General features: G+C 34.9%; 1 protein-coding gene across 2 annotated transcripts; it reads right to left on the bottom strand.

The window, feature by feature from the left end:
* Nucleotides 1–13,344: 13,344 nt before the first annotated feature.
* ngfa (nerve growth factor a (beta polypeptide)) lies at nucleotides 13,345–49,492 on the bottom strand. 2 transcript variants are annotated; one of them, XM_051096488.1, is made up of 3 exons: nucleotides 49,295–49,492; nucleotides 19,559–19,671; nucleotides 13,345–14,345 (listed from the first exon to the last, which is right to left on the bottom strand). In XM_051096488.1, exon 3 carries the CDS (start codon nucleotides 14,329–14,331, stop codon nucleotides 13,642–13,644), a length of 690 nt encoding a protein of 229 aa, XP_050952445.1. In that variant the 5' UTR covers nucleotides 14,332–14,345; nucleotides 19,559–19,671; nucleotides 49,295–49,492; the 3' UTR covers nucleotides 13,345–13,641. The 2 variants fall into 2 exon arrangements, with proteins under 2 accessions (XP_050952445.1, XP_050952444.1); XM_051096487.1 differs by having other exon boundaries at nucleotides 13,345–14,342.
* Nucleotides 49,493–72,089: the final 22,597 nt, after the last annotated feature.

Below are 72,089 nucleotides of genomic sequence, written 5' to 3'. Positions count from 1 at the left end.
GATCCAGCTTCACCTACAGCAGAAGTGAGTATAAGGATTTTTTATGAATCTTTGCAATCGCCTTTCCTAATAATGTGCTAGTTAGCAAGTTTAGCGGCTAAATGCGGCTAAAGTAAACAGGCTCGTCACTCCACAGAGAGAAGAGAGGGGCGGGGCGAACAGAGCTCATTTGCATTTAAAGCAGCCTCGACCAGAATAAGATGATTTTTGCAGAACTGATTTTGACAAGGTAAAAAGGGTGTTGTTTTACACTACCATTGAGAATTTTTTACCAAAGTATATTAGAGATTTTTTATTAAGACCCTAAAGCATCATATCAACTTGTGGAAAATGGGCATCCGATGACCCCTTTAAGGATTAATCGTGCAGCTGTAATGTAAAGACTGCAAAATGATTTGCGAGGATATCTACACGAGATCCGACTGGTCTGACGAGACACATCGGATCTCGCGAGATCTCATCACATCCCTACTAATACATTAACCGTGCAATTCCTGTTGTTGTTTACATCAGAGTATCAGAGTATAACTGACCAAACTGTGATGTAACTGCAAATCCTCTGTAAGGTTTCTTTTTTTCGCATCAGTGGTTCCATAAAGAACCTTTAACTTCCATGAGAGCTGGAAGTTTAAATGTGCAAATGTGCAAAACATTCTTTATAGTGGAAAAAGGTTTTTTAGATTATTAAAACGTTCTCCTTACATGTTCACAGCCCTGCTATTAAACAGCCACAACACATATGTGTGTGTGTGACATTTCAACCCCCATCCCAATAATCCAGAGTTCAGTGTGGCATCTGATTGTCATCCCAAATAGTACAAACATTAACATTGACCACTCCCGCCATTAATTCACCACAGTTGGTCTGTGTCCCACAGAAGTCGACTTACTTCCTTTGAGAGCGTTCATCCCAGAGTATGATGAGGCTGTATCCTGGCAACCGCAGCGAGAGAGAGGGAAGACGGAGGGCAACAGTTGAGCTCTGTCCGTTGAGATTCACAGAAGAACAGACAATTAGCCACTAAGAGCTCTGCCTTTATTTCTGTAACAGAAGAGCCTAGAATACATCATAATGAGCGTAAATGGAGGGCATGGGAGGAAATGGGAGTCTGTGAGGTGTCGCTAATGGATTGCATAATCTCTGTGCTAATGTATGTGAAGTGAATTTGAAGCCAGAATAATAATATATATGTTTTGTGTTGACTCTCAGTAGACTCTGAAGAGGAACGATTGCATGTTTCTATAAGGAGGCACTTGTCTTATCTGGAACAACAGAACGACATGAGCAGATGTGCTGTTAACCTCTAGAGACTGGAAATAAGATAATCACATCATGATGTGCCGCCGTGTGTGTGTGTATGTGTGTGTGTTTTGTACCATCCTTTTGGTAGAGGACATTTCTCATGGGTGGCCCTCAGGGGTCCAATGACTGTCTGCTGCTGATCCCTTCAGCATTAGTTTCAAACCTAATTTATCACAGCAGCAGTTTTTATTTCCTAACATTTTGGTAATGGAAGCTAAACTTAATTAAACATTTCAGTAACATAATCTGTCCTGTATTACCAGTGAACTCTCATTTGGAGGCTGGCATGCTTGAAAGTGAAGACCTTTATATTTGGAGTCAGAACAACAGATATTTCAAGACAAATCTGACTGGACTGTTTTTAATGAACAAACACTTCTGTCCTTTACAAGGACAGTTCACCTAGCAGGCACACAATGCCATAAGACATTGATATTTGGTTAAATATTGGTGCCGACTTTGGGTGACCAAAAAAGCTGATGTTGATATTTTGTTGTTTTTAGGTTGTGTAACCAAAATCCAACGTTAAACCAATGTCAAACTGGCGTCAAATACTGACGTCAGCCCAATTTTCATTCTCAACCAAAATGCAACATCTGTCCGACACTGGGGTCCAACGTCAACCTGACGTTATATTGACGTCCGATGCCTGCTGGGCACCCACAAATACTGAAAATATTTACTTTATTAATATAAATCATCTGTGGGTAAAGTACATGAAGTGTTTGAAAACAGTTTCTCATGTTAACCAATATGGTTTTCTGGTTAATTGAATTGAATTGAATCATTTTTTATATTTCTATATTTCTATTTAATCTTTATTTTTATTATTTTATTTTATTTGATACTTTATTTTAAATTGTATATTTTATTTTTTATTATTTAATGTAATTTATTTTTTATTAACTTATTTTTATTATATTTTATATTTCATATTTTACATTTTATAGATTTTTTTAAATTATTTTATTAATTGTTTATTTTATGTTTTATTTTATTATTGTATTTTGTTTTATATTTTATTTTCTTCTTATTTTTTACATTTGAATTTAATTTAATTTAATTATATTTTTTTTTATATTTTATTTTTAAATAATTTTGCTTTATGGTTTTTGGAATTTGGGGAAATGTGCTTAATTGTGATAAATTATGAGCAAAAAAGGTCTTCATTTTCTTGTTCTTTTTATAAAATTGCATTTTTAATAAAATTATTTAAAAAATATTTTAAAAATTATAAAATAAATTGTATATTTTATTTTATTTAGTTTTAACTTATTGTATTTTAGATTTTATATATATTTTAATTTCATTAATTTTTTTTTATTTTATATTTTATTGTATTATTTTGTTTTATTTTATATTTTATTATTATTTTTTTTATGATTATTATTTTTACATTTAATTTACCTTAATTTACCTTATATATATATATATATATATATATATATATATATATATATATATATATAATTTTTAAATAGTTTTGCTTGATGGTTATTTTTTTTTTTTTTTTTTTTCGTTTTTTTATTATTTAATTGAATTTCTTATTATATTTTATATTTATATTATACTTTTTATTCTATATTTATTTTATTATTATTATTTTTACATTACATGTAATTATATTTTATTTTTTATATTTTTATTTTATTTTTAAATAGTTTTCCTTGATGGTTATTGAAATATGTGGAAATGTGCTTAATAGTCATGAAAATCATGAGCAAAAAAAGGCTTCTTTTTCTTTTTGTAAAAGTGCATTATTATTATTATTATTATTATTATTTATAATTGTTGGGTGTAATAACACCTGATATTGAGCTGTCATTTGACATTTAGAGACTGCATACGTACGTTTGACCACAAGATGGCGCACTTACTCTATTTACATGGAAATCATACACTCCAAACTCCGATCAAAAACACTGAGCAGCGACAGCAGTTTGCTTTCCTTGTGATAATATTCTTTTTAAGCATTTTAAGTCTAAATCGTTTCTGCTGACATTTAAGACAATCGCACTTCAGCCTGATGAAACTTTAATGATGAAAACTCAACCAGAGCTATGAACTAAACACAGTATAAAATAATACAAATGCTTTGGTCATGTAAAAAACCCAAAGAGTTTATTAATAGCTGCATATTTGCAGAAATCTATCAAACTGATATGCAGTATAAGCATATACAGTTTCTTTTAATGATGGAAAACTATAGTCACATATTTTTTTAATGTAAACAATTGCTTACCCAAACCAGTACACGAATGTAACAAACTTGTTAAAGTAACTCACACTTGAGGTATCGCACAAAATGTCTGTCAGATGAGTTTTTCATATCAAAGACAAGTCTTGGCATGACATAATTCTAGTTTAAGAATATTCACAGAAAAAGAAAGTGAGAGTGGCACATGTGTTTTCGGCAGCCTTTATGTTATCTAATACCTGCTATTGTTGCGTGTGACACTGAAACTCTGACAGGGCCTCTCTCACTGGCCTCTGCAGCCGCAACAGTCTTTCCAGTTCAACCACCCACTGCGTTTCTGCACCTTTCGCTTTACTTTGAGCTCGCGCGGCGCATTATCAATTACATCTGAGGTGCAATTCAGTGTTTTGGTTTTTAATAGCTTTAATTCTGTTATAGTGACATTGACACTGTAATTGCTACATAAGCTGTTGAAGGTGGTTTGTTTGCACTTTCTGCAGCAGTTTAGTAGCAGCAGTTCACACAGAAATCAGCATTACTCACCCTCAAGTTGTTCCAAACCTGTAGGAGGTAAAAAAAAATAATAAAAATGTAACTCTGATTTTTTTTTCTTCTCAAATGCGAGTTTGCATCTCACATTTCTGACTTTCTTCTCAGAACTGTGTGATATAAACTTGCAATTGTGAGTTATAAAGTCAGAATTGCGAGATAAACTCACAATTGTGAGTGCTTTTTTCTGACTATTTCTTGGAATTGTGAGTTTATATCATGGAATTCTGAGAAACAAAAGTCAGAACTGCAAGTTTGTATCATGCAATTGTTAGAAAAAAGTCAGAATTAAGAGAGAAATAGTGGCAATGACATTTTTATTTTTTATTCATTGACGGAAATAGGCTTCCATACTTCACCCACTGTTTTTTTTAGTATTGTAAAAGTAAATGGCTACTGTCAACTGTTTGGTTTCCAACATTTCTCAAAATATCTTCTTTTGTGTTTTAACTCATATGGAAAGCTTATAAAAAAAACAACAAAGCTAACAAATATAGTTAACTAATGTTAACAAATGGAACCTTATCGTTAAATGTTATTACCAGTGTTGGGAAGGTTACTTTGGAAATGTAATAGATTACAGATTACAAGTTACTTAATTTAAAATGTAATAAGTAGTGTAACTTTTCAATTACTTTATTAAAGTAATGTAACTTATTACTTTTAATTACTTTTATAAATTTCTGATATTTTCAACTGTTAATCATTTTGAAACATTTAAACCAGGCAGAGTTCACCTTACAGTAGCAATCAACACTGATTACTGCCAGACTTTCGAAATCCTGTATCACTTGTATTAAGATTATAAGTACGGGATAATATACATCTTTATTTTGCGATAACTACTGGCTGAATGTACATTGTCTCACTTATTACACAGCTGCTTGATAGATTATTTAGATGTTTCATGGCAAACTTATTATACACGAAACATTGATCTGAGTTGAAATATTTGAACGCAAAGCTTCCATGAAGAAATCAGTTTCTAGCAAACGGCAAGTTCAAACTAGACATTTTAGGGATACAGTGCAGTCATACCACTTTTCTTACACAACATTTCACCACATAAATAATTAAGTAGTAGTACTAGTTTGTTAGTTATCTTATAATCCATTGCAAAAAAAAAAAAAAAAAAAAAAAAAAAATGGCAGCAGCTGCATTTATATGAAACAATAGAGTGAGTCCACAATACCAGGATGACAGAATTAAGAAATTGTCCATATAATATTGAATTAAGCTTTAATATTTTATTAGCTAACCAAACACGAAGCTTCCGCCTTTTATTGTGATTGGACAGTAGAGAGATGACAGGAAAGAGTTGGGAGGAGAGAGGGGAGCGGGATCGGCAAAGGACCTCGAGACAGGAATCGAACTCACTATATGTCATACGATCATAACATAAATAACATCATAATAAGAAATAGTTTAATAACTATGATACTGGGTTTGAAATCAAATGTTTGCATAGTTAAGACAGACACAAGCATCTAACAATGCCTTGGAAAAAACAATTTTAAAAAATTAAGTTTATGCATAAACCCAAATAGGAAATAAAACAGTTATCGAATAAGCATGTGTCCTATTCTGTGTCCTAAACTCCTGAAACATTGGTGTCTCATTTTAGAGCAGTCAATGCAATTTATGAAAGAAGTCAATTAAATCTATAAGTGGGGGTGGGTGTGTGAAAAAATTCAGATGTAATCCCCTTTGTAATCACTGGCATTTTTCAAATGTAACTAATTTAATTATACATTTTTTCTAATTTAACTAATAACTAATTACAATTACATTTATTTTGTAATTAAATTATGTAATTCTGTTATATGTAATTAGTTACTCCCCAACACTAGTTATTAATTATATTCACATATAACGCATATAACTGTCAGTTATATTATGTGAAACATCAGCAATTTATTTTAAAATTATGTCAACAAAATCTTATATTAGTTTATTAAAGTTTTATTTAGAGCACAAATTCATTCTCACATGCATCTCAGTATAATTGTTTTATATATACAGTACACACACACACACACACACACACACACATACTGTAAGTTTGGAGTTGGTAACATTTAAAAAAATAATAATGATAAATTAATACTTTCATTTAGCAAGGATGCATTAAATTGATCAAAAGTGACAGTAAAAACATTTATAATGTTAGAAAAGATTTGTATTTCAAATAAATGCTGTTCTTTTGAAGTTTCTGTTCATCAAAGAATCCTGAAAAATAAAAATGCGATAATACCGTTTTCAGCATTGACAATGATTTTTGATCAAATAAATGCAGCAGGTGATCAAATGATACTTTCAAAAACAATAAAAAATCTAAGCAACCCCAAACATTTGGACAATACATATAATTAAAAAGCATCTAACACTAAATAACATCATTATAATTAAGAAATAAGAATGACTGGGAAAATTATGTTTTTTTTTTATTGTTTTTTTTTTTTAATTGTTTTTTATTCTCTGATGAATAAAAAGTTAAAAAGAACAGCATTTGCCCAAAATAGATCTTTTGTAACAATATACACTACCGTTCAAAAGTTTGGGTTCAGTACATTTTTATTCTTTCTTTTTTTTAAAAGAAATTAATACTTTTATTCAACAAGGATGTCCTAAATTCATAAAAAGTTATAGCATAGATTTACATAGTAAAGTTTTCTATTTTGAATAAACGCTGTTCTTATTAATCAAAGAATCCTGAAAAAAAAAGAATCACAGGTTCCAAAAAAAAAAAAAAATTGGCAGCACAACATTAATAATTCTAATAATAAATCCGCATATTAGAATGATTTCTGAAGGATCATGTGACGCTTAAGACTGGAGTAACAGCTGATGAAAATTCAGCTTTGCATCACAGGAATAAATTACATTTTAAAGTATATTAAAATAAAATAAAAAAAAAAAAAAACAACATTATTTTATATTGTAATAACATTTTGCAGTGATCCCAATCTTTTGATTTTATATACACTACCGTTCAAAAGTTTGGGGTCAGTAAGACTTGTAATAGTCTTTAAAGAAGTCTCTTATGCTCATCAAGGCTGCATTTATTTGATTAAAAATATAGAAAAAAAAACAGTAATATTGCAAAATGTTTTTACAATATAAAATAATGTTTTTTATTTTAACATACTTTAAAATAGAATTTATTCCTGTGATGAAAAGCTGATTTTTTATCAGCTGTTACTCCAGTCTTAAGTGTCACATGATCCTTCAGAAATCATTCTAATATGCGGATTTATTATTAGAATGATCAATGTTGGATAATATCAACAGTTGTGCTGCCAAATATTTTTTGGAACCTGTGATTTTTTTTTTTTTTTTTTCAGGATTCTTTCATGAATAACAAGTTTCAAAAGTACAGTGTTTATTCAAAATATAAATATTTTATAACAATGTAAATTATTTATTATTAACTTTTAATAAACTTTTAATTATTAACTTAATACATCCTTGGTGAATAAAAGTATTAATTTCTTTAAAAAAAAAAAAGAAAAGAAAAAAGAAACAATAAAAATGTACTGACCCCAAACTTTTGAACGGTAGTGTATATATATATATATATATGCACATATATATGTATGTGGGTATATATATTTATAAATGCACACATACATATATATGTGCAAAAGTTGCCAGTCACCGCCAGAATTTTTGATCATTTTCACTAAAATTTCATTGGCCCCAGAATATTTTGTTGTATGAATATCTGAAAATGCAATACATCAAAATAAAGAAGAGCCTTCATTTTATTCTAGGTTCAAGCATTCCTTGTTATCAACACTTGAAAATAGTTAAGTTTCACAAAAATAGCAACATTTTGAGCAAAAAGTCGAGAAAAATGTTTTTTTTTTTCACACAGAAATATTACACTCTTAAAAATAAATGTTCTTTTTGTCTAAATAGTTCCATAAAGAACCTTAAACATCTGAAGAACCTTTCTGTTTCACAAAAGGTTCTTTGTGGCAAAAGAAGGTTCTTCAGATTATAAAAAGGTAAGAAAGAGATGGTTCTTTAAAGAACCTTTGACTGAATGGTTCTTTGTGGAACCAAAAATGGTTCTTCTATGGCATCACTGTGAAGAACCTTTTAAAGCACCTTTACTTTTAAGAGCGTAGGCAGTTTTCACATATATGTTGTTTATTGTTGATGATCGCATTATTTTTTATATGCATCTGCTTACATATGAGATCGCCCGTTTCTGGACCTTCTTCATCTTTGTTTTTGATCGGGACATTCTGGACTCAATCAGGCCACATAAACACGGAAACCCGGAAAATTCCATGTTTGGTGGGGGAAGGATTAATTGAGACATTTAAACTGACTATTGGATGGTCCCACAATGTAGGTGATTTCATGTTTTATAATCATTAGGGGACATTTGGTCCCCACCTGCCACACACACACTTATCATCTCCCATGGTCTTCTGTCTCTGTCTGAACTCTGTAACCACAATATCTAAACATCATCTTGCACGGACAGAGGTTCAGTCAGGACACTCTCTCGAGAACCGCCGCCAGGAACTTCATTAATTCACGATGCCCGTACAAGTTTCCAGATGCCGTGCAGCATGCACCTCACCACCGGCAACACAGCTGCTTTGCTTTACACAGGATCTCCTTCATGGCTGGAGTTGCACTTACTAATGCCGATCTGTCTTTCCCATCGTAAATCTTCTATAGGCGACCCGAGGACCCAGAGTAAGATTCCAGGTCACCTTGCATGGCTGATTGCACTATGACTGAAAGTTTTGTCCCATTTATTTGAGCTCTTTTTCATGATCCAACACGGACTGGAAGGGAAAGAACACGAGGGATCCCAGCTAGCCCCTTAGTAGCTGCTTCCAGACAATAAATTAATCTATGAGGGGAAAAAGAGACAAGGGGATGCCTTTTTTTGAGCGCCAACTCTACGTCAGTGGATAAACTTATGATGCACGTTTGCACATCTGTCGACTCTGAACAAGAAAACAGTTGTTGCTATGCATTATAAACATGCAAATCTCTTTAATTTTACCTTTGATCAATACTGCAATACATGAGAAGTGTGTTTGTCTTGCTAGGTCAGCTTTAAAAAAGTACATTGCCAAAAGCTGATATGCTTATCTGTCATAGGTTTCCAAATAAGACATCAAATATTTCATATTCCATTACTAAATCTTACTCAAATGAATAGTGTTAACATTTTAGCTCAGCTGTTTAAAGTTAACTAAGGATTAGGATACTATCTGTAAGCGTTCTCATTTATCTCAATTGTTTCTTGGCTAACACAAACAGTTTTGGAAGTATGTGACCTGGATTCTGCTATCGGCGCAGTATAACCGATTAGCTTTGGTGGGGCTAAATGGCTGAAGCTAACAAACACTGACAACCTGGGTCAGTTGCATGGTGCATTACAAGGATGTTGAGGAAATAAAGAATTTGTGGAATTGAATTTCTGCTTTAAAGGGGTCATGGATGCCCATTTTCCCAAGTTGATATGATTCTTTAGCGTCTTAATGAAAAGTCTATAATATACTTTGGTTGTCAGTGGTTGAGTAAAAAAACACCCTTTTTACCTGGCCAAAATAAACTCTGCAAAAATCATCCCATTCTGAGGGATTTTCCTTTAAATGCAAATGAACTCTGCTTGCCCCGCCCCTCTCTTCTCTCTGAAGAGTGACAAGCCTGTTTTCTTTAGCCGCATTTAGCGTGTTTAGCCACGAAACTTGCTAACTAGCATGTTATTAGGAAAGGTGATTGTGGAGATTCATTAAAAAAACGCTTATACTCACTTCTGCTGTAGGTGAAGCTGGATCACGAATGATTTGTGCGAATGTAGACGCATTTATGTAGATCGGGAGGCGCATTCCCTTTACAAACAAATGTAATCTACTGCATCTTCAGCAGCTCAGATGTCGGGAGTAAATGACGACCACTATGTTCATTATTACATCCAGCAACACAACACCTCAATCGCTCAATCAGAGATATTCTTGTCTAAGGTACATCACTGCTCCGGCATCAAAACATGGAGGTCGGACTGTTACAATTGGTCTGAGGTAAGACGACAACATTAACAACATGAAAAAATGAACTTTGCATCCAATGACCCCTTTAAAATAGACGCCTATGAAAAAAAAACACTTTTAGTTGAACTTAAAGGGATAGTTCACCCAAAAATGAAAATTGTGTCATTAATTACTCACCCTCATGTCATTCCAAACCTGTAAGACCTTTGTTCGTCTTAAGAACACAAATTAAGATATTTTTAAAGAAATCCAAGAGCTTTCTGACCCTGCATAGACAGCACAACTTGCATGTTTTTGCACACAAAAAGTATTCTTGTATCTTCATAAAATTAAGGTTGAATCACTGATGTCACATGGACTATTTTAAAAATGTCCTTACTAACTTTCTGGGTCTTGAATGTGTCAGTTGCATTGCTGTCTATGCAGGGTCAGAAAGCTCTTGGATTTCATCAAAAATATCTTTTTTTTTGTTGCGAAAATGAACGAAGGTCTTACGGGTTTGGAACAACATGAGAGTAATAATTACATTGTCATTTTGTACATTTTAAATATATTGACTTTAATGTTAATATTTCATATGTAATATTGAAGTTTTGTACGTTACACTGTAAAAAAAGAGCGTGAATTTAACGGTAAAAGACTGTAAAAATGCTACAGTAAAAAACTGTTAAAAGTTTATTGGTAAGTTCCTCTACTATATACAGTGAAAAACCGCATTGGACATTGGATGTAATTCTACGGTAGTATACCGTTTTTGGAAGTGGAAAAAGAACGTATCGTTTACGGTGAATAACCGTAAATTGACTATGTTGCTTCTTAATTTTTTCTTATCAGTTTTGTACATTAGGGTTGTATGTTACATCTAATGTTGGTAAATGAATGTTTATTGTATTATTTCAGTTTCATGTGCGTTATGGTGTTTAGTGTTTGTGTGAAAGACCTTGTGCACCTTCTATATATGTTATTATTTGAAAGCTGCTTGTGATGGGCTTTGGGCCTTGTGACTTTCTTATCACCACCTGCTTTTGGTGGTTATTAGTGTATTACAAAGGTACAAAACAGATTTCAGTACTTCAATAAGTTGGTATATTAAGATTATTTCAGTTAGTGAAATTACAGTATTTAAATGTAAAATCTAAGTTAAAACCGTAAAACCAAAAACATTGCTACCGCATTTTTACGGTAAAATTCCTGCAACCACAGCTGCTGTTTTTTTTACCATAAAATTTACGGAATTTTTTTACAGTGTAGTTAAATCACATCAAAATAACTGTACTTTAAAGCACAATCAAAGATTATTAATACTCAGTGAATTAAAATGTGCAAATTAAGAGGGATCATGCATGTTATTTTTTATTTAGTTCTGACCCGAATAAGATATTTCACATAAAAGACGTTTACATAATCGTCCACAAGAGAAAATAATAGTTGAATTTATAAAAATGACCCAATTAAAAAGTTTACATACACTTGATTCTTAACACTATGTTGTTACCTGAATGATTCACAGCTGTTTTTTTTTTTTTTTTTTTTTTTTTGTTGTTTTTTATTTTAGTTTGTTCTTGGGTCCCTTGTTTGTCCTGAACAGTTAAACTGTCTGCTATTTTTAAGAAAAACTCTTCAGGTCTCACAAATGTTTTGGTTTTTCAGCATTTTTGTGTGTTTGAACTCTTTACAACAATGACTGTATGATTTTGAGGTCCATCTTTTCCAACTGAGGACAACTGAAGGACAACTATTACAGAAGGTTCAAACGCTTACTGATGTTCCAGAAGTAAAACACAATGCATTAAGAGCCGGGGGTGAAATCTTTTTGAATTTAAAGGTCAGGATAAATTTAACTTAATTTGTCTTCTGGGAAACATGTAAGTATCTTTTGTAGCTTCTGAAGTGCAGTACTAAATGGAAAAAATATATTTAGAATTTTTAGATATTTAGATATTTTCATATTTAGATATTTAGAAAATTTGAAAAATGTACACATCTTCATTCTGTTCAAAAGTTTACATCCCCAGCTCTTAATGCATTGTGTTTCCTTCTGAAGCATCAGTGAGCATTTGAACCTTCTGTAATAGTTGCTTATGAGTCCCTCAGTGGATCTCAAAATCATACAGTCATTGTTGGAAAGGGTTCAAATACACACAAATGCTGAAAAACCAAAGAATTTGTGGGACCTGAAGAATTTTTCTGAAGAACAGCAGGCAGTTTAACTGTTCAGGACAAACAAGGGACTCATGAACAACTATCACTAAACAAAAAAATCTGTGGCTCATTCATGTAACAACACAGTATTAAGAATCAAGTGTATGTAAACTTTTAAACAGGGTCATTTTTATAAATTCAGCTATTATTTTCTCTTGTGGACTATCTGTAAACATCTTTCATGTGAAATATTTTTTATTCAGGTCATTACTAAATTAAAAAATAACATGCATTTTGTATGATCCCTCATATTTTGGTAAACTAATTAACACTTTGCAGGTTCTGCAAGGTGTATGTAAACTTATGACCTCAACTGTACCTCTAAGAATAGAAATACACTACAACGCATTTAATACTCCTTTTTCATAATGCGTAATAGTTCTATAGAAATCATAACACTCAAATGAGGTAATGGAAGACATGCCTTCCAGTTACAAGAGCCAAGCGTGTTTTTGTTTTCCTGGAACATGAGTGCACATTAGCTGGAACTGCCTGAAAAAAATGCACTGTTTCTCATTCAGAAGGGCTCATCCTTGTGCCCTAATCCCTTGAAGGGTTTAACCTACAAAATAAGAGCTTTGAAGGGATTGAAGGTGTATGCACTCCACTGTTCCTTGGAGTGAAGTTTTTATCAGTTGTACCTATGAAATCCTTCATTCCGACAGGCTGTTTGAAGTGTCCTTCAGAGGCACATTTATCCCGTTTGGAATAAAGTGAATGTCTGTGTGGTCTGAGCCTTAAAAAAGTACAATATCTGACCTAATTTTGACCTAATATCTGCTAATATACATTGAGTAAAAGTACAGACTCTTTCCGCACCTTACAAAAAAGTGTCCTACTTGTATTAGAGGGGTGATTTTTAAACTTTGACCTTTGAAGGGGTCATAAACAAAATCGCCACCTCGTAAAACAGTTACATTTCCCATGAGATCAGGTTGGTTCTTCAGACTAAAATAACTGCTTTTGTGGAAAATACGTTTGAATGAGAATACTGAATGAAATTGCAACAGAAGCAGTCTTGCATTGACATACTGAAGTGAGGTGTTTAATAAATAGAGCATCAACAACACAACAAAAGCTTGCTTTATGTATACTGTATATACACATATATATATTTATATTTATATTCTGACAGTATAAACTATATAAATATTGTCATGCAGTCCTCATAACTTAAACAACCAATAATTTACAGAGTGAGGTAGGGTAGGAGGGGACTGGGTTGCGATGTCATAAAGAAATCAGAAAAGGGGCGGAGTCTCGGATCACCGACGTTGGCAGTACGGCTGTTATTATTGACGGGTGGGAGGGGCTTACGACAGGAGGCTGCAGTGGATTGGCTGAGTCACCAGTCAATAAGTCAGTCAGTGCCTCCACGAGTTGCGGCTGAGGACGCACACGCAAGCGGCGTTGATTCGGATGAACCTCCAGGCGATCTGGTTTTTGTAGGACGTTAGCGCCCGCACGTAGGTGTGCGTGTTGGTGCAATAAGAGTTCCAGTGCTTGTTGTCGATCCCACGACAGCTAGAGGTTCCAGCTTTAACGCCGCTGGCTCCTTGACCCGGCTTGGGGGCCCCGACGGGCTTCGACACACGGCATGTGGTCTCGTAGAAAAGCTGCTTCTTTACGACGTTGTTAATGCGAACGTGCGGCAGCACCGTGACTTCATTGCCCGCTAAGTCTGTGGCATGGGTCAGGTTGCCGACCCAGTGCTCTTCGCTGTCGCACACCGAGTACTCGCCGCGATGCAAGAAGTCGTTCGCCTTCCGCCGGACACGTGGGCGCCTGGGGCTACCCGTGTCATTTTCCGTAGGGACCACGTCACTAAACAGCACGCGAGGCGAGCGGTAACGGCGCTTGTTGAAGAGTTTGGGGTCCACGTTGGGGATTAGGTCGTCGTAGTGCGAGTCCTGCTTGGATTGGCCGTGAGGCCTGGCTGAGTGGTGCGCTGCTGCGTGCTGATTGGCTGGCCCCTGCTCCTGGGTGTGGCCTCCCATGATGAGTGCAGCCTGGACGCTGATCAGGACGAGCAGGACCAGCGTCAACGACCTCATGGGCACTCGTCCTGCTGGCAAAGAGACATTTAACACAGTCAACAACGTGGAAATGTGCATCTCTCAAGATTTAGAAACAACTTTTTTTCTGTCAGTAAGGTGGCCTGGCTGTTTAAAATGGCAGCAGAAGTAACGAACGGTTCATATGGAAGATATTACTGAGCTATGCATGAAGAATCTGACATCTGTATGAATTTCACGAAAGCTGTCGAAAACCTGTCCAGGTCATATTTCACCCAAAAACTGAAGGGTCATTCCATGTAAAATCAAAGAAATTTCAAAAACTTCCCCAGCTCAAATTTTTTAGTTTGGTAATCTAGACAAGTTAGACATGTATAGTGATTAAAGCCAAAATATTAAATGTCATGGATGAATATTTACGGAGTAATCCACTATTTTGTAGAAGGAGGTCAAAATGGCAATTTTCGCCTAAGATTCAGAGTCAAGTTACAGGGGGGTAAAAATAATTTCAGAAAGATGGCAGCGTCATCATCTTATTTTTACACAGAGATTGGTAGTTCTATTAGTAAAATCTGTTGACTTAGCATTTGTTGCATTTTGTGCCAGTGGTGGCCATTCAAAAATTTGGCTTTCGACCACTGAAATGGAAATAATTATCAATCTGGACATGGAGCCTCGTTGAGATCCCCATATCTCCGGAAATAAATGATGTAGGGGCATGAAAATTAAGATTCCAAAAGAAAAGTTTATTAACAACCAAAATGTAAAATCATATGGCGATATCTTTAATGCTTCTTGAGTTATAGGCATGCAAACTTTGGAAAAAGAATATTTATGGCAGTCACACAGGTATGTTCAATGCAGTTGTCTTGACGGAAAGAAACAAGATACATATCTAGTTTTAACATTATTTGTTCTTCACACATTTCTCTTTAAATGAAAAGAAGTGTCATATTTTTGCAAACTGACCCACATTTGGTTTTTGACCACTGAAAATGTGTACACTTTGACGATTTACTTCTGGAGCCATATATAAATTTCTATATCTCTATAACTGAAACTCATAGAGCATTAAAAATAAAGATGCCAAATGGAAAGATTGTTAAGACCCAATATCTAAATAGGGCATTAGGATATCTTTAATACTTCTTGAAAAGTGCCGTTTCCCCATTTTTGAATGGTCACCATTGGCACATGATGCAACAAGAATAGCTGAAGTCAACAGATTTTACAAATAGAACTACCAATCTCTGTGTAAAAATAACATTATGATGCTGACATCTTTCTGAAATCATTTTTACCCCCCTGTAACTTGACTCTAAGGTGAAAATTGCTATTTTGACCTCCCTCTACAAAATAGTTGATTACTCAGTAAATATTCACTTTCATCACTATACATGTCTGTCTTTCTTCAGAATAAATATTAGCAAAATCAAAAAATTGAGCCAGGGAGCTCTAGTTGAGTTGACACAGAAATATGTGTATATATATATATATATATATATATATATATATATTTTTTTAAAGTTTAAATTATTTTAATGACTATTAGGAAACTATAAAGTAGATTAAGACATTTAAGTTTAATTGAATTAAAATGAAATGATTTTAAGTACATTTACAGAACACTACCGCTCAAAAATGCATTAAAAACTTAATATTATGAAACATTATTACATTTTAAAATAGCTTTTTTGGGGTGTTTACACAACACCATTTTGAAATAAAAACGGAAAAATTATTTATTTATTCTGACTGTTTATTTGCACAGTGACAGTGTTTTTGGAACCTGAAAACACTAGCTTTCGAAACTGGTTTTTAAGTAATTTTTTGAAAACTATATCGTTATTATCTTCATGAAGATGACAAAAATGCAAATTTGTTGTCATGTACATGCATATTAGGTGATCAGTCTATAGGTATGTATGTGCACAGATGTGTAATGTTTCTTTCCAAAGAGACAACAACAACTACTGGAATACATAAAACAGCATTTTTTTTTTTTAAATGATCTTTGTAAATGGGAATCACTTTGACAACATAGTCGTCTGTATGCAGAACTTTAAAAAGTAAACCTTTCTGTTTATAGTGCATTGTTGTTGTGTAAATGTACTTTTGTAATGAAGGTTGACCCCCAACTCCATCCCTAAACATAATCATCAGTGAGGCATAAGCTGATCGTACATGATCGTAGTGATTTTATGAACTCATAAAAATTAGCCACCAATTTGCCAAAACATAAAATATTACAAATTGAGATGTGAAGTGTTGAAAAGTTTCTACTGGCACTTTTGATTGATTTAATGCATCCTTGCTGAATAATATTATTAAAGGGATAGTTCACCCAAAAATGAAAATTGTGTCATTAATTACTCACCTTCATGTCATTTCATAGACAGCATGGGTACCACCACGCTCAAGGTTCAGAAAGGTAGTAAGGACACTGTTAAAATAGCCAATTAGACACCAGTGTTCAACCGGAATACTTTTTGTGCACAAAGAAAACAAAAATACCGACTTTATTCAACAATTTTTTTCCAACATGCGTTCATGACAGTATGACGATGCGTATGTGTGGTGCTGCTGACGCAGGAGCCGGCGCTCTGACGTAGAACGTCCAGAAATTGTTGAATAAAGTCATTACTTTTGTTTTCTTTGGGCACAAAAAGTATTCTTATGGCTTCATAAAATTCAACTTGAACAACTGATGTCACATAGGCTATTTTATCGATATCCTTACTACCTTTCTAGCCAGTGGTGTAGCAAGTCAGCCCCGGGCCTATATGCAAAATTTGTACAGGCCCCCCAATCATTATGGGCTCCAACTCTGTTAACTTGTTGGTTTTATTAAGTACATAACGCTACGTGAGTATTCACAAGTTGTTTTATTAACGGTATAAATGCTTGGAAATAATATTTAACGTTTTCAAGTCCATTCATTTTTGTGGCACGCAAGTCTCAACCTACAAATTCTGTCAATTTTATTATAAAATACAAACAACAAATGTGTTTTTACGCTCTTTAATTTGTAGTGAGATAACTATATTAGTCTCAGATCAAGTGGCATGTGAATCAATGATCTTTTCTTCTTTAATAATCATGAAATAAACATGAAAAAATATTTGAATGCATGTTAAAAACATGAATAACAATGATGTCTCATGAAATCGATCAATCAGTTAAAAAAAAAAAAACATCTTGTGAATAGTCATAATAGTAGTAACATAACATTTAGCCTACCTCAGAAAAGCCAACAAGCCTATAACTTTGCGGAGTAGGTGGAATTTTCACATTAACTTACATTAACACATTAAATATAACATGATTTTATTACAGTAATTCTTTCGTTTCAAAGTAGTAATTTAAAGCATTTCTATAGATATATTTATCATGTCTGTGAGGCAAATATTCGCTGAGTTTGGGATAATTTCTGTGAAGCGCTCCTCCTCAAGAGATGTCAGAAAGCACATGTTTGTTTTCTTTATTTTACGAAAGCACAACATTTTGTTGATATTGTGAGCGCACACAAATAAAAGTAGACCTTTTACAGTTCCGAATGCTGTATTACTCTTATGGCCAAAAATGATGGCATATGTTAGGTTTCCACTGTTAAAAAAAAGTGATCGCGGTGGCGCTTGCATGTCCTGCAAAGCGCACTTTAGCTTCCACTCTCTGAATAAACGATTGGAAATGCATCTAACAGAGCACATTTAACTAGGCTAAATGTTTAAATTAATATTGCGAAATGCATCAAGTGTATGTCTATAGATTTTATTTTAGGCAAGTCGTGTTGATTTGAGCATCAAACATATGCTCAACTCACTGCCGCTGACCACTTGGTCGTTACTTTAAAGGGGTCATCGGATGCCCATTTTCCACAAGTTGATATGATTCTTTAGGGTCTTAATGAAAAGTCTATAATATACTTTGGTTAAAAATTCTCAATGGTAGTGTAAAACAACACGCTTTTTGCCTTGCCAAAATTGGCTCTGCAAAATTCATCCTGTTCTGGTCGAGGTTGCTTTAAATGTTAATGAGCTCTGCTCGCCCCGCCCCTCTCTACTCGCTGTGGAGAGACGAGCCTGTTTACTTCAGCTGCATTTAGCCGCGTTTAGCCGCTAAACTTGCTAAAAAGCACGTTATTAGGAAAGGCGATCGCAAAGATTCATAAAAAAAACCCTTATACTCATTTCAGCTGTGAGTGAAGTTGGATCACGAATGATTCACGTGAACATAGACGGATATATGTAGATCGGGAGGCGCATTCCCTTCACAAACAAACATAATCCACTGCATCTTCAGCGGCTCAGATGTCGGGAGTAAATGATGACCACTATGTTCACTATTGCATCCAGCAACACAACACCTCAATCGCTCAATCCGAGATATTCTTGTCTAACTTACATCCCTGCTCCGACATCGAAACAATGGAGGTCGGACTGTTACAGCTGATTTAAGGCAGGTCTGAGGTAAGAAGCTCATGTCAATCAACTATCGCGGGAGTGTCCTCTGTGGGTGTGACACCACACCGACAGGCATCTGAGAATGGCTCAATTTGAAAAAGGGGATATTATTTTTACAGAATAATTAAAAACCACTGCATGGATTTTTATCATTATAGGATAGATGTGTACATACACTGCCAACACACATTAATGTTCGAACAACATGAAAAAGGGAACTTTGCATCCGATGAAGCCTTTAAAAAAACAAAGGCTTGAATTTAACAAAAATAAAATGTTCCAAACATATTTCTAAATTAATTTAATAAAAAAACGAAACTAAATCTAGTCACTTTGCATTAAAAATTAAAACTGAACTATTTTAATGGCTGCAACAGCAGCTGTGTAATAAACACGGGCTCCATTCTGATAAAATGACGGACAAGGGCAGGACTCGGGCCTGAACGTGCAGGGCTCTATCGTGCAGGGCTCTATCGTTTCAATTAAAAGTTCCCCCTTGGCTCAGTGGGTACCCTGCATATACCCAGACACTAGCCCATAAAATGTGCCAGTTGCACTGCTGTCTGTGCAGGGTCAGAAAGCTCTCAAATTTCATCAAAAATATCTTAATTTGTGTTCTGAAGACGAACGAAGGTCTTACGGGTTTGGAACGACATGAGGGTGAGTAATTATTGACAGAATTTTCATTTTTGGGTGAACTATCCCTTTAATTTCTTCTTCTTCAAAAAAGAGATATTGACTCAAACATGCATTCCAGACCAGTGTGTGAGTGTATAGAGTATAACGTATCTCTTCTCACTGACCTGTGAAATGTTCAGAGTTGAAGTGAGGGCCCAGTGGGCTGCTAGAGCCAGAGTCCAGTGCAGGCTGACCCCCAAGCGCCTGCCATCAGGACTGGCCTGTGTGTCTGCTGCTTCTGTAAAACACACAAACACCATGGCTCTTTAGGTACAATAGCATCCAAATATGTGCATTCAATGGACTGAATGTAAAAAGCTGCGTACATAAAAATAAGGTCAATGATGCATGAGCTATACATATTCTGAAGTGTTTACAGTCTAGAACCTGCAAACATATTTTTCTCAGTATTCAGATCAGAAATGTACTCTTCAGAGAAACTGCTTTTCAAGAAAAGTTGAAGTTGTTAAACAATTATATATGCTTCAGTTGAAGTTAGACATTATAGTTACGTAAATATACAAGTAAATAATATTTATTATTATTATTATAATTTTTTACATTTTTAAGAATTTTAAGTGCAAAATTGCTGGTGAAGAACTACAACCACAAAGCATTTTTATGTTGTCATGTTGATATTTTTGTATATTGCAATATATTTTGCAATAAACTTGAAATTGTTCTTATTGTTGTTTTTATATTTATAATCAAGGTTATAAATATGTTTTAAATTATGAAATTTGAGTTCATTTGCAATGCTTAGTCTTGTACTGCTTACCCTTTATTATATCCTTTATTTTATAGTAAATTAAGTTTGTAATATTGTGACCTTTTTTTTGTTTTTTTTTTTATAAAAATGACAAAATAAATAGAAAAGTACTTCTGAAACCACGCAAAGGTCAGGGTTAGGCTCTATTTACCCATATGCCTGCAGCATTTAACCACCTGAAGTGTTATTTCATTAAACGTGTGATATTTGACACTTCATAACGAGACCTCTGCCCCATCTAAACCACATACTAGAAAGTGTTTCATTAGAAACCATCAATCAGGAATGAGCTTTCTGAATTGATATCAAAAAACGCCACATACTGGAGCTTATCAACATCACCTTATTAAAGCATCACCGACAATAAATAACATCTAAATTTGGAACACAAACTAAATTGGATTGTGATTAATATTACCTGTAGGGCTTATAAGCAAAAACATCCGAAAGCAATTCCAAAAGCAGTCCAAAACAATTTAGTTTTAGTTCCTGTAAACATCAGCTTCTTCCATATTTACAGCATAAATAAGAAACAAAATGTATAGTGACAAAAGAAACCGAGTAATCAGGTTCATTTAAAGTCAGTATTTGTAAAAGAATTCTTTATAGACAGTCGCAGCACGATCCCGCTCACCTAGTGCCTGTGAAAACACATTTACTGTAAAATCCAGTGTACTGTGAGACAAGCCTGTTTCCAAACACTGCCACTCTGTTTATAAGGTAAAGCCAGTGAATTGGCGTAATGCCAAGTCTCTGTTGGCATACTCTCACAAGCTGGCTTGTATGCAAATTATTAATGTTTATTCTGCAAATAGTGATATTGATCAGAATGTACTGCAAAACATCTATGCTCTTATGCGTCGTTCATAAAGGTTTGATAATGGGCTATTTTAAATGAAATGCAGTTTTTGCAGTTTTAAGCGTGGTCTGAAAAGAGAATAGTGAGCAGATGGTCTGCAATCTGTACGCTTTCTGTGCTTTCTTTCAGCTGATCACGCTTTGTGTGTGATTGTATAACTGTGTACTGGTGTGAAAAACAAAAACAGACCATTTCCAAAAAAAATATCATACAAATATCTAAGCATCCTCCAAAAAATATAAAGTAATAAATAATATATTATATAAATAATAAGTAATAATAGTAACAACAATATATAAAATAATAATACACAATACTTGCATACATATGTACACTACCAGTCAACAGTGTTTTAACAGAAAGATTTTTACTGTTTTTTTAAAGAAGTCTCTTCTGCTCACCGAGTCTGCAATTATTTAATCCAAAATACAGAAAAAGCAGTAATATTGTGAAATATTTTTACTATTTAAAATAACTGTTTTCTATTTGAATATATCTTAAAATGTAATTTATTCCTGTGATCAAATCTAAATTTTAAGCATCATTACTCCAATCTTCAATTTCACAGGATCCTTCAGAAATCATTCTAATATGCTGATTTACTGTTCAAGAAACATTTTATTATTATTATTATCAGTATTTAAAACAGTTGAGTACATTTTTTTCATGATTCTTTAATGAATAGAAAGATCAAAAGATCAGCATTTATCTGAAATAAAAAAGCTTTTGTAACATTATACACTATACCTTTCAAAAGTTTGAAATTCAGCTGAATTTCTATTCTATTCTATTCTATTCTATTCTATTCTATTCTATTCTATTCTATTCTATTCTATTCATCAAAGAAACCTGAAAAAAAAATGTAATGTAATAATAATAAATGGTTATTGAGCAGGATATCAGAATATTAGAATGATTTCTGAAGGATCATGTCACTGGAGTAATGATACTAAAAATTCAGCTTTGAAATCACAGAAATAAATTACATTTTAAAATATATTCAAATAGGAAACAGTTATTTTAAATAGTAAAAATATTTCACATTTTTACTGTTTTTTGCTGTACTTTGGATGAAATAAATGCAGACTTGGTGAGCAAATCTTAATCTTAAAACTTTTGAATGGTAGTGTATATTTTTTGTTATATATAATTTACATATATGTTTACATTGTGACTTCTCTTGTGCTCACCATAATATCTTTGATCAAAAATACAGTAAAACAGTAATATTGGAAATATTAAAATTTAAAATAGATTTTTTCCATGTTAATATATTTTAAAATGTAATTTATTCCTGTGATCAAAGCTGAATTTTCAGCATCATTACTACAGTTTTCAGTGTCACATGATCTTTTAGGAATCTGTTTATTTTGTGGAAACATAAATTTCTGATTCTTTGAATAAAGCAATTTTTCTATTTATTGTGTTTCTAAAATAAAATAAAATAAAATAAAATAAAAAATAAAAAATAAAATAAAACAAAACAAAACAAAACAAAACAAAACAAAACAAAAAAAATAAAATAAAATAGCTGATCCCAAACAGTCAACGCAGGATCGGCTCAAAGATGAAAATGAGGTTGTATATCAAAAATCTTTTCATACATATTTAAAACGAGAATCATTATTTGATGTCACAAGACTATTTATGGATCATAGTGCCCTCAAAAACTCATTCATTGTCATTTAAATCTTTATCAGTCAGTACCACTATCCTTCAAAGCAAAACGTTTTTAATCAATTAAAATATAATAAAACTTAATCATTCGTTTATTGATGTATTTTAAAGTACAGGTCAGAATAAGTATGTTGTTTCATTTTTACATAAATATATCTGTTACGCTGAATGACAATGGAGCATTATTTCACCCATACATTGACATTAAAGTAGACACTTCACTCATTTTCTGAAACTTGTTATAAAAACACAGAGAGAAAGCGTGCTTTATTCCCATTCAACACTAGAGGGCAAACCTGCACTAACATTTCGTCCACACATCTGGGAGTAAATACAAGCATTGACTGTCACTGCAGTTCTGCACATGGCAGCAAGGCAGACTAAACTCTCCAGCAAACAAACAGGATGGAACCAGCGCTTAAAATCAATGAAGCCACACCGCCTAAACCCATACTGACTCTTTTGCTGTGTATATGTTTGGCTGTATGTTTTGCAGCTGAGGATCGGCTCTCTAACTGAGGCCACACCCGTTGTTTGTGTCTGGGGCCGCTCTCACACGCATGATACTGCCCAGATGCCACCTAACACTGCTTTCATGTACACATTCGTGTCACACAGAAAAGGAAATACCTTCAGTAATGTCTTGCCGGGCCATCCGGATTACAAGGTTTTAAATCAAACATGTTTAGGATTCATTCATTTCTATGCAAAAATCTGGGTCATAGTCATTTTTAACAGTAGTGTGGTATATGATAATACGTTTGATATATTTTAAATGTACTAAATTGCAAATTCGTCATTATAAATGTGTAATGACAAATATATTTAAACGGCATACAATTCATACAAACGAAATGACATAGCAATGACGTTAAAGTATATTTATTGTATATTTAATACACTTTGACAATATTTTAAAGACAATAGACATAATTATGATAAAGATGTACTTAAATCATACTTAAGTGACTCAAAAAGCATTCTTAAGTTCAACTAATTGCATTCAACATAACTTTAAACTATAATACATTTCAATTTAATTGTATATATCATGCAGTTAAGTGTAAAAACAATGCATTCAGTATCATTTTCTTTTAAAGTATATTTTTATATACTGTAAGTACTCTTTTCAGACATATGCTTAAGTGTATTTCTTTTTCATAATGTGACCAGTTCTAAATGTTAAAAATAGCATTAACATAAAAATAACATAACATTTATTCTGAGCCACATAATATATATATATATATATATATATATATAATTACTTATATGTATGTATATATATATCGAATCTATCTATCTATCTATCTATCTATCTATCTATCTATCTATCTATCTATCTATCTATCTATCTATCTATCTATCTATCTATCATACACACATCTACACAGACACACACACATACATATATTGAGTGTGTATATTTTGAGTATTTTAAAAATATAAACATTTATAAAATAAATACATATATATATATATATATATATATATATATATGTATACACACACACACATACATACACTGAGTGTGTGTATCTGAATATTTGTTTTTGAATACACACACACACACACATGGATACATTGAGTGTGTATATTTTGAGTATTTTAAAAATATAAACATTTATAAAATAAATACATTTATATATATATATACACACACACAATTTAAAAAAAAAAAAAATATATATATATATATATATATATATACACGCACACAATTTATAAAATAAAAAAAAAAAAAAAAATATATATATATATATGTATACACGCACACATACATACATTGTGTGTATATATATATATATATATATATATGTATATAATAAAAAATATATATTATAATTAAAGAAAAAAAATATTTGTGTGTGTGATATATACATATATATATATATATACATATACATTGTGTGTGTTACAAAAATTACAAAATATATATATATATATATATATATATATATATATATATATATATATATATATGTGCGTATCTGAATATTTGTTTTTGTATATATATTTATATACACACACACACACACATACATACATTGAGTTTGTATATTTTCAGTTTTTTAATAATTACATGTATGTATGTATATATAATATATATATACACACACACACACACATACATTGAGTGTGTATATTTTGTGTATTTAATAATAATAATTATAAAAAAAAAAAAAAAGTTTAACTAGAATTGATGATAGTATTCTTTGGAGTATTTACAAGTAGAGCTTCACATTTCTGCTTTTAAATACTCCATGTTAAATACTCATGTTGCAGTTTAACTTGTTTTGAACCTTTGCTTTAAACACGTTCAACATAATCATCAAGTTCTCTCAAAACCTTTATGCCTCAGTTAAAAAGCATTTTGACTCTGAGCTAAACTTTCGACCCCAAAACATTCAAAGTAACCTGATTATAAAATGTTTTGATTCTTATTTGGAAAGCTCTAGAGCTGCTGCTCTCTCTTGTACCGGTACAAAGATCTCCATGAAGGGCCACGGCGCTCCTCACCGGCACATGTGCGGCATGTATAAACACACACTCATCAAACTGATACACAAGCACTAGCCCTCTAGTCCCGTGGCGCTGAGTACACTTTGTTTTCGAATGCTACATAAATTACCTCCGAACTCCCTTTGGCGAAACCTTTATAAACACACGGCGCAGCGCAGCCACCGAGGGTCAAAATGGTTTACTGAAGACCTCCATCCCGTGCTGCTCACGAAGCACTTTTTCTTCACTCGCAGACTTTCCTAACGTCTAACATTCATCACATGAGCATGAAACGCAGCCACGGATACAGGCTGGTACCTGAAACGATCTCTGGAAGAAATTGGTGATGACAGGAGGGGTTTTCTGAGAGATTACAGTGGTTTGAGGTTTATGGTTGTTATCCGTTTTGTTTATTTTAATGGTAAAAATAACACAAGACAGCATGGCCTACCTTCCTTTTGAGGGAAAAAAAGGAGGGAAAGCTGAAAGGGAAGCTGATCTGCACATGTAAAAGCAGATATTTACTTTGTTTTCACTGCGAATAAACATTAAAAATCACTCAGAGTCCAAGCACATGTGGTGCTTCGTCTAAAAATATTTTCCCGCCAAAAAGTTACTTCTTTGTATATTTGCATTTAATCCATAACATTATGGGCAAACTAAAGCTAATTCAAAACTTAAAAGAAATGTTGACCAGTTAAAGGGCCTAAAATATCCCCTTTCCATGTCAACTCGATTTTAATGGGAATTCCTGAAATCTTTCCGTCCCGCTTAACTACAATAACGGCATGTTTTCATGTGAGCTTTAATTTATGCTTAATGACATGGGGAAAGCCACAAATGAGCCTCATAAAACAAGGCTCTTAAATCAACTTTGAGCGATTTATCTCTATTAATGACCAGCAATGCTGAAGCAGACTCTCTTCAATTCATTGTTTTTCTTTTACAAGCGTGAACTTTGTGCTAATTAAGTATTTTGTTCTCACAATAATGTGGCTGTTTGTTTTAGCAACACTTTGTTATATCTGTTTGTATGTCAAATGCCATAGAACAATGGGACTGTTCTCATGCCCACTCAGATGATAAACTTTCTGCCATGTAAGCTGGTATGGTACTGTGGAATGGCAAAAAATAGTAAGATCTTAGTATACTAGTAAACTGAAAAATAATATATGGGTCAATGATGTGATGCCTACATTTTCCAATTAAAAATTGGTTTAAATGCATTAAAAAAAGATGCCATATGAAGGACTCTCCTATGTATGGACCCACTTTTACTTTTCAAAAAACTTTAGTTATTTGTTATTTTTCTGTTATTTAAAGTGTCAAAATATCATGTCCCAGATTGGCCGGTTTTGTGCTTTTACATTCAATTGATAGTTTACATACATAAAATACTTTATTTTACGATCATTTGGAATAGATTTTTATGCATTTTGGGATGCATTTTCAGATGGTTTATGTCAGTGGTTCTCAGTCCTGGTCCTGGGGCTCCACTGCTCTGCACATTTTGCATGTCTCCCTTATTTAACACACCTGATTCATCTGAAGATCATCAGTTCGTCAGTTCAGTTAATGGATCTTGCTTCTAATGAGCTGATGATCTCAATCAGGTGTGTTACATAAGGGAGACATGCAAAATGTGCAGAGCAGTGGAGCCCCAGGACTAGGACTGAGAACCACTGTTTGCGTTTATCTAAAAAAATGTATGCATGTTAAGGAAATTAATTAATCACATGACATTTTTTAAGGCTATGGCCAATTAATCAAGATGAAAAAACACTAAAATAACTTAATTTGAAATTTTAATATGAATTTATTCTTAATGTTTGAACAGTTACAACAGATAATATTATTTTTTGTATTTTTAAATTGGCCTTTCAAAAATCCTTGTACGTCGATGTCCCAAATATATATGGTGTACAGAAACTGCTACAAAAGTTCACAAATAATTTCAAGGAATCGATAAGTAACACATTGGATTGAACTTGAAATTTTGAATTTCTGAATATAACAATGTCATGTTAACAAATTGGAAAAGTCAGCCTTCTGATAATTATCATGTTAATAGTGTGCCTTTAGCCCCAACAGCAGGGGTACTTTTTACCCCAAATACCATACTGTAACATATTCTTTCGTTATTTAAAAACTGTTGCCTTAATTATCTTAAACAAAACTGAAAATCATTAAGAAGACATTTATCTCAAAATATATATATCCATTTTTTGATTCTCATTTGCTACTTAAATCTACAACATTTTAAAAAACATCAAATACTAGATCAAGTAAACACAGAATCGACTTTAAGCTGCTGCCCGATCGCGTAAAGGATTTTGTTTAGAAAGAATTTGTCTAGATATTGTTTTATTGGTTAAATGATATTTTATTCATCAAAAATTATTAAAAAACCTAACTTCTTATTACTATCTTTACATTCAGTAATTCCTGTAGCAGTTTCTATTAGTTAAACCAAACTTCTATTTTGATGGGTTGCTGTGAAGACTTTTGAGTTTCTGTTATTGATATGATGATAGTTTTTCTCAAAAGAAACAGTAAAATGCTCATGAAGTGACTCTCAGAGCAATTCTACGTCTGGTTTCACAGACAAGGCGTAAACCTAATCCCAGACTAAAATGTAAGTCTGAGCTGTTTCAACTGAAAGAAACTGACTGATCTAAAAATATATCAGCGCCTTTGTTTTGTCTCAAGATGCACACCAGTAATGTTTTTTTCTAAGGCACGTTTATAAAAATTACTTAAATATCCTAATTGAACCATGGCCTAATCCTGGTTTAGTCTAACCCCGTCTATGAAACCAGGCCCTAGAGATTATGTTCACGTGTTCATGTACTCATATGTGATCCTGGACCACAAAACCAGTCATAACAAGTAGCATGGGTATATTTGTAACAATAGCCAACAATGCATTGTACGCGTCAAAATTTTCTTTTATGCCAAAAATCATTATGATATTAAGTAAAGATCATGTTCCATGAAGATATTATGTAAATTCTGTACCATAAATTAATCAAAACTTCATTTTTGATTAGTAATATGCATTGCTAGGAACTTCATTTGGACAACTTTAAAGGTGATTTTCTCAATATTTTGATTTTTTTACACCTTCAGATTCCAGATTTTCAAATAATTGTATCTCGGCCACATATTGTCTAACAAACTATACATCAATGGAAAGCTTATTGATCCTTATGACTGGATTTGTGGTCCAGGGTCACATATATTGAGGCGGCAGAGGCTGAAAACACTGTGAGCTTCATGTGCCCTTCAATATGTGTGTAGTAAACAAAACCGCGAGTCTGTGCCATTCATTCACAAAGAGATGGGCAGAACATGCAGGATTTATATTTAAATAGTATTTTTGTGGCTTAATATTCACAGACATTACACTTCCAGAACAACAATTTACAAATAATGTACTCACCCCCTGTCATCCATGATGTTCGTAAAGAAATTATGTTTTTTGAAGAAAACATTTCAGCATTTTTCCCCATATAATGGACTGATATGGTGCCCCAATTTTGAACTTCCAAAATGCAGTTTAAATGCGGCTTCAAACGATCCCAAATGCGGTTATTTGATTGGTAATTTTAATAAAAATAATACAATTTATATATATTTAATGCCAAACGCTCGTCTTGTCTTACTCTACCCGGACTGTTTTTGTTCCTGTTCATAACAGTTAGAGTCTGTCGAAAAACTCCCATCTCATGTTTTCCCTCAACTTCAAAATCATCCTATATCGCTGTTTTACCTTTTTTTTATAAAGTGTGTTTGATCTTCTTTGAATGTTCACTTTGCAAAGACTGGATCGGTACTTCTGCATTGATGTAGGATGATTTTGAAATGATTTTTGAAGTTGAGGGAGTTTTTTGACATACCCTGTCCTGAGTCAGGGGGGGAGTACATTAGCTGTAAATTGTTGTTCTGCAAGTGGACTTTTCCTTTAAGTGTGCTGATCTACTTTTGATTTATTCATCCAAAATTTGGTAAATTCTGTTACATTCCGCATTCTAAATTCCATTTTTATGACCAGATTGCACGATTCCGTCTGCATTTTATGCAGTCATTCCTTATGCACTAAACTAAGTTTGGAAGCAATTTTCACTCAGAAATTGCTAGTAAATTTGGTAGACAATTACAAAGCACAGTGAATTAACACATTGAACACACAGTGTAACAGATTGAAATAAGTGTTAATTCTGAAGTAGAAAAACTTGAATAGTTTTTACAGTGTAGGTTTAAGTTCAATATAGTATAGTGTGTGTTGATAGCAAACAATGTCTAGATGACTGAATAATGCAGATGAGTACAGCATCCCATAATGCAGTGCACTCAACATGATGATCTATTTGCAGAGTGATGAATGAAATGGAACATACATCTGCTACAATTTTTCTTTTGTTAGTGATTTGTACGGACTGTACTGAAAATAACTTCATATTTCACATTAAATATCAAATAAATATTTACAATATGAGAACTGGGCAACATTAATTATTGTAGTAAGGTCATTTGACAAAAATGTACTGTTTGAAATGTTCAGAATTATATGATGTTGACTGTTTTGCCTAAAAATGTAAAAGGTAACTGAATTTTTATCTCACAATTCAAACTTTTTCTTGCCATTCTGAATTTATAAATATTAGATTTTTTTTTTTTTGGATATATAAACTTTGTAGAAATAAACACCCACACACCCACACAAGGAAAACTATAAAAGTAAAAAAACAAAACAAAACAAAAAAATGTAATTACAAAAACATTCTGCACTATTTGCACTTGTGTACTTTAACATAAATTATGTAACAAAGCATTAAGAACAGACACATTTCGTTTTTTTTTCTTACTGAATGCATGTCAGTAGGTTTAGCGACCTGTTAAAAGATTTGGTTGTGAGTGTCAACATTGTATTTTGTGAAAGCGCACAGCTCTTCCGAGGTGCTGACAACACATCACAGGTAATGAAGCAGTGCTAAAGACAGATGGCCTCTTTTTATCAACAAATGACAAAAGGAGGGAAGGGAAGACAAAGAGAAACGGGAGAATGAGAGAGCAAGAGAATGAGATAGAGAGAATGAGAAATGGCCAAGCATTTGTCCGACAGACTTCACAGAGTTATTCAAACACCAAATTACATTTCAAAGCTCCATTGCCGCTCTCATAACTAAATGCTGCAAATGCATGATATATAGAGTATATAATGTAAGCATGTTTAAACCGGATAGCAACAGCAGTATGCATTTTGCAAAGAATATGCCGTTTCCCACACAGAATAAATGCATCTTATGCTGTAATACTACTAAACTGTGGTAATCTCATGTGAATGCAAACTGATCTGATTGCGGTTTTGATATATAATCTTCTCTATCTGTTGTAATCATTGAAACAGCATTTCACAGCTGTTTTGAGCTCAACACGGTTTTCTCCTAGAACAGAGACTGATACACACCAGAATTAAAAATAAAAGAGAAAGTTCACCCAATAATCAGTTCTCTCATTATTTACACACTTTATTTTGTGAAAAGACAGAAAACAAAGACAATAAAGCTTCAAAACGTCCAAAAACCACAATTAAATGTTTAGTGAAATTGTTTTCCAACAGGTTGGAAATGACATTAGGATGAGTAAATACTAAAAGGATTTTTTTCCCTTGTAAACAGTAATTAGTTCTTTACCTAGAAGCATTACTTGTGTAATGAAACTGTAAATTGTGAATTGTGGTGAGATATACATATGCACATGTAGACAGACAATGAAAAGTGCATGATAAAACTGTTAAAGGATTAGTTCACTTCCAGAACAAAAAATGTACAGATAATTTACTCACCCCCTTGTTATCCAAGACATTCATATCTTTCTTTTTTCAGTCTTAAAGAAATTGTTTTTTGAGGAAAGCATTTCAGGATTCCTCTCCATATAGTGGACTTCTAAGGTGCCCTCAAATTTTAACTTCCAAAATGTAGTTTAAATACAGCTTCAAAGGGCTCTAAACGATCCCAGCCGAGGAAGAAGGGTCTTATCTAGCAAAACAATTGGTCATTTTCTAACAAAAAAAAACAATTTATATACTTTTTTTGTTTTGTTTTTTACCTCAAACGCTGTTCTTGTCTAACTCTGTGTGAACTCTGTTTTTTTTCTGGTCATGACAGTTACACTCTTAAAAATAAATGTGCTTCACGATCCCATAGAAGAACCGCTTTTGTCGAAATGGTTCCATAAAGAACCTTTAACATCTGAAGAACCTTTCTGTTTCACAAAAGGTTCTTTGTGCTGAAAGAAGGTTCTTCAGATTATAAAAAGGTATGAAAGAGATGGTTCTTTAAAGAATCTTTGACTAAGTGGTTCTATGACATTGCTGTGAAGAACCTTTTAAAGCACCTTTATTTTTAAGAGTGTAGGGTATATCGAAAAAAAAGGATGATTTTGAAGTTTTTTGAAGTTGGAGGAATGAGATGGGAGTTTTTAGACGTACTCTAACTGAGCGAGACAAGACAAGTGTTTGAGGTTAAAAAGTATATAAATTGTAATTAAATAAATATATATAACCAATCGTTTCACTAGATAAGACCCTGCTTCCTCGGCTGGGATCGTTTAAAGCCATTTGAAGCCACATTTAAACTGCATTTTGGAAGTTCAAATTTGGAGGCACTATATAAGCCCATTACATAGAGAGAAATCCTGAAATATTTTCTCAAGAAAAATAATTTCTTTACAACTAAAGAAAGAAAGACATGAACATCTTGGATGATAGGGGGTGAGTAAATTATCTGTAAATCCTTGTTCTGGAAGTGGACCAATTTTTTAACTAAGCACAGCTTTTCTAATTGTCACCTTTGTACGTTTTACAACTTTGTCTTCAATATCACACATTTTATTCTTGTGTAATGTTCAGACGAGAACTAACACAGTATTCGTCCTCTAATCATTAACTCTAATTGTGGCTTTCCTTTTCTTGATTTTATTTTTGGTCTTTTCTTTTACATGGACAGTCAAATGTGGGAAAACAGAAAAGTAGTGAAAGAAAGAATTAATGGGACATTATGGCTTAAACCCCAGAGCTGAACCTCTTTCCTAAATCAATATGTCACACATCAAAACATGCTTGCTGTACAGTGAGATGTACTTAATGACAATAATAAATGATGAGCGAACAGAGTGGCAGCACATCACTAACTGTATAAAATCCTGTTGTCACAACAGTCTTTACTTCAGTGAATTAGTTTTAAAACATTCTATCTATCCAATATTAGGACAACACAAAATCACTTGGTCTACATTAAAGGAGAAGTCCACTTCCAAAACAAAGATTCAAATATAATGTACTCACTTGGTTTATATACTTTTTAATGCCAAACGCTCATCTTGTCTTACTCTGCCTGGACAGTTTTTGTTCTGGTTCATGACAGTTAGAGTATGTTGAAAAACCCCCATCTCATGTTCTCCCTCAACTTCGAAATCGTCCTATATCGCTGTTTTACCTTTTTTATTAAAAGTGTTTGATCTTTTTTGCATGTTCACTTTGCAAAGACTGGGTCAGTACTTTTGCAGCGCTGTAGGATGGGAGGGTGAAAATACGATTGGAGTTTTTCGACATACACTAACTGTCTTTAGCCAGAAAACACAGAGTTCAGGCAGAGCAAGACAAGATAAAGAGTTTGAGATTAAAAAGTATATAAATTGTATTATTTTAATGAAAATAACCGATCGTTTCGCTAGTTAAGACCCGTCTTCCTTGGCTGGGATCATTTACAACCGCATTTGTGACCTTTTGAAGCCGCATTTAAACTGCATTTTGGAAGTTTAAAATCGGGGCACCATATCAGTCCATTATATAAAGATAAAATCCTAAAATGTTTTCTTCAAAACACATAATTTTGGAAATGGACTCCTGCTTTAAACTTGGAAAAGAACGCATCTGTGGAAATGTGTAAATACCACAGTAAAGCGTTGGCCTGACCTGTGTCTGCACCATGATCTGAGGCATCCATCACACATTGCATAAAGTAAATCTTTCACGGTTTTCTTCGGGGAATACGCATGAAAATGAGACTTCCGCACACAGTACTCATGAGAGATTTGTCTGAAAGCTGCACCGAATTTGAGGAGAGATTGTATTTGTTTCTGTTGAAGAGCTGAAGAATAACATCAGAGCCTCCAGATGGAATACCAACATTATTATGTTAATGATAAGTTTCACAAACACATATGGCCACAGATACATACAGTACACACACATGGATGTCTATACGTCGTAAATTTGGTGGGAGACAAAGCTGCCATTGGGACAGCTGTGAAATTGTATTTTAAACACAGCTGCTGTTTTGTAGACAGTACAACAGTGAACAGGAAGTAGTGTGAAATTTGTTTAGTATGTGAGAGCATTGTAAAAATCAGCCTTTGTACTCTTTCAAAAATTCTCATCGGCTGAAATCTGTTACCTGCTAATATCTAGTTGCATTGACTGACAAAGACTTGCTTTTTTATTATTTGGGAGATCACATGAATTCAAAGTGAACTGAGTTAATTGAAGCTAATTTTAAAAGTGATGTTGGCTGTTTTTGTATTCGCCACATTCTTTGGCTCGCTCACATGATGTGATAGCTGTACAGGCTGTTGTCTTTGTCAAAGCTCTCAGGCATGAGAAATCACTTGAGGTGAGCTCTCCAATAGCTCACAGGACAGCCAAATGTTTCCCAAACAAACCTGAATACTTCCTGGATAGGCTGACAGCTAAGATCATTTAGAGCCTTTCCTCTAAACAATTTAAACAGATGGAGGCGAGCGGACAAGGGCCTTAAGTGAGCATTGTACAGCATTTGTGTCTCCTAAGTCTTGGTCAGAATTCAGCACTGCTTTTAGAATTATATAACAGTTTCTTGATTAAATCTAAAACACCAGCACTGTTGCAACTCCCACTCTGAGCAGTTGATTTGATATGGCTTTGAGCCTTTTGTTTGGTGCCAACACTAAATTATGGGAACATTAGTTCATTTGTTTTCACATTGCGCCGCAGCCAAATCGTCCCGTTGCTTTTTGAGGAATTAGAAGGGTTTCCGATTTTTGTGAGCTACTTGTTACTGAATACTTGTGGTTGCTAGGGAAAAACATTTAGTCCTACAGACCTACGTAAGTACGTACGTAACTAATGAATAAAATAGCACTAAAGTAGCTAATGTGCAAATGAATCCTTGAAGAAAACAATTTTCCTTACTGGAGCTGCTTACTGAGGGTTGAAGCGTTGCTCAAAGGTGATGTGTGTGAGTTTGTAATATCCTAAGTTTAATATGCAGAGACATCTTTAAATAAGCCATCGAAAAGCTGACTACCTAAAAAGTGTAAACACTGTGGTCTGTTTGTTTGAGTATCCCGCCCTGAGGTTTGTTTCCCCAAAAGTATCGTTAGCCAACTATGGTCGCACGTTCTGTTGTTGCTAACATAGTTAAACGATTCTGCATTTCCTGAAAATGAACATTTGCAAACTTCTGTGGTTGGAACTGAAGCTCTTAACCTGTGGTTAGAGACATCGATTTTTTTAGTCATGTCGACTTAAATAGATCATGCGCTTGGGTGCAATAAGCACGCTAACGTGCATTGCGTTCTATATATTTCTTTCTTTTTTCACATAATTGAATATTTATTCATGATAGTTGAACTATTGGTAATGTTACACTTCACTGTGTTAATAATATTTAGATTGTAATTATATATGCACAGTGTAAAAAAGGAAATCACTTTATATCTTTCATTACATTAAGTATGTCCGAAGTTCTGTCTCTAGATGGCGCAGTCTGACTCAATCTGACATAATGACATCATTATCACATGGCACAGCTGATTGGTTCTTTTTGTATCCGTTCTATCCATTTAAATACTTGGCTAGTGCTTGCTGTAGCAGTTGCAGCACGCTTCAGAAACCCTCCACCTTCCCCAGCTCCACCTGTATAGATCTGCTATGAGGTGCTCATGTATTCTATATATGGGGGTTGTTTCATATGTTATATGTGTAGCATCTGCAAACCAAGACCAAACACTTTGACACTGTCATGTACATTAACATGTTAAACCCTCCAAGAGTTGTCATGACAGAAATGCATTTCAACCTATACATTTTAGCATTGAAAATTAGCATTGTTTTATAAAAGTGTGCATGTGCTTACATTTTTGAAGTATGAGATAAGAAAGGAACAATGAATCAAGTAAAATAAAACAACCTGGAACAAAAATAGTTTACACAGCATCATTATTAAATAAAAACAAAAACTTTTTAAGTGTTTTGGACATTCATTTAATCCTGGAACAAACCAAGAAGACAGTCGGCTGTCTTGCCAATGTCGGCTGGTTTTGGAGTGTTGGTCAACTTTCATTTTTTTGTGGTGTGTTTAGGACCATTGGCTCCAGTCAGATGCCGTCAGTAGTTTTTCAGCTGACTCTGCATGTCGAATTGGCGGCAGAGTTTATCGGTAAGAAAGAGAACTCCGATTGGCTATTCACCTTAGCGAATGAGTGCAACTGACAAAAGCAAACCAATGACGGAGTAAAAAGGGAACACAGAGACACTTGTTGTCATTCTATCTAGAGCTGCATAAGTGAAGCACGGTTCTGTTTTTAGCAGTCGATCTCCATCCGAAGGCCAGAGGGAGCTCTCACGCGGAAACTCCAACCCAGAAAATAACGATCGCTGCAGCTGAATAAACAGAATATTAAACTGCTTTCATTGATTCAGTGTGAATAATAAACACGACTGCGACACACCACCACAAAAGGATTTATTTCAAACACTCGACTGATGTTATGAAGTGAGTTTGAAGTAAAAACATGTTATTAAATGTGGTAATTTCACGTGCTTTCAGATGTAGCAGCATTTCAACACAGAGCCGTAGTTCACTAAGAAGTTACCAAACAGCTGTCATTATTGCAAACGATTAAATCATCTGTGATAATGAACGCAATATATAGCTTTTCAGTGAACTACGGCTCTGTGTACTAAATGCTGCTCCATCTGAAAGCACCAGCTGGAGATTTGCTACTGATTACACAACCGGCTTCACTGAAGAAATGTGCATGACAATCGCCTTTGATTAATCGTGCAGCCCTAATTATATCCGTTTCTTTCTTTCTTTATCCACAAGAAGACAACCAAGGGCTGATGAAGCCAGTGCCATGTGCAACTTAGCAGAAATGATAGATAAAAACTATACAAATCCATCAGTAATAAACACGGCTGGTGCAAACAATGGTAAAAGAGCTGCTTGCTCTTACTATGTGGTTGGAACTGAAGCTACTAAATGTATGAATGTGATTTAAAAGAGTAACGTGGAATTTTTTTTTGTATAAATGAACTATAATAATCTGACAATTAATTATATATTCAGTCTTACACTGGAAAAAAATGGTGTAGAAACTAGAGCTGCCCCCTAATAGTCAACTAACCGTTAGTCAATGAGAAGAGGCTTGGTCGACCAAAATTTTATTAGTTGCTTAGTCGCAGAAAAAAATTCAAAAACAGGCGAAGTCATGCAGTCCGTGACGGACAGATCGTTAACCGCTAGTTTTTGTGGTAATACAGTTCATCGGGCAGGACATCCATATGCACACCTATCTCTCATCGACCTCAAATATGGCTAATAATCTGAAATAGCATTCTTACTGCATGACAGATGGAGGCGCTGGTGCAATCATTTGCTCTTAAAATACTCCCTCATTTTTGGTCATACGTATAAGAGTAATACATCTTTTAAATCAGTTAAAGACTCCACGTTTATTTGTGTACACTCACAATAAAAACAAAACATTGCACTTTTGTAAAATAATGAAAGCAAACAGGATGTGCTTTCTGCCATCTTGGTCTCTGAATTTGAGCATGAAACTTGGAAACTCAGTGTATACTTGCCTTGCAGACATGAAAATATATCTATAGAAAGAGAAACGTCTACTTTCAAATGAACCACTTCAAATGGAAAATAAATATTCTCAGATTTTGCAATCTGTATGATACATGCATAAAGGTGCATCACTACTAATGCACCTTTTAAATGATCAGTTTTTAACTTTAAATAAACTTATAACAGATGTGTGATCATGTTACTATGATTTCGGAAAACAGTTGTAACTAGCTAGTTAATTTCTCCAGTGACACGTCGAGCTGTGAACTGTGCGATATATGTTGTTGTATGGGAAACACACCCAATCTTAACACAGCAAGTCTGGAGCGGGCCAATTTTTTTTTCTTTTTTTTTTTGGGTATATACTAAATACAGGATACTTTTATTGCAGCTATTCCAGTGCTCTGAAGAACAATTAAGTGGAAATGTGGTGAATTATTCTTTAACATTGTTAGCTAGTGTATAAAAAAAATAACTTCTTTAAACATTTGCCAAATTGTAGGCAAACTGCTCCTATCAGGCAAATTCAATTACATGGTTTTCAAAATAAACCTTTTCCCACACTGTCTACCACAGATCTCATTTCAAGAGGAAATGTAGCCGCTGGTGCTTAAGCTAAAGATTTAGCATTGTTAGCTAGGACGCATAAAAAGATCTTTTCCTTTTAAGGAAAGAAAATTGGACTGCCTTGTAGAGCAGCAAGTCCTCTAAATTAACAAACCTGACTATCCCTATTCACCAAAGCTCTGAAAGAAAGCTGTAATTAGCAAAGGGTGAACAGTAGCGGCTGAATTAAACTCATAATGACTGACATTTGAAGCCCAAGGCGAATGTTTTATCAATTTGTTTCAAGAGATTCTGGCATGTCTCGTTAAGAGGCTGTTATGTTGCTAATTGAAGTCTGAGTGAGGTTGAGATTGTACGGTGGCATGAGGAAATAGGAATCTTTTTTCATTGACAACTCAATGAATATCACATCGAGTGCAGTTATGCAAAGAAGATGAGCTAATACAGCACGGTTTAAAAGAGTATTCAAATGGTGGCTGATTGCTAACTGTTAAACTATCTTATCACACGGTACGAGACATTCCATACGTACTGCGCTTTAATCTCAAATGAGCCATGATATTTAGTTTCAAGCACGAGTAGTAGTTGCTTTAGTGAAAACAGCTCACAAAACAACAAAAGTTTGGCATTAATGGATCTACAGGGCCTAACGGAATTCAGTCAAAATAAATTACACCTGTTGATAACGTCATATATTTGCACTGTCTAGGATGCAGCAGACTAGCAATTGGCATTGATAATGACGCAGCACAGTGCCTGGTTAAACTGGATTTCAGGTGGTTAGTGAATAAGGTGCAGGTGCAAAACCATGTGCAAATGTGAGGCAACTGTGAGTTGAGCTGCCAGTCCTCCAGGTTTCCTGATTATTCAGCCTACCACTTCTAGAGATTTCTGGCTCATGTTCTTTGGGAACACATTTGTTTATCTCTCGTGTCCCATGTGGCCCATAACATCTCAATGGCTTGCGAATTTCAGAAGTGTGACGGTGTTTAAAGTTCTCCTAATGGCTCTCCCAAACTGTCATTGCCAGTCAGGCCTCAAGGGATATAAAACTGACCAGGAATCACTTTTTTTCCCCCCACTGTTCATAATTGTTCCAATATTTTTTCAATTCCGCAATGATTGTTGGTGGGAAAACCTTGAACGTCCAACTAACATCTTTTCCATAACACTGGAGTTTTACAGCCTTGACATTCAGCAATTTCTGCATGACACATGGCTATGTTTTAGTTAATGCTATGCTATATTTCCCCTCAGTTAGTGAGAATTTGATTGTTCACTGGGGCTTGAGCTCAAGTCGGGCTTGCCAAGCACGAATTCTTGTCGTTACGCTGTTGGGAGGAGAGCTGTGCTCGTTCCTCTCGACTTAGTCTCAATGGGTTTAACATCTTTCATTGTGGCCGTTCCTGTTCAAAACAGTTGCTTTAAACTTGACCTTCGGCTGTCTGCACTCATCTTAACATAATTTACCATAACTGACAGCCAAGAAATATTCATGCACAGCCCCTCAGCCAGACGGCTGACAGAAAGACTCCTTGATTTAGTAAACAAACGAGTTTTAAACAGTCTTCTAAGTTACTCGAAAGTGAATGGTATCATACTACTACACTACAAATAGTTTGTTTTGAACCTTTACAACTCTTTGGTACTCATAGTGAAAATGCTGCACATCCTCTAAATGTCAACAGATAGACAGATGGGATGTTTTTGACCAAAAATATGGCCCTGGATGATGATCTCTCTTGTGAAAAAGAAGTACACTCTGGCATTTAAAAAAGCCTTAAAAGAAAAAAAAAGTATGTTATTTGCAGTTAAATAAAAATTTTTATAGTTCAGTTTAGTATAGTTTAGTTTACTTTATAGCACATTGTTATATGTAATTGTACAATTACTTATGTAGTATTCGAAATGTACTGCTGAATGTACTGACAAGCATTTATGATCAACTAAAATATACTTTAATGTCATTTCTATTAAAACTTGTATGTTATGTCATTAAATATATTTGTAATTACACTTTTTAATAATCAACTACAGTTTAGTACATTTAAAATATATTATCTTAGTATTAAAATATATAGTTTTAAAATATATAGCAAAATATAGTTTTATTTAAACATTATTACAAAGTGGACTTTTAAAAGTGTTAAGAAACTGTTGAACTTTTTTTTAAGTTTCAGTAATATTAAATTATCTGCAAATACATCTTTTTTTAAAAAAATGCACTTTTAAGAACAATGTACAAAGAACAATCAGTACAATGAAGCACACTTCTTGTTCACAAGGTCTGGGTCCAGCTGTTCATACGTACCTCGACAAATATGAGATAAAGATGTGCGACAGATGTGCTAATTCATTCTTGGTTAATTCAAGTCTTCATACACACGCACAAATTTGATAAGATGGTGGATTGAGTTTTCAAAGATAATTGCATTCTCATGTTGACTGAAAAAAAGTCATTTATATAGCGATCAGCCATCTATGGTTTATTAATAAACCATCTATCTATCTATCTATCTATCTCCAAGCTTGTCAGTGGCAGCTCTTAAAGTAATAGCAGTCAAATAACGTAACAACCCAGATGCTATGATGTCTATTAATCAAAGAACAAAAAGAAAAAAAGAGGAAATCTATAACTTTTGCAGCTTTAAGGATTAATCTATTTTTAATTTAGTATTTAGTGTTTGATAACTTTATTCAATTTCTGTTTATTTCCTGCTGGCTGAAGGGCACAGGTAAATACAACATTTATGATAATGCACTCTAAAAAATGCAGGGTAAATATTAGACAGAACACATGCAGGGTTACTTTGACCCAGCTGGTTGGGTTAAATGTTTTTACCAAACATGCTGGGTATCAAGTCAACTATTGTTTAAAAATTATTATATTGCTGGTTTAAAATGGACTGTAACTTATAAAAACACACATAGAATTACTAGTGACAACAGCAATAATCAAAAGATGAACTAACTTTTTACTGAAATAGTGCTAATTCTCATGCTGGTGTGTCGCAGAAATCTGAGCCGGTGAAGGGCTGCTGTTCAGCGGGGTAATTCAGAACTTCAGCCAGCGGCCTCGCGTTTCACTCGTAGCTGAAAGATGCCATGACTGACTCCAAAAACTGCCCATAAATGAAGAGTACTGACATTAGAGAACATATATAAACACTATAAACAGCTAACTGACATCTCGTCCTTATGTTGCACTGCATAAAATAATACAGTTTACAGCACAGTAAAGATATAAATAAAATAAAATGTGTATAAACCTGTAAAGAACTCGAAAAGCCTGCGCTCTTACTATAACTCAGCTGGGTTGTTTCACAAGAGACAGGCTCAACCCAGTGGTTGGGTAGGAAAAAATAACCCAGCATTAAATGACCCAGAGTTATAGAAAAACTACCCAGCACCTGGGTAAAAATATTAAAAATAACCCAATAAAATGACCCAATGAGCTGAACCCAGCATTTGGGTTAAAACAACCCAGCGTTTTCGAGAGTATACTGTTTGTTTATGGGCAGGTTTTGGAGTCAGTCACAGCATCTTTCAGCTTTGAGTGAAATGCGAGGCCGATTACGGAGCACGGTTTAATACAGTAAAATTAAAATTCTACTTTTAAATGTTACATTTTTAATATCTAAAATGCTTGTTAAATGACTTTAAATGTATGCAATATTGCAAACTATGCTGTATTCACCCAAATAAATTCAATTTGTCTTGTGTTTTGTCTATGTGTTCTTGCTTAATAATAAATGTTAATCTTTTGTTCATCAATATTGCTGTTGCCTCTAGTAATTCTGTGTGTGTTTTTTTATAAGTTCCAGTCCATTTTTAACCCAGCAATATAATAAACAATAGTTGACTTAAATAAATGTTTGGCAAAAACATTTAACCCAACCAGCTGGGTCCAAATAACCCAGCATGTGTTCTGTCCACTATTTACCCAGCGCTGGGTTGCAAAATACCCAAGTTGGGTTGTTTTTAACCCAGTATTTTTTAGAGTGTGTACTTTTTCCCACAGTGTAGTGTTGCAAAATGCTACATTGTTTTTTGTTTTGTTGTATTGAATATGCAACTTTGCATTTGAGTAAATAGAGTCCATAATAACATATCCAAAACTGTCTTTTCCACTTCTCCGCTTTCTTCCACTTCGGTAAATTTGATTCATGAGTTAGTAAATTGGTTTGTTTGAATGCTTCATGTAATTGATTAGCTTCCCAGTGTTTTTGGTTAAGAAATATTTAGACTAGAAATTAGATTAGATGTTTAGAAATGCCCATATGTTTTTGATTCGATTAAGTGCATTGTTTTCTGTGCAGACCAACAAAAATATGAACTTGAATTGCTCAGATGTGACCCTGGACCACAAAACCAGTCATAAGTAGCACGGGTATATTTGTAGCAATAGCCAGTTGTTTGGGTCAAAATTATTTTTCTTTTATGCCAAAAATGATTAGGATATTATGTAAAGATTATGTTCCATGAACAAATTTTGTAAATTTCCTACCCTAAATATATCAGAACTTAATTTTTGATTGCTAAGAACTTAACTCTCAATATTTGAATTTTTTGCACCCTCAGAATATATTTGTATCTCAGCCAAATATTGCCCTATCCTAGCAAACCATACATCAATGGAAAGCTTATTTATTTAGCTTTCGGATTCATAAATGTTATATATATATATATATATATACATAAATAATATACATATATATATATAACATTTATGAATCCGAAAGCTAAATATATATATTCACATATGATAGGAAAATTCCTTATATATAGTGAAAAAATGGTGCTTAATTTATTTTTAGTAACAGTTTTCACTCAGTAACAGAAATTGCTAGTAAATTTCACAAATAATTAAAAAAAAAGTAACACACTGAAAGCAAGAAATCTTAGAAAGCAAGAAATAATAGTAGAAAGACTGAAATAGCATTTTCTTCTAAAACACACTACAAAAATCTGTTCTGACAACTTTGGAAAATTATTTTAGTACAGTGTACAGTATGACAACAACACTGACATGAGCTTCCAATGGTGAAAAATATCCCAGATTGAGTCAAATCCGCAGTAGCATCAAATAAGCAAACAAGATTTGATGTTCAATCTGTAATCTAGGATCGTTGGTGCTTTTGAAAGTCAAAATTAAACAGAGCAAGCAAAGTTAAGCTATAGATCTACATTACTGTATATATTATGAGTCAGAGACCTGTTCTGTGAGACTAAGCATGATCTCACATTAGCTAATGCATAAATAAAACTGCTGTAAGAATGATCTCAGAGGAGAACAAAAAAATGAGGCTTTTTGGAATGAGGAGATGTTCCAGCTAGTGAAAAGCTAGCTAGTGAGCCGTTGGTTAGTGTGACTAACGCTGTTCATTCAGGTCTTAACAAAACCAAAGCTCATCATTACATCATCTGTTCACAGGATTTAACATCAAACATCTCTTCCAATTACGTGGAGGTGAAAGCAGGTAAGGAGGCTTCACATCAGCGTCTACAGGTTGTTGCAAATGAGTGTTTATGGCCGTACGAGTGTTCATGTGGAGCAGCTGCGAGTGCCAACAGAATGACTCAGGCTAGAAGTTCACGCAGACACGGCTGGCCAGACATGCTCTGAAAAGGTGCATGATAATTCTTCTGAGGCCACACACGGCGGAAATGTGAGAGGTTGTAGTAGATCCCATAGATCTCAAGGCTGTAAATTCAGCGTGGAATTCATTTTGTGAGAAGCTACCAAGAAGCCACACATACGGTCTTGTATAAGCACGATGACAGACGCTATGAAGGAAGTCTACCAGCTGAGTGCACATGCTGACGAAAGCACTCGCAAATCTTAACAGAGAAAACACACTCGCAGTGACCGAGATGAATGCAGTTTGCAGAGCACAGTTAGGTGTTTTTTTGAGCTGTATGCATTTATATATGACCCTTTGAACATTTAGAAAATCTTGAATTTATTTAATGTCTAACAGCAGATACATAAACTCTAAAAAATGCTGGGATAAATACAACGCAGCGCTGGGTGAAATACAGACAAAGCCAGTGACTGTTGTTGTGACCTAGCGGTTGGATCTGGGTAGTTTTATTTACTTAGCTATTGTTTAATAATTACTATACGGCTAGATTAAAATGATCACAACATAGGTTGTGAATAAAAAATCAGACACATTATTATTAGAGGCATCAGCAATTATTTATTCCACTTATTAATAAATGTTCATTTATTGAACACATTTAATAAATGTTAATTTCCAACCTATTTTGTGTTCTCTTAAGCAAGAAATATAGTTGTTTTTAAACAATAGTTAAGGTAAATAAAACTACCCAGAAGGCTGTTTGTTTTTAACCCAGCATTTTTAATGTGACACATTATAGAAAATAATTTTCAATATTATTTCTGAAAGTCATGAAATTTGTCACCTGATATGGAAATGACATTTTAAAGCATTTCAGTTTTTATTTTTTATAAAAAGACCAACTACTTTAATTTGCTAAATCTAAATTCATACATTATGTGGCATTTTATGTCTCTTAAACACACAGTTAACTAGTATTTTGGCACAGTTTCACAAAACTACAGCTTTCTTGGAAATTATGCTCCATAAAAATAGTTATTTAAAGGTTTCTTTCCCTTGATTTTCTTAAATGTATATAAAACATCAACATCATGCCTCAAATTTCATTTCAAGCTCTTCACTACAAGTAAACCTGTACACTAAAAAAAAAAAAAAAGGGAAAAAAATGTCCATTGTGGCAAAAATGATTGAATGCAATTGTGGGTCAGTCATACCTTTTTAGAAATTAATAGAAAACATTTTCTCACAAACACTGAAACGTTTTCATACTTGATATTTTTATTATTATTTCATTAAGGGGAACTGTTTTTAATGCGCCTGTCAAGTTAGAGATTTTGGGCTTTTTTGGTTTTTCATAAAGTATTTTTTCAGACTACTGGAAAGAAAACATCCAAAAGACACCGTTAAGTGTTTCTTTTATTGCACTTTATCTCTTTGTGTCAATAGATTTCAGTTACATCACACATTTTTAAAGGCTGTTTTCTCAAAATTAGTTTTTTCTCCTACACTGAGCCATAAATCTCCACTTCAGTATCACTTACACACACCAAACTTTACATTTTTATTTCTGTCTATATTCTGAAGGTTTTTACAGAGGGATTTGTTCATGTATAATTTGCTTGATTGTATGCAACATTCTATTCCCCCCCCCAAAGTTGTGAAAATATATTGTTTTCTGTCTGTTATAAGTATTTTCTGAATTATGGAGCGACAAATATGAGATACCTAAAATTCCCTCTGTAAAAACTTCTGACTCTAATATGTCAAAAAATAAAAATAAAAAATAAAACAAGAATTTTGAAACTGACTTCATCCAGTGTTTAGATATTTGTACTAGAAATGTATGCAAATTAGTGTATATTTCATTAAATATCAATTAAATATATTGGTTTAATCTGTAATCGCGTAACATATTAAACCATTGGTTTTAATTTAATCCAATCTCTGTGATTTAAGTTTCAGAATTTGAAGAAACATTCAATAACTGAACTTTAGGAAGCAAAAGATGCATAAAACCCTGTTGTTAAACTTCTGCACTACTGTTTAGTGAATTTGCAACTTTGTTTCCAATTGTCAAAATTTTATAATGGCATCTGTCTGCAATTTTCCATTTAATGGAAACAGATTTCCAAAACCATTCTTATGTACACTTTTGCATTAATTTGAATGCATTGAATCATCCACAAGATCCAGTTTCACAGAAAGCATGATGGGAGCGTTCATATAGGAAGTAGTAATCGTGTTCCGCTCAATGACAGATACGTATTTTTTGCATACTGAACTGATCTGAATTCGAGTTAAGCACAGGAAAGCTTTAAATGTGGGTGGTTGACATTGTCTGCGATGTGTTTTACAATTATCATTATGCAGTGAGTTTTTGTGACCTCATATTGATCATATTGTCTTCAAAAATGAGTGATGATGTGGTGAAAGCGATTAAAAATGGTCAAAAAGAAAACAATTTCTATGTACATTCACATACTGTTTAAACCTAAAATCTTCATGTCGTTAAAAACAACATCCATGGACGTGTTATGCAACAGCTACCAATGTACACACTGAAAGCGAGCTATACATTAAGCTACACGGTAAAAGTAAATATTCTCACAGCTGTCTGAATCATGGTAATCTTAAACATGAAATTACTTGTCCACTTACCCACCTGCAGTAGCAAAAGACAAAGTAGTATAGTAAAGTCAGGGCCCAAAAGGGGAAAGTGGTTGCGGCAAGTTCAAAGCTCGCAGATTGTGTGTATCTGTTCTGTGTATGTTTTGGAGACAACCTCATGTAGAGACAAGCACTGCAAAACATGTCATCTGTCTATGAAATGAAAACAGATATACAGTGGGTGGGGTACAGTTGAAGGCATCATGCTCTGCGGTCGAGCTGAAATTAGGGCATATAACATTTGTTTAGCAAACTTCTTCCAGTTGTTATTTTAGCGGCGATTGTCGACCCAAAATGAATCATTAGTCACGTGTGTATATAAGTCGAAAACCTCAACTCTCAGGGATTGGATGAAACACGCTTGTTTGTTAGCTGAACGAAAGGGGAGATTCAGATCTGTGACAGGCATTTACAAACTTTTTTATAAATTTACAGTTTACAAACTTTCTGCTGTTTTACATTTTAATGTATCAGTCAGTAAAACAATTTGATTTAAATCACACACCAGTCACAATTCAGATTTTACACTAGCACGTCACATTCTGTGATGTTGCCTCAACTTTGTTGACAAAAAATTTTGACAAAATATCTGGGGAAAAAAAAAAACTGCCACAAAAACTAAACTTTCCTCTTAACATTCAAAATATTGTGATATTATTAAACACAATGATACGTTGAAATGTGTATCATGTGTATCAATTTTGTGTATCACACAAAATTGTATTATTTCACTGAAATTTTTGTGCTCAATAAATTCCTAATATGCTACTTATTAATAGTTAGTAAGGTAAAATGTGGTCATGCAGAATAAAGCATTAATATGTGCTTTGTAAATACTAATAAACAGCCAATATGCTAGTTATATGCATGCTAATAAACAACTTGTTAATAGTGATAATTGGTCCCTAAACTAAAGTGTTACCATCATTTTTTATATAGAAATATACAAGTATTTTCACTACGCTCAAACTTTGTTAACCCCAGTGTAAGTTGGAAAACAAAAAATTAGATAGTTACAAGAAAGAAAGCTGTGGCGTGTTTAAATTGTAATGATTGTAAAAAAAGTGCAAGTACTGTCAACCACTTGGGATGAAATCTATAGCTTGACAAAGAATTTTATGATGTATTTGGAACCGAGGAATAATATCCTATAAACATTATGACAAAAATCGCATCAGGGTTTTAAATGAGAAACAGATTTTTGGAGGGAGTTTATAGGCTTTTTTTACGAATGGTTTCAAGATTCATGAATACATTCAAGCATCTGTCTGGACATGTAAACAATCCTCTTCTTCATACAAAGATTTTTTTTTACATTTCAACATTATCGCATTGAGAAAAAACATTGGTCTACCAAAGATAAAACAATTCTGGCATTGCAATGATCTAATTATGCTTAAACCTCTAATACTAATTACTAATACTGTTAGACATCATCTATACCAACAGTCATGCATGTCGAGCACGTTTTTGTTATCTATTAGCACTTCTTTACTGACGTTGACGGATTCCAGCATCGTACCTCATTTTAAAGTCATTCTATTAATTTATCACTTTCAAATCTTTGCTCAAATGTTGCGTGAATTACCATGGGAACAATTTTCGAGCTCTTGTGTGGCCATAGAGGGCATTAAATTTTGCTCTCTGTCGAAGGTCGTCCTTCTCTGAACAAACAAACATGGCTTATCCTAAACAGAAGCGCTCCGAAGCAAGCTCAAATACTCATAAAACTGTCTTGGCAGTGCATACAAAAGCCCCAGGGCTGTCCAAACTCTAAAATCCGCCAGAAGATACTATATATTCCAGATAATTTCAGCCGGGTGCCAGGGAGAGTCAAACAGGGCCCTAGAGTACGTGTTTGTGTTGGGTTTCCAGGCTGAACACAGCTATTGGTCTGCAGAAGTATTTTGTGCGTGAACATGGAATGTTGGATGAGTAAAACTAGATCCACCTCATCTATTTCATTTGGCCAGATGGTCAGTGTGGTCTTATCAAGCCTTGTAGTCAATGGGTTGTTTTATATATACACGGCCATTGGCCGTACTGAGCTATAGGCTCGAGTCGTCGGCCCAGGTAACTTAAACACCCAGGGGAGTTGCTGGCAGTGGCCCACCTGCCTCATTAGAAGCCCTCATTACCTCTCATTACCACAGCGGCACGCTATGCTACGTGAGCACAGATCTACCGAGAGAAACCTTTAATTCAGGCTCAATGGGAAACCTGACCCTGCTCATGAATAATAATAGCCGACATCATTGTATGGAAGGAAAATAGCACTGTCCATCTGCCTCAGGACAAGAGAGCATCTGGGAATTTGAAAGGCTTCACTCACTCAGTGTCAAATAAACGTTGGGCTCTATCCAAAGCGAGGGCCGTCAACCCGAGACACCCAAGGCAAGCGTACGTATGCAGCTCTGGTGGAATTTCAAGAGTTGCATTATGCGGTACATAATCACACCTAGCGTTTTATTATTTTGTGCAGGGACTTTATGTTTTACAGATGTTGAGCGTATTGCCCAACCTGTTCTGGACAGCATTCAGTTTGTTACGTGCTAAAAGAGCACGTCTTATTTGTATATTCCAACTTTGCTGATCTATTACATCATTGTGCCAAACATTCATGAAATCCCTCTGCCTTCTCCCTCCCGTTTGCATATTCGGACTTCAGCAAGCCGGCTGACATGCTAACCACAGCTCCTGACCAGATGAAAATGATAAAAATCTGTAACATGTTCCATGTCTCGGAGAGGAATGAAGCAACGATAGCGAGACCCTCTGTTTGTGTAACATGAGTGGTTTGACGGATAGATGGAAAGAGAAAGAGAAGGGGGGAATGAGGGAGAAAAGGTTTGATGTCTTAGGGAAAAGCATACTTCTCCGAAGTCTGGTGGTCCCCAGCACCTAGCAGACCTCCTAGTTTATCTCGTCATGCTTCAACTCCAAGTCATCTTACACCCAGAACGCTTGGCTTTTCATAATACCACATGTTATTCTTGTCCAAACCACACGATTTGGTTTGGAATTCGTTCAGAAACAGTTTGGGGTTTTCTTCTCTTTACTTGTTTATGTTAAAACTTTTTGAAGTTGATGAAGTGAGCTCCACTTCTGCTGGCTCTCTTCCCTCCAGATACCATCTAACATATCAGTCAAGTTATTTCTTTTCAGTGCATGCATTGCCTTTCTTGTCAACAGCACCTTGAGTCTTCCTGTCATTGGATACGGGCTCATTTGAGATTAAAAGCTTCCCTTTTGCTCGTTGACAGGTAGCAGGAGCGTTCACGAGCATTCCACGAAACTCATAATTCAAAACATCAGCACCCAGCGCTGCTTACCTCACAGCTGCTCTCCTCTCAAGCTCGTGAAGTGTCAAAAGCCCAAGTTGGTCGTATTCCAGCTCTCTCACAACTCTCCACAGGTTTATCCCCAGTGCCCGGTCCCGTTCAGCGTCACAAAATGCGAGTATCCAGGTCCTGTGCCATCCACTCCAGCCCTGCTCCCACTCTCTCTTAAGGGAAATTGATTGTTCTGAAAGTTGGAGTCCCACAGCTACTCCCCTGACCTCCACTGCAGGAGCCAACAGGTCCTAGTGCCTCCCCTTTCCCTCCCTCTCTGCCCCTCCTTTCTCTTGTCACGTCTATAGGCTGCAGAATCCGTTGCGTAGCGCTGAGAGTAACAGGAAAGCGGAGCTTTGTTTAGGCCCCGTTCATGAGATGATTCACTGCCGTGATTTGCTTGGCCCGTATCAGCCATTCAGATCTTGACATTTCCCTAGTCCTGTTAGTCATCGTTGGAATTACTTACCTCAATAGTTGTTTCAAAATCTTTTCTTGAGTCATTCAGTCACGATCCATTTTGCTCTAGAAATGCAAAGCGCCTTGGGTATTTGCATAAGAAAATATGAGGCGGCTGTATTGCAGATGCAGAAAATGAGAGACAGAATAAAGGAATGACAGAAATGCTGTTTCTTTTTTTAGTACGACTCCCACAAACAAAGCCACGAAGAAGAATAAAGGCCAGCAGATGGAACCGCTTCGACAAGGGCTCCAAATACAGTTCAGAGGCCCTGAGTTGAATTGAATTTAAAGAAGAATTACGCTCACAGGAAGTGCAGTCAGCCGATTGCGCTAAGTGAGTATGACACGAGGAGTTTTCTCACAGCGGACAAAAACCTGGCTTTAATAATTTTGATGGGAAATTCCCACACAGAAATGTACATCTCTTCAAATTAAAGTTCATCCAGTGGTTCCATTGTTTTATTCATGTCCCTGCTGGGTATTGAACTTAAAAGCATATATAATGCAATTTGATAGCCAACACACCCAGCTTTGAACTGGGCCAGTCCGCTCATATATCATAACAGAGGGGTCTCATCTCATTTTTACCACTGTGTCTTTCCTTTAGCTCTCTGACTTTGGTGAAAACAAAGTTCAAGTACTCATCTGCCTCTTCAAGAAGTTGAAATTTTCTTTAGGGATTGATTTTACTGCAGTACAGTTTTTTTTTTTAAATAGCCCTAGCTAGCTGCTAACATTTAAAACTACAACCTCCCTAAAGTATTTTGCTTGTCCTTGCTGGTCACCAATCTTGTTTCTACTGGTTTGATGAATTCAGTGTTTTGTGCACTTTTTTAGTTGGTCAGGCTGGTAGACCAGTTGTACCAGCTGAATACCAGCTTGGGAAACAGCTAATCTAATACCATATAAGTCTAATACCTTGTTTAGACTGGGTGCAAGCAGCATGACACAATGCAATCAATGAGTATGCATTGGTATCAGTCATACTGTCTACAATAGGTCGCAGGGTCATGGTTAGGGTTAACTGATAGCTTTCTATTTACAGTATAATGTACTCTATGCACTTGTGCTACTTCTGACAACAGGACAAATTCGTCTAAGACTTTTGATTTGACACATACAATGTAGACAGCCTCAAGCCGTTGTGGCGTGGCATGACATGACAATGGTCACGTCTGGTGTAGACTTGGTGTAGGTGGAAATATGTATGGTGCTATTGAAAACATGACACTCTATAGAGATGCTGTTCTCCAGGACTTTCCATTGCCCTTCAAATTGTGCAAATTGAAATTGTGAATTGAAAATACACCCAATGCTACCTGGTTTCATGGCAAAAACTTAACTGGGGGCACTTTTTCACAAGATGCGAAATACGTACCAATAAGTACATATCACTGCAGTTTCCAAAAGAAATGAACACTACAGACAGTAAAACTCTGATACTTGTATTATTATTCACACAAGTATGATTTACAGAGTTAAATAAAGCATAATAAAATATAATATAAATATAATAAAGCATAATTTTCACACAATTACTTGAAGAATATTATGTTTTGACTTCAAATTTTAATATGCTGTGAGATTTGAAAACTGATGCTTTTGAATGTTAGCATCACAAATCCAGCTTCATATTTATGGCTTTTCATAGACAGTAGGTTTATTCGGTAGCTCACGCAGTATGGGGATGTACTGGAGAGGTGCTCCGGTACGAATCTCTTGTTATTACGGTTTGACAAAACAGTTCAAATCTGCACACAAGGAAGATTCAAATGAGACGCTTGTGTCAACAAATGCGTTTTTATATCAGCGTTGCATTTGTCAACACTGTTGAGTAGGTTTAGGGTTGGGTTTGGTGTAGTGCATATTTCCAGCACGATATAGCGACAATCCCTGTACAGTATTTGAACTCTGAACCGCCACAAAACATACCTAAAGCAACATAATAAAAACATGCAAGGGTTCACGTATTGACCCTGTGTTTTAGCGCCACTCAGTGAACATTTCTCTTTGAAACGGCAGCAAAACATGCAGTAAAGTACGTAAAAACGATGTTGCAGAAAAGTACCCAGAGGTACGTTATTTTTATGAGACTGGGCTGGCTTATGAGAATGGAAACACACCAATTTCACAACAACTCCCATATATCACAAATTTTTGTACAGTTACGTGAGGTATTTTTTAGGCAAATCGAAAAAGTAATATTAACTGCAATGGAAACAACAACCAAATGGTCACCTGGTGTACATAAAAGTCACATGATCATTCTTTAATGTACTAAAAACTAAGGGGCTTTTCTTGCTATTAATGCTTGGACAATCCCTTATTTACACTGCACAGGTCTGAGGTGCGTTATAGCTCCAACACCGCCACCGAAGCTAATCATGGACACTTTACTCAATGCTTGTGTTTATACCAGTTAAGTCACAGCACGTTTCAGAAGCGACTCTCTGCACTGCTTTGCTACGCCTACATCTTCACTGATGATAAAAATGGCTAGTGCATTGGCTGCTATATACGTAAACCTACCAAAATCTGTCGCCATGACTTACCACAACAGAAACAAAAAACATTGGTTAATGGAAATACCAGAATTTCGCTTTTATATATATATATTTTTTTTATCAACGTTTATAAAACATTGCAAAAGTTTTGCACACATTTGTAATGGAAATGCAGCTTATGAAATGCTGATAGTTGAAGTCCATTAGTAACAAATTTAAAGGAACAAGCGCTCAAATGATTATTTCACTACAGAAGAAAAAAATCCTGAAAATTTAGATGTTCATACCTTTTTTTCAGTCGAAAAGTATTAATTGAGGAAAACATTACAGTATTTTTCTCCATATAGTGAATTTCAATGGGGACCAACAGGTTGAATGTCCAAACTGCAGTTTCAGTGCAGCTTCAAGGGGCTCTACACAATCCCAGCCAAGGAACAAGGGTCTTATCCAGTAAAACAATCAGTAATTTTCTAAAATAAAATAAGCTGCATTGAAAAAATAAAAAAAAGTTATTTTCGACTGAAGAAAGAAAGACATGAACATCTTGCATGGCATGGGAGTGAGTAAATTCTCAGGAAATTTTAATTTAGTAGTGAACTAATCATTTAAAGAAACAGCTGGTATAACCTGAAGGTGTAGAGCAAAATGCTTTATGCAGAATCTGACATGCTTTTCATGTCCATTGGCAATGTAGAAGAACTCTTAGTGTTCTGGGCTAATAGACTTCAAAGACATGTCAATTGCACTGTCAGGGGCTGTCCATACAAGACCAGTGTTTTAGTGATGTTGACTTGGAATGTGACCCGACAGCCACCCAGGCCTCTTGACCCTTCTGACTGGTTCATGGTTGGAGAGGTGGTAGGAGAGAGCATAGGTCAAGTGTCCTTGTATTTCAATTTTGCTGGAGCCATAACTGTGTGCAGTGCACCAGCTGGGGTTGAAGACTTCCAGCCAGGATTGCTTTCACATTAAGGCCGATGATATAGTACTGAACTTTGATAACCTAAATTCTTTACCCTTCCTGGCATTACAAAAGTCTGTCTCCAGGGAAATGGACCCAAGATGGTAAAACACGCACTATTTATTTTAGCAAGCATTCTTAAACCAAACTGACACTCCCATGTGACTTGACTTTTTTGATTATCTAAAGGCTTCACATTGGAACATTTGGTACGGGCCCAAATGTGTTTTTTGTTACCGCTCTGTTGGTTACGTTTATGCATTTGGTAAATGCTTTTATGCGAAAGGACTTTGCAGAAAAGGTGTAGATACATCAGCTGATGCATTCCCTTGGGAATCAAACCCTTTTGCTAGCTAGCGCCATGCTTTTCTATTTGAGCTACAGGAAATGCACCAACAAACTTAAGAAGTCCACTTAAAAAGTTGCATGTGCACAGTTGGTACATGATTCAAAAAATTAACTACTACTGATGATCTTTAATTTGCAACTTTGCATTATAGTGTAATGCATTTCTCACAGCAGAATGTCTCTGAATAAACATCCCACAGAGAGCAGCTTAAATTCTTTGCATCTTTTGCAATACCGTGGTTTGGACCCAAAAGTACAACGTAAAACGAGACCAGTGGGACTAGCGGAGGGGGTGGTAGTGAACTCGGGATAGGACAAATCAATCAAAACAAGTGTAAAAACAGTCTTGCATGTACATGTCCATTAAAACATGGATGGAGATTCACTACACAGAAGCTTTATTGTTCAAAGTCTTATCATCCACTTAACTGCTATCCCACAAGGAGCATATTATATATTCACTGCGATGAGGGTTGTGGTTAATGGAAGTGGTTGGACGGGTTTTCCCGAATGATGTGGGCGATGCACATTAAAGTCTTCAGGGTATGCGAACCTGAATGCGCCCTTTTTTCGCTATGTAGTCGAGCATGCAGATTTGACAAGCTGCCAATCATCTTTACTCTCGAGCTTGGAGTTCTTTCTAGGGGCTTACCCTAGTAAGTCACTGATTGTAGTGAAATACAGTAACTCCTGTAGGGCCATGAGGTGGAGTCACTGGCTGAGGTTGGAGCGGTTTGTAACGTCAATGGGGCGTGGAGGCACAAGCCCTCTGATTCAAGGAGTACTGCAGAGGGAGAGGCCCAAGGTGTTTTCATGTTTATGGCTTCCATGTGCTGGCTCTGTGCCCAGAGAGCTGGAGGCAACGAAAGGAAGATTCTGAGAAAAAGACCAGTCCGTGATGAAGATCTTTCATGCTCTATCAGATCTCCTGCAGTTCTTTCTCAGCTCTGATGTCAGGCTCTGGAATCGTGATTGATTGTGAAAGAAACTCCTCTGTGGATGAACGAACTAAAATGCAAAGATGTGGATCACTCTTTAAGCAACGGCGTTATCTTTTCCTTGCCGCATTTATTCTTCTGAGATATTCTGGTCTTTATATGGTCTCTGGAAATGTTAGACATCCTGTGAACATGACATAAAAAATAGTGCTGATCCTTGGTAGTTAAAACAAACTAACAAACAAACAATAAATATTTTGTAGTAAAATGCTCTTTCCATGTAGATTATACAGGTTTTTTTTCATGTGAGTGATACATTTAAACTGCAAGTGTCATCCAGAAAAAATGCTCAAGCTAATAATTACACATAAGCCTTTGTTTTCTTTCCTTAAAGGGAACCCTGGGTATCATAAAATGTACGGTTTAATATAAATGATGTCTCTTACTAAAATATGTAGTAGGAAACCCATGAAAGATTTACGTTATTTTAAAAATCCACATCATTTTATACATATATTTTGGACTATGGTGGGCACCATTATGATGTGAAATGGTTGCGCTCTGTGAGCTATTGGTGCTACCTGCTGCTTTTTTTTTACCGCAACACAATTCAAAATACACAACTCAGAGTGAGCTTACGGGTGGCAAAGGATGTAAGAGTAGGCTTAAACCAAACCATACCATTGATTTGTCTAAATGCCCCGGATATCGATTGAAATTTGTCCTTAGAATCTTCTTCAGTGGTTGTGGCGTCATGACAAGTGTTGGCATGTTTACATCCTGCCAGGATGGCATCCAGCGTTTCTTGTCTCTGGCATTTGTAAGCTCTTTCAGTAGCTGTGGTCTACTTAAAGCCTCAAGGACATCAGGAGTACAATGGAGAGAACAAAGACGAGGGTCTTTAGGAATTTTTGTTCGTCTGCAGGCATCTTCCCATTCTTTTCTCCTCTTCTTATCGATAGGAAAGCAGTGAAGACTTACATCGCTTCTCTTGTTGCCCTGCGACTGAAAATTACAACAAAAGCATCGTGGCATCTTGTCAGTATTTTATCTTTCGAGTTGTGTTGTGGTAAAAATAGCAACAGTTAGCGGCAGTAGCTCACCAACGCAGTCATTTCACGTCACTGAAATAATGGCACCCCCCAAAGTCCAAAATATGTGTAAAACGATGTGAATTTTTAAAATGGATTTTCTACTATATGTCCCAGTAAGACATCATTTTTAATACCCAGGGTTCCCTTTAAAAAGAAGGAATGCTTCTCAAAAAACAACAACAACAACAACAACAACAACAAAAAAAACAACAGCAATGTGAAATATAGGTTTGTTGATTTATTCATTCCAACATACAAATCAGGGTAAGATAATGTGAAATATAGGTTTAATTAGATTTTGGACCCAAGTAGCTTTTTTTTTTTTGTTTTGTTTGTTTGTTTGTTTGGGTTTTTTTTGTTTAAAAGAGCATTTTTGAAGAATAAATGTATATATTTATGTAGTGTGAAGTCTGATCTTTGAGAAAATATATAGGGTCACTAGCTTTGTCAATTTTTACTGAACTGTACCATAATTTGTCCTATGGTGTGAAAAACATTTCTTAATAATATACAAATAGCATGAGAGAGATTTGTCTTCTTAGTTAGACACTTCTTTATATAGTATTATTTATTTAATATGAAATTATAACGTAATTTTTCCCCATGACTTGTTGGACAATTTCAAGATAAACTTTGCTGTCATCAAAAAAACTGCTGAAAATTATACCATTTTAAGATGAGTATTTATATCTCCCCTATTACAATACTCAACAGTTTTTTCTTTAAGATATTTTGAGAAATCTGTGGTTGTTCTATGTGAGTCACACCATAGGACATTACATCACACTAAAGGACAGAAATGGTAGTTATTAAAGTATCTCTATTTAATTTTGAAAATTTCAAAGGAAAAATAATGTTTTTTTTTTTTTTTTATTGATTTTGATATTAACAATATCAACATGTTTTTTTAAAGAAAACAAAATAATTTTCATCAACAACATTTTCGTAGTCAATCAGTATGTTATTGAAACTCTTCAAGCCCCAGCTAAATATGACTGATATTCAAACTATATTTATTAAGATGTGAATGATGAACTACATGGCTACTCTTTTTAGGCATCATTTTGATTCTGTTTACTTTTGACATCGTTCTCTTAGGATCTCCTTTCTTTTGGTGGATCCCTGTTAATTTTCTGTCTATATTTCTGTATCCCCTTCCTTCCACTAATTTCTTTCCCTCAGTTCCTTCTGTTTCAAAAACAAAGTACCACATTTTGTACTTATTTTCATGACACTTTATAACAGTACAAGTTTTCTGCAAAAACATCAGAAAATAGTTTAGTTAATGTAATTATTGCATTTAAGAACACTGAAAATTATCAAAAAAGATTGAAAAGTAGTTAAACAAATCTGATTTAATTATTTAAAATGCTTCTTAAAGAGAACTTGTCCTCTGATGTGGCATTTTTTGTCCTGTGGTGTGACAGTACAGTACAGACATTTTCTGTCACACCATAGGATGTTTCAGCCTTTTGTGTCAATTAATGACCTTGCTATTCTGAGCTAACCTATCATTAGCAGTTTGAAAGACACATTTGCATAATTTTCCATGATTATGCAGTTTAAATACATTTTTTAATTTAAAAACTTAATTTAGGGGTGTCACACCAAAGGACAATAAAACATACTTTTGTAGTGGTTACAAAACAGTGAAATATTTGAACAATTCTCAGACAAAAAAATGACCATGTGCACGTCATGGGCTTGACAGGGCGCTTCAGCAACATGACCATGAATAGGGTCCTTAAACTAATAAAATGTTTTTTTTTTTCTGGAATTGGCCGATTTACAATTAGGATATGGTGTCACACCAGAGGACATGGTTTTCAGAGACAAAATGTTCCTACACTTTCGGAAATATATGAATGAAAAAAATGATTGCCCTTTACTAAAGTAGACACTTGTACAATTATGCCAGAGGTATTTATTAACATTTTTGTGGTTTTCTTTTTTTTTAAGTTATAAAAGTTGTAACTTATTGAACCATGCATGAGACCATAGGACATTTTTGACATTTGGCTCAACAATTAGATGCAGCTTTTTTTAACAACAGTTCCATGTAGGACAAAGAAATGTTTAACGATTTACAGCATTTTAAATAATGACTAATCAAGGTTTCAAAATGTGTAACGTGTATTTTGCAATCAGGGCTGCGAACATCTTATAAAAATGACTACAAAATAATTAATAAAAACTGATGAGAATAAGTTTAAGATTGGATCGTCTTGTTACCCACCCACCCTATGCATGATTAAACAGCTGTTATTAAACACTGATATGACATATGATATGACATGATTAAGTCATTTGAGTAAGGTTAATTTTACAAAAGTACTAATATTGATTTAGTGGTTTAAAGGAGAAGTCCACTTCCAGAACAACAATATACAAATAATTTACTCACCCCCTTGTCATCCAAGATGTTCATGTCTTTCTGTCTTCAGCTGTAAAGAAATTATGGTTTTTGAGGAAAACATTTCAGGATTTTTCTACATATAATGGACTTCATTGGTTCCCCCGAAGTGTAGTTTAAATGCAGTTCAAAGGGCTCTAAACGATCCCAGCTGAGGAAGAAGGGTCTTATCTAGTGAAACAATCGGTCATTGTTTTCAAAAAATACAAATTTGTATACTTTTTAAGCACAAAAGCTAGTGTAGCACAGGCTCTGTGATGGGTGTTCACAGGTCATTCTTGAATGATTCTTTCATTTTGAACGAATCTTAAATGTGACTCGGGAAGAACGAGTCGTCTCGGGGAGTGATTTGTTCAGTCGCGCGTGTGCAACATCCTATTAGGTTCTGTACTGGAATCAGTTCACCTGTTTCGAGTCTTCTGGATTTTTGAGTCGTTCGTTCCTCTTATGGGGCTGTCACATGATGCTGATTTTGCTAAAATGAACGAGATGACTCGAAAAAGATTAGTTCATTTTGCCAAGTCGGTAAAATTATCCGAACTTCTCATCACTACTACAAATTACGTCTAAGTTCATCGTCTGTGTACTCCGGCTCAAAAAGTTAGAGTATGTTAAAAAACTCCATGTTATTTTCTCCTACAACTTCAGAATCCGACATCGTTGTACCTTTTTGTTTTTATAAACAGCGTTTGACTTACTTGCACTTTCTTAGTCTTTGCGCGCTCGCTTTGTAAACACTGAGTCTGTAGTTCCGCCAACTACGTGATTCAGTAGTACGTGAACGTGCATCCCAGAGCCTGTGCAACACAAGCTTTTGTGCTTAAAAAGTATACAGATTTTTATTTGAAAGAAAGACTGACAGAAAGACATGAACATCTTGGATAACAAGAGGGTGAGCAAATTATTTGTGAATTGTTGTTCTGGAAGTGGACTTCTCCTTTAATGTTACCTTACTATACCTTTGCAGTGTAATTTGGGATAGTAGAACATTTGCAATATATTTAATCTCTAAGTCAAGCAGCAACAAAACATCCAAACAGGAAACTGACATTTGTTTCGAAATAATTAACAGGGCATTTATTCCATATTTCAGTCCTGGGCTGTATACTGTGTAATTGAGGCAGGCCTCCTACACTCATGGCTGGGTCAAGAGCTGACATATCGCTGCCTCCTCTTCACTCATTGACTCCTCATCTTCTTCATCCCACCACTCTGCGCTTCAGAAGCTCGCTATTGTCCCGCCAAGGCCGGCAGCAGAGAACAAACACCCTCCTCCACACACCCATCGAGCGCTTCATAGTCGCCTGCTCTCCAGACACTGCCGGATAGAAGGATTAAGCAAAATAAACGAGCGCAACAAAGACAATAACAATCCTATTCACTTTCCCCAAAGACAAGCTGATAAAATATAAACACACATTTCACTACAGACCTTCCATGATATGCATATGGCTTGTATTTTAATATTGTAACTTGTTTATTTATTTATTTAAATTGCTTTTGATTTTATTTTTTACAAAGCGATGTTGTGATCTCAAAGTTGGATGGTTGCTATGGAGACAGTATAATATAACAATGAAGTTAGTTTATTCAAGTAGGCCGCACTTTACTGCCAGAGTTAATTGTGAATCCTCATTCTTTAAATGATTGTATATCATGAATCGTGTCTCACAGCAGTTGTTAGCAGTTATTAAATGATGTGCTATGTCACGTATATGGGTTTTGGCATATTTAACTGCTTCGGAACAGACAAGCCGAGTCAAAGTGACAGCAATTAGACGCATTCCTTGAATGCCGAGTCAACCCACGTGTCCTCCAGGGCAAATAGGGAGTTCTCATTCACGTGTTCACTGCGTGTGTGATTTATCCACTACCTAATGTCTTCCCGTCATGGTGATAATGTGTGTTAAAAGTCATATTGTTTAAAAAAGTCATATATGAAGTAATTTATAGAATCATACAATGCGTAATTTTCACTGATTAGGAATAAAGGGTTAATTGTACTATAGAAAATATTGTGTGAAACTCCTACCCAGTGAAAAAGAGGACAGGCAAACTTCAGAGAACACATTAACCCTTTAACCGTCACTCGCATTGTTTAAAACAGACATAAAAATGCACTATCCAGACTTAAATTTTTATAATTCATGAATGAAAAGATTTTGTAATATGGTTTTGATGTACATTTTCCGTGGTAATGCAATGTCTGATTTTAAAATGCCTTTCAAAGGATGAATTTTGAGATTTCAAGTTTTGAACTGATATATAATTTCTTACGATTTCTATGGACCTTTCTCACATTTCGGGGTTTCTCATAGCGGAAGTCGTCGTAGTTGGGTAAAATCCGAGAGCAGTGAGTGGGAGAGTACCACAAATATATTTTTTGCATTCCCATTTGCTCAAATAGCAAAAGAAAAACTACACAATAGTGTTTTCACGACTTTCAGTCAAAGGAAAAAAAATTAGCTTGACTGATATCGGCAGTCAGAAGAGAGAACAGTGTCAAATTTACCGTCCCTCCCATAGACATGGCATTAGAAACATAGCGTTAACTAGTTTTTTTGTAACTTGATGAAAAGGTGACATAATACAAAGTACAGTGTTATAAATGTACATACATATTTTTAAAAATCAAAATATAAAAAACTTTAAGGATTAATGATGATGATGATGACCGTTGAAACGCGTCATCACAGGCTTGTGAAAAGGGTCCATTGCATGATAGGGAAAAAGGCAACGAAGAAAGCCTTTTGTGATAAAGGCATGGGTGTTGCTAGGCCATTTTTAGGGGGGCTATAGCCTACCAGAACAAACTGACTACTTAGCCCCTCTAAAATTTTGCGATTAGCTCCAGAAACTGTACATGAATTCCCCTGTACATAATTGCCTCAGTCCGCTTTACATTTCATATGAAAATTGCAGCAAACTTCGGCTCCCCCTCGTCTTTCAGCGCGTTCTTCAATCAGCAGACCGCAGTGTCTCAGAGTGAAAAACAGATGACAAGATGTGTGTTTATCGATAAATTGTTATAATATGTGCATCTGTGCAGTTTAAATACAGTTTACAAAATATCATGGGGGAGCAATCGGTTCCCCATCTACTGTAGCCTAAGTTTTTGTGGCGTTCACTCCTTATCACACCACAGCTGTTTCCTTGCGCGAAAGTGAAGCATATGTAAATGCATACTTTATAAAATGATCATGTTGCCTTTTTCATTTAAAAATGTAACTTTCAATATAATACATATTCCAATGCATGTGGCAAAGAGGTTTGCATACCTGAGCTAAGTAATGAGGGTTGTACTAGAAATGCTAACAGTAAAATTTTGTATTTGCACAATAAATAGTATGAGATCAGGCAGACTTATTTTGGTTCTTCAGTACTCAAATGTTATACCTATCTATAAAGTAGCCTACAGTGGAATACTGTAATAAGTGTACCCCTATTAGTCAAACATTTTTTATTTTATTATATATATATATATATATATATTTATATTATTATTATTATTATTATACTCTCAGTATCTCTCTCTCCTAAAATGAAAATTCTAGAATCGCCCCTAGACAAAGGTCAGAACTCTTGTTGACATTTATTAATCTATTACTTTTCCTACATAATTTCTGTCACAAAAATATGGTAAAATGTCTATTTAGGAGTTTTAGACTTTTCCAACGATGTATAGTTTGTCATGATTAGATTAGGATTTATTTGTAATATGGTGAAGTAAATTTGGCGTCCCACCTGGGGGACGGTGACAGTTAAAGGGTTAAGCTGCAAAAGCCATTCATTCTCTACTTTTCAGTTTTCTAATATCAAATACATTAGTTCATTTGAACACAAACACAAGACATCACCTAAAGACTGGAATACACTATGCAATTTTTGCCCTGATTTTCCACCAATTTACAGTCTGGAGATGGTTGACGGTAGTTGTTGAAAGTCACAGCCAGTCTGCAGATTTGAGTTGACAGATTTCACAGAAAAAGAGTCACAGACTCTTTTTTTTTTTAGCTTCAGACTTTGATTTCATCCAGTTGGAGGATATAAAACACGTTTGATATTTTCAGTCAGTTGTTTTACGAGCATCTCCTAACAACAAGGTGCACGTTTCTGCGTGAGATTGTTGAGATCATAACGACTTTAAAGTCTGTCCTCAGTCCTCAGTCGTGAAGTGTATGATGGCCAGTTTCTGACTGTTTATGGAAAGTGAATAAAGCCCACTTTTAAAATCTGAACACATCATGTGGTGCATTCCAGTCATAATAGCTGATCTGAATCATAAGAACAACTGAATACAGAAAAATAATGATTTTAAAGGAGTCATCGGATGCCCATTTTCCACAAGTTTATATGATTCTTTAGGGTCTTAATGAAAAGTCTATAACATGCTTTGGTTAAAATTTCTCAGTGGTAGTGTAAAAAAAACTTTTTACCTGATCAAAATCAGCTCTGTTCACAGCAACCTGTTTTGTTGCACATCTCTTTAAATGCTAATGAGCTCTGCTCACCCCGCCCCTCTCTTCTGTGGGATGACAGGCCGTCCTGTGTACTTTAGCCGCATTTGGCCGTGGAATTTGCTAACTACCACATTATTAGGAAAGGCGATTTGCAAAATTCATAAATGAACCTTACACTTCTTCTGTAGGTGAAGCTGGATCATTTAGGTAAATCAGGGGACGATGTCAGAAGTAAATGACGACTACTATGTTCATTATTGCATCCAAGAACAGATTCAGTCGCTTAGGAGCCATTCTTGTCTTTTCCTGCTCAGGTGTCGAAACAATGACGGACTGTTTATAGCTCACTAATGTAAGACGGATGTGTCAGTCAACTATCGTGGAAGCGGCCTTGGTCTGAGAATGGCCTGTTTTGAGAAAAGGGATGTTATTTATATGGAAATTTAAAAAATCACTCGTTGGTTTTTTTTCATATTAGGGTGAATATGTCCACACACTGCCAACACATATTTATGTTCAAGCTATGTATAAAAGTGAATTTTTCATCCGATGACCCCTTTAAAGATAAGAGTTCCACAAAACGTCTGATTATTTTGATCTGAACAGTTTGAGCAGCACATTTTGTGGATTTTGTGAACTTGACAACACAAGATTTGGAGGCTGTATGATGAGGACCATAGCGATTAAAAAAATGTTTGCATGTAATTTTCAAATTTAAATTTAATGCTCAAACCCCTTAATGTAATGTAACGTAGGGTAGACTTGGTACATTCGGTACACTTTTTGCTTTTTCCATTACCACAACAACATTAGGGACTGAAAAGAAGTGATTTTTCATATGACATTTTCTTTACTTGTCAACTAAAATATTAATAATTATTAACATCCATAAGTAGGTCATATCTGCCACAATTAGCTCATAAACACAAAAAGCTTTTTTTTCATGTCGAGTGCAGTTGAGACACCTATCCGTAATGCTGTAAAGCTGTCTAACCAGTTCAAATGTAAAATATCTTTAAAATGAGAATTCAACAGTTTTTATTTCCATTCAGTGTTTTATTTGATTATTTGTTTAGTTAAAAGTAGTTCATTTGTAAAACATTGTACAGTAATGGCAAACAGTGATACAATATTTCATTTCAGTTCATCATTTTAATAGTAACAGTTGAAAAGCTGAGCACAGTTAACAGTAAAACCGTAAAAAACACTAAACAACTGCAAACAGTAATAATAAAACAATAATAATACATTGTGTCTCAACTGTACCCCGCTGACCATCTCGAACATTTCTTTAGATTTTACAAAATGTCAGTTTTTAGAGCACAGATTAAGGTTTATGAAAATGTATGTTAACTTTAACAGTCATGTAAGGATGAGAAGCTATTTAATGTGGAAGGGACGTGGTGAAATGAAAAACATGTTCTTCAAATTTCCCACGATTGAAGAGGGCAATAATACACATGTGCGAAGCAAATTTTAAAGATCAGACTTGTTGCATACAGAAGTTATTTAAAGTGTTTCAAATGTACCCCTGTACCAACTGTACCTGGTCTATAATGAAGGAAGGAAGGTAGTGAAGAATGAATAAACAAATAAATAAATAATATCTTTGTAAATATTTACAATACATTGATGTCGATTCAAGACTTTCTTTTCACATTTAGATTTTTCAGTGCACATCTATTTTTATTTCCATTCATTAAATTGAAGAGACTTTAGAAAATGACCATAAATTAAACTGATAAACATACATACATAAACAAACAAATCTCAGTAAACTCATGACTTTTTTTCTTCACAGTTTTCAGTTTCCAATTCAATTTCATAAAATTGTATTTTATGGCTGTCTGATAAAATCCCTGATTGTTTCTCACCAGATATTTTGGGAAACACTTTACTTAAAGGTGACCTATTTTGCCCATTTTACAAGAAGTAAATAAGTCTCTGATGTCCCCAGAGTGTTTATGAGCACCGCAATTACGTACCTCACTGCACGTTTCATGGCCGTTTCAAAGTGAAATGTCCAAATGTGCCAAGACACGTTTTTATTACATTGGCACAGGCATGTAATTTTGTGTTTTTTTTTTTTTTTTTGTTAAGCTGCTTCAGGTACATATTTACTGATGCTGCCATGCTATTTTAACTTCCTTATGCAGATTTGAGCTGTTTTGTCGAACTGTAGTTTCACAGGGTTTGTACTGGAGCTCTTCATCACTCAAGTGCAAAACCCTATTGAGTGAGCTTCCGAGTAAACCTACTGAATTAAAAAACTCATGCATATGAAGCTGTATATGTGACAAAAAAATTCAGAACTAGGTGTATCAGTTTTCGAATCAAGCAGGACGTTAGAATTGTTTTGATGTTATAATATTCTGCAAGTAATTGTGTGAAAATTAGACTTTATTAATCAAATCTCTATCTGTAAATCACACTTTGTGTGAAAAGGAATAAAAGTTTTCGAAGTTTAACTGCCTCTAGTGTTCATTTAACTGGAAACTGCAGTGATTCGTACATATCAGTTTTGCAAAAATGTAGGTAGAGGCATGTATTTCCACTAAGCCTAAGTTAGCCAAAACACGCTGTTTTGGTGTTTGTCCCTTTAAATGCATAAAAGCTTTAATAGCTGGCAACAACAAACAAAAACAAAACAAGACAATCTCATGCACTGAAGATGTCAGAAACTCTTAGTAGCGGTGTTCAGACTTATATGTTCAAACTAGAGCCCTGCATTTCAGCCCGAGCCCGACCGGCCCCCGACTTTTTTATGTGCCTAGGGCTGGGCTTCAGACCAAATTTCATGTCATAGTTCAGACGTGGGCCAGACTTCGGGCCTGTTGTAGGCTTCTCCTTATTTTTATATTTTATACATCCACCAGTTATAGTAATGAAAAAATTTCCGCGCTGGTGGAAACAACTCGAGACTTCGCTTTCACTTTCGAGCCCGGCTTAGAAGGTGTTTAGTGTCTCTGTTAACAGCAGCTGAAGCAGCTGGAAAAATTCCATGTACAAGCCCATGCAATAGGCTAAAGCATCCGCAAAGCACTGGCAAAAGTTATTACCATGAATGTGTCGGGGAAAATAGTAAGGAGATTTTTTAATTATTTATTAATAAACTAGTGTTTTCTGACTCAGTGTCGTAAGGATGAAGTTGTCAATCCTGTCTCGCCATCTCCTCTTTGGATGTGTATTTAGAGAGAAATGCATCTTTACAGATTACATAATGAAAAAGTTTTTGTTTCCAATTTGTTTTATTTCGTTAAGTAATAATTTAAAGCTTTCTATAGATATATTTATCATGTCTGTGAGGTATGTATTCGCTGAGTTTCGGTTCATTTTTGTGTAGTGCTCCTGTTGAGACCACAGAAAGCACAACGTTTTTTTTTTTTTTTTTAAATTTTATAAAAGCACCCTTTGCAATGTTTTGTTGATATTGTGAGTGCACACAAATAAAAGTATACCCTTTACAGTTCCAAATGATGTATTACTCTTACCTTTATAAGCAAAAATGACTGGAAAAAATGCAAGCGATCGCGCTGGTGCCTCCATGTCCTCCTGCAAAGCAAGCTTCAGCTTCCACTCTCCACACATTTATCTATGTTTAATGTTTAAAATAACATTGTTTTATACTTGAACTGTTTCATATCTATAGATTTTATTTTAGGCAATTCATGATGATTTGAGAAGGCAAAATTTATCATACAGACTATGATCAGTCTTCCGTATAATCACTTTGCCATTACATACAAAACCGAACTGGCCGAGAATTCTGATAAGCTGTCGGATAAGGGCCGGGCTAGGGCCTATATTTAAAGCATGTGCAGGGCTGTAGTTCGAACAAGAATCAGTGCATAATAAACACACGTTTATGAATTACACAGATGGGGAGCACGGCACAATAAAAATAACCACATAGCTGGTCTCAACGTGCCATTGCATGCTATCACAAACCTTATAAGCCCCACTTGTGATTATGAGCTTGACAAATTCAAGCGGTCGATTTCTCTTTGCTTTCAAATGCAATTTTTAACTACCACCTTCATATTTACGATCATTCTGGTACGTGAAGCACGTGAAGGCAGCATCAGTGAAAACAGACAGAAGTTGCCAATTTAAATTATGCGGAACATTGGAATATCACATAAAACATTTGCAAACAAGCACCGTTTCCATCCAACGAGTCAAAGAGAACAAAATCATCACTTCCTGATAAACTGGCACTAAATCACTAAGAAAAGTAGGATAAGCTACTAAATATAGTAATTTTCATATCTAATACATTGCTTGCAGAGCGAGCAGATAAAACAAAATAAATGTGGTCATCACTTTTGGAAGTGGATGACTGCTATTTGAGAACGCAGTCGTATAAGACTGGTTATAGTTCTGGGAGGCAATTATACAGAAATACTTTAATGGCAGAGTTTGCTCGGGCATTTCAGAATGACATTTCAGATGCTGTGGAACGAGATCGGTCCACTGGTTAGTAACTTTTTTGATGCGCATAGAGGAATTTATTCGGAAAATGCATTTCCATCTTCCATTGTTCGCATTAAGCCTTTTTCGCACAAGTCAAAAACCACCTCAAGTGAGCGTGACAACTTTTTAGCAATTAAGGGACTTTTATTTGAAATTTGGCATTTCCATCCCTCGTTTCTGATGCGATACTTCAAAATGCTCATTAAAACAGAGTGATGGAAACACAGCTATAATAGCAATAGTAGCTTTAGCAACATTAGCCTTACAGAGTGCCAAGAAGCGCTTTCAGAAAGGCCATTTGGAAAGCAAATGCATGATACTTACTTTATCTGGAGCTGACGTTCACGCACAAAGCATTGGTATTAATCCCTAAACGTAGGAGACTTTACAATTTTTTTTCTGGGCAAATTTAACCACAGTGTCCTCAGTGGCTCAGATGGAAGTAGTCTATGCAGATTCCTATGTTTGTTGGTGCATCAAAAGACACAGCACTTGTAATGCCCCTTTGAAGCTGACATTGCATATCTCCTGTAATGGTGGACTGCTGCTTCTCATATAAAGACTTTAAGTAAGTGTTAGTGATATTTCTCCATGAGAGATATTACACTTTCCACAGGCAGGCAATCCTAAACGAGACGCTAATGCGCTTGGATGAGGCTGTTTGTGTGTAGAATATGTTGGAAAAGCTTTAGAAGAACATGAAATGGGAATTTCCATTCCATGACCAGTTTGCATCTGAGTCATTGCTTTTAAGGTGCAATCTTTAGGGTCTCGTTCTCTTCGCTTATTTATAAATGGCAATAACAACTGCAAAACAAGGCAACAGCATCAATAACACTCTCCTTAACAATGAAAACAAAAGTAACAACAACAAAGTACCATGTACAAATAAGGAATCCAATGGCATCTTGGGTGAATTTGCTGGTTGGGCCTTTGCCAAGGAAATAGTGGGCCTCATAATCTTCCGCTTCTTTATGTGGTGTTTTGACAACGGATAGTTTTCAAAACATGAATGGAATATTACCAGACCCTTGAGTTCATCCCTGTGTTTTGACGGCTGTTGATGTGGGAAGGTAACATATAACTTAAACTTATATTTTTTTGAAAGTATGTAAGAATATTGAAGCAGCTTTAACGGTATTACATGTGGTTTATAAGCAGCGAGCAACCTAACATGCTTGAACAACTACATGAAAACCATTAAATTGAGATTTGTCTGAGGCTTTGTTTACTTTGCCACACCTGCTATCAGGGAGAACCAGGGGAAGTCCTGATGGTTTATCTCATGTCAGATTTTGACTGCTCATTCATTTCATTTTGTAATTTTTTCACGTGCCTAATGCTGCCAAGATACCACATACAGTGTGTTATTTGACACTGCATTGCGTATTAAAGGGATAATTCACAATGAAAATAAAATTTGCTTTTAATTTACCCCCAGGCCATCCTTGGCTGACCCAGGCTGACTTTTTTTTTCTTGAGTAGAACAGTGAATTTGATTCTTTGCTGAAATCATCACTTTGAGAGAAAAAAGCATATCAAAGGAAAACAAAATGAATACCTGAACTGAAATGAACGGTCTCAACAAAAAACGGAACATTTTTTGCAACATTTTTACCTGCAATAGAGCCTTAGACAAACCATCTGGAGTGATGTCCAGTTCACAAGTGAATCATTCTTTTGAAGGGTTTTTTTTTTTTTTTGTGAACTGGATGAACCAGTTCAGCAAATCAGACTGAACCATCTGAAGCAGTTTGCGACTCAAGCAACACAGATCTACAAGATACTCAAGTCACCTACATCTTGATTGGCCTGAGGGTGAATAAATTAACAGCAATTTTTTATTTTCATAACTTAATATATTGCAAATATCTCATTTAAAAAAATCTGTAATTGCAAATATATTACAAACATGACACACATGTTTCAACAGAAATTACATTCAAGTATATTTTAGTTTACCATAAATACCAGTAATTATGAAAATACATACAGTTAAGGTTAAACGTTTACATACACTTTGCGGAATCTGCAAAATGTTAATTATTTTACCAAAATAAGAGGGATGATACAAAATGCATGTTTTTTATTTAGTACTGACCTGAATAAGACATTTCACATAACAGACATTTACATATAGTACACAAGAGAAAATAGTAGTTGAATTTATAAAAATGACCGTGTTCAAAAATTTACATATGCTTGATTCTTAATACTATCTCAGGTTGTTACCTGAATGATCCACAGCTGTATTTTTTTGTTTAGTGATAGTTTTTCATGAGTGCCTTGTTTGTCCTGAACAGTTAAATTGTCTGCTGTTCTTCAGTAACATCTTTCAGGTCCCACAAAGTCTGTGGTTTTCAGCAATTTTGTTTATTTGATCCTTTTCCAACAATGACTGTATGATTTTGAGATCCATTTTTTCACACCGAGGACAACTGAGGGACTCATATGCAACTATTACAGAAGGTTCAAACACTCACTGATGCTCCAGAAGGAAAAACCTTCTGGCTCTCTAAATAATCTGATCTGTTAGGTAAAGGGCAATTAAGGTCCAGGGGTGAAAACTTGTGAACAAAAGGGGTGAAAACTTTTGAACAGAATGTAGATGTGTACATTTTTCTTATTTTTCTTATAAATATCTTTTTTTCTTCTTCTTCGTTTAGTACTGCCCTTCAGAAGCTACAGATCTAGATATCTACATGTTTTCCAGATGACAAAATAAGTTACATTTACGCTGATATTCAAACTCAAAAAGTTAATGCATAGTTTTTGCTTCTGAAGCATCAGTGAGTGTTTGAACCTTCTGTAATAGTTGCATACGAGTCCCTCGGTTGTCCTCAGTGTGAAAAGATGGATCTCAAAATCATACAGTCACTGCATCAAAAGGTGCTGAAACCAAAGATGAAGAACAGCAGCAAGTTTAACTGTTCAGGACAAACAAGGGACTCACTAACAACTATCATTAAACAAACAAACAAACAAACAAAAATAAATAAATAAAAAACACAGCTGTGGATCATTCAGGTAACAGCACAGTATTAAGAATCAAGCGTATGTAAACTTTTGAACAGGGTCATTTTTATAAATTCAACTATAATTTTCTTTTGTGAACTATACGTAAACGTCTTTTATGTGAAATATCTATGGTCTTCCTTTGCTGTAAACAAAACTTGGTTCTCATGAGACTAGTTTATGCCACGCCTATGTCTTACATCATCCGTTGGAACGCCAGTCTCTTGTGAATGCACATACGACAGTTAACAGAAGCAACTACATTATTATCACACATATTTAGCAGTAAGCACAAGTGACTTGCAGATCTTGCAGTGCAATTGCTGTACAGGTAAAGGGCAAGCACCAAGAAACAAAACTTTAAGATAAGTGTCATGCTATTATAATATTGTACTAAAAATACAAATTAGTTGTGTGCTTTGTTTAGTTATAGGTATGTAGGCAATTTAGAAAATTACTTTTAAATTGACCATTTTTGGGAACTTCATCTTCCTCTTCTCACAATAAGGTGGAGACAGTCCACCTAGCACTAGCATGCTGATGTTTTAATATAATGATGCATAATGATCATACTGCTGAATCATATATCATTGTCTGGGCTGCAAGCGCACAGATCTAGTTGTTCCCTCATGTTTGGTCTTTTTATGTGTGTAGGCCTCACCCCTTCCCTTTAGAGTTCAGATGGAAGGCAACTGGGAGAAGTTCTGAAACAATAGAAATACACAAATTACTGTTCATAAACATTTCTTACTATCCACAAAATAGTCATGTTTATAAAGTAATGTTTAGTTTTGTCCCTACAAGAATGTAATCATTTTGTTGTTCTTCCTAAACAGTTCAGGCAATTTGCAGCATCACCTGTTGTGATGGATAATATTTAATACTGTAGAAGTCACACGAGTTGCTATTCTTATAATTTATTTAAAGCTATTGTGTTATGTTGAGTTATGTTGCAACTCCTGGTGAGTAACTGTTTTATTTCCTCACTAAATCAATTTTTCAAGTGTACATTTACACCCTGCCCAAAATGCTAAATTGTAGTTGATGTAAAACAACAGTAACAGATAATTTGTCAATAGAAAGAAAACATAAGCCCTAACTTGTTATCTGGGTCACAGATAACAGATCAGATTATTTAGAGAGCTGAAGAGGAGATTTGAATTCAGAATGGACCGCTGCTGTACTCTTGATTTGAAGCAGATCATAGAGCTCTACTTGTGAAAACAACCGTCCTGTATGAAGGATCACAGCTGGAATGCCTTTAGATCTGGAAATGCTTATGCAAAGAGGTGCAGGGTTAAACACACGCACACACACACACACACACACACACACACACACGTCAGTCATATTTAAGTGCACATTTTTTGAGTGAGTGAAGGTGAGAGACAGAAGTTCAGTAAAATTATTGGTCTCTTGAAGAAAAAAAAAGAGAGAAGAAAGGAGAACAGTGAAGGAACAATAGAAAAACTGCATTAAGTCTGTCAGAAACAGTTCAAATCAATTTAAGCAGTTGGACTATAAAACCAGCCATGTGGTTTTAAAAATAAAAGAGCTGAATCATCGTCTCTAACAATGCAGTGAACATTCAAACAAATCTCTGCTCAAATCAGACATTCCGTAACAGTAAAATGATGATCTGTTCACACCCAGCATGATGCTAAATCACAAACAAATGGTCTGTTCACACCAAGAATGAACTGGATATTTGTGAGGCTGAATGACAAACTAAGAACTGTTTAAAAACATATTTTTCCTTATCTTAAAAAACAAAATGTAAAGAAAATCTTCAGTATGATATAAATGGCAATAACAAAGCAAATATTACAAAATATGGCAAAACTGTCCAACAGTGACATCAGCAGGAAAGTTACATCTCTCTCGCCTCCCCTGAGCTCATTGTGTTTTAACAGACCCCCTAAAATGTGCGGTGAGTTTAGCGGGGGGTAACTGAGAACGAATGGGGTAGAGTCATGTGGGAGGAGGCAATGCCTTCATCGTGATATGATTGGATAAGACTGGTTATGTTTGTCTGTGATTGGTTCATGTGATAAATCCCGCCTCTTGTGTTTGTACGCATTTGCGAATCAGTCTGAATTAATAATTAGTACACATTGCTAGTCGAGT

This window comes from Labeo rohita, chromosome 23 (assembly GCF_022985175.1).
Source record: "Labeo rohita strain BAU-BD-2019 chromosome 23, IGBB_LRoh.1.0, whole genome shotgun sequence".
In the NCBI taxonomy this organism is placed as follows: domain Eukaryota; kingdom Metazoa; phylum Chordata; class Actinopteri; order Cypriniformes; family Cyprinidae; genus Labeo; species Labeo rohita.
This window is presented reverse-complemented; position numbering and strand designations above follow the sequence as displayed.

Excerpts from the sequence above, each read along its gene's own strand:
- ngfa (XM_051096488.1), bottom strand. The coding sequence starts at position 14,331 with ATGAGGTCGTTGACGCTGGTCCTGCTCGTCCTGATCAGCGTCCAGGCT.